We start from the raw sequence: 72,089 nt of genomic DNA, 5'->3' as shown, positions 1-72,089 counted from the left end.
TGTATATAAACTAACACATACACATATGTCTGTATAATTTATATCACATCCTATTACATACCACACCATATCATACTATACCATACATGCTATACTATATCATATCATATCTATCCATCTATCTATCATTTGTACATCTATGCATAGATCTAGATCTAGCCTATATATATTTGAATTCATTTATATAGGTTATTTTTGCTCTTGTGTCTGAAAATATGCATTTGTATTGAATGTTGAAATTTTCCACTTTATTATAAAATTAGCACTCATCAACAAAGGCCAATATTTCAATTTGCAAAGAAAAAGAAGAGGATAATGTAAGAAAGTTGAGAGACTATAGGAATAATTATCCTTTTGCAGTCTGTAGGTCTAAGTACCTCATCTTCCACTAGCGCCTTCTTACTCTTATTCTTTACTAAAAAATTCATTACTTCACTTATGTGGGATTTACTAGATTTAGTCCGTGGTATTTTAGTTCTGCTTCTTCATTTTTCATCTCTCTCCTACTGAACCCTTAAAAATTTTTTTTGTTATTATTTATCACAATTTAATGTAATCTTATATTATCCTTTATTATGTGATAATTTCCTCAATTATTCCTTTCTTGGTGTGAATACATGCACATATATGCATGTAACACATGTGTATGTGTGTGCCTGCATATTCATATATGTACATGTGACACAGTCACACATTTATATACATACAAATATATGTATTTGAGTATTTGGTATTTCTATTGTTTGGAGTCCTTAGGTGAATATTCTGTTTGGAATAGCTTTTGAATTACTGTTGGAATGGTTTTTAATTTCCTTATCTTCTAGCTACTCTCTTGTGGATAGTCTCTAGTTTATCATTGTTAATTCTAAAATGCAAGGCTAGGTTTGCACATTTTATATCAGATGAGGACTGAACAAGGCAGATTATAGCAGGACTTCCCCCCTCAGTGCTTTGGATTCCTTTCTTTTATCCATAGATTACAAATTGTTTATTATTAGAGGTTCAATAAATCTTCTTGAATTGTTTTATTTTCTACTGCAGTTGTTTATATTTTATTACATTTCATGGCATTGGACAAAGACTGTTCAAGATTAGTATTATCTACATCCCAGCTGTTTTTCATTACTTACATATCTGAATTCTTTCTTTATTCCCTGGTCAAGCCATCGAAAAATATGCTGAGTGATTTTGCTTGGATCTATCATTTTCACCTTATCTGAACCCTTTTGTTTCCCCCTCTCCAACTGGCTCCCTTTAATGTTTTGACATAAAGCATATCCATCCAGCCTGAGAGTTTTTAAATTAAAACTCCAAATGTATAAGAGAACACTGGTGACACTTTGGCATCAGAATAATGAGTCTATAAAGTGGTAACAGAAAAATCAAGAGGGTTATCAACTTTTTGTCAGGCAAGAAAAACATAATAAAGTCCTTACAATTTTAATAGGCTCCTTGGGAAGAATGCTTTAAGTAAGACTTCATTGTAAAGATGATAATAGGGGAATTATGGCCCTATGATCAAAACTAGGTTGACAACTATTGAGTTGATGTTTAAATGAGAAGTCAGGTGTGTAGAAGGTTACCAGGCTACCTTTTAGCAAACAGTTTTCTTAAGAAAAATCGTATAAAGAATAGGAACTGCCTTTCAAGTTTTGTTTTTGTTTGTGTAAAAAAAAAAAATCCATGTACCGTCAAGCTTTCATGTATTTATTAGCAGCTCAGCATTTCCTTTTTAAGAATAGCTACTGGCTAACAGCAATACCTCAAAAGATCCATAATTTCCTAGCTATAGGTCTTCCTTACTTTGACCCAAAGGAAACTCTTCCCTATATTAGTTAATAAGAGATTTTATGAGTTGTGACGTCAAAGAAAACATGACCTTGGTGTGATCCTCTTAAGCTCTGTGTTTAGTGTCCTCTGCCCATATGCATGATGCCCATCTTTGGTCCTTTACTCAAAACCTATACAACTTTGAATGTCTTACAATTACTTATATTTTAATGATGAAGAATTTTAAAATGTAGTGACTTTTTTATGCCATGATGAGGCATTGAGGGTAAGAATTCAGTAGAAGTCTTTGACTAGGTTACTGGATATTATGAGTTTATGATATTTCTCATAATGAAAGCCTAACATGAGTTGTGTGTCAGTCCTGCAGTGGATTGGAAGAATTAATTATCTAACCTGATACTTTGACTTCATCATAATAGTTACAAGAAGAGTTCACATTTTATAGCTTTTATAGTTCTTTTTCCCCATACAATGCCATGAGTTATTTCAAAACTAATACATATCCTTATTCTTACAAAGACACCAAAGGCCAGAGAAGTTGTGATCTGGGCACAGTCATTTGACTAGTATACTTTGGAGGTGGGATTTGAACTGAAGTTGGTTCAACCTTACAGATAGAACTAAAGAACATTCTAATACCCATTCTTTGTCATGTGAATCGTACACTGTTAGGAGGGTACTCATTTTGCATCTGTTAACTCTTAATTAAATTGCAGATTGACAATGAGACAAGAGCTGTCACATTTATGGCAGACTCCCCACACATCTGCAGAAGAGTCCTTTGCCTAGAAATAGCTGAGAAGTTTCAAGACTTTATAAAATTCTATGCAGGTCCCACACCCTCTTCAGCTGTGGTGTGAGAAAAATATCCTTTGCCTTTCAGGAATGAAAGTATTCTGGCATGTATATTCTTAATAGTGCATAAGAAAAACTATGGAAATAGATCTAAAATAGACCTTAGTTATATTATTTTGCCCATTTTAGCCTGTCCTTTTTATGTATCAAGAAACTGAGACTCAGAACAAATCATTGACTTTCCCAAGGGAGTAAGCAGAAGAGAATTGAGATTCAGGTCCTCTGACTTCAGACAACATCAAAGTCTAGGATGGAGATGTGTTCCCTTATCTCTTGTGCAAACGATTAAAGAACTCTCAGAGATTGCCAGAGAAATCCACATTCCCATGGAGAGTCACAGGGAGGGAGGAAGGAAAGGTAGGAAGAGACTCACACACACATACACACAGAGACAGAGAGAGACAGAGACAGAGAGAGAGAGAATGAGGACAGATAGAGAGAGAAAATGAGGACAGAGAGATAATGAGGACAGAGACAGAGACCGACAGAGACACAGAGAGAAGACAGAGACAGAGCTCAAGTCATATTGGATTGTAATATATGGGAGGAGGGGTAATGTCCAAAGAGATGGGAAAGATAAGTTGGATACAGATTGGGCAGGGATTTAATAGCTAGATAGAGCAGTTTATACTTTACCAAAAAAGCTATAGGAAACCTCTAGCATTGATTAAGCAGGGAGGAATAGAATCGTTTCTGTACTCAAGGAAAATGACTTTGGCAGCAACGTGTAGGTTGGACCAAAGTGGGGAGGTTCAACTAGGTTAGGAAGCTGCTGTAATAATCTAGAGGAGAAGTGATGAATGCCCTAATCAACGTTATTATTATTAGTATTTAAGTAGCCTTTTAAGATTCTACAATCCACTTTACATATATTATCCCACTTCCTGCTCACAACATCATTGTGTTAGGTACTATTACTATTGTTGCCAGAATTTCACAAATAAGGAAGCTGAAACTGAGAAAGCTTAGCAGGGTGCCTAGGGTTGTCACACTGTTGAGCAGGATTCCCACTGCGATTATGAACTCCGTGCACAGCATATTACCTATCCATTCTTACTCTCTTGGTTGCCGGATCAGCTAAGTGACAGCTTAGTGAGGCAGCTGGGTCATTTAGTTAGAACTCTGGGCCCAGAGTTGGGAAGACCTTAGTTCAAATTCAGCAACAATCACTTACTCTTTGTGCTACCTTGGGCAAGTCACTTAATCTCTTTCTGCCTCAGTTTCCTCAGCTTAAAAATGGCATAATGATAACATCTATCTCCTAAGGTTGTTGTGAGGAACAAAAGAGATACCATGTGTAGATATTTTAAAAGTACTTAACACAGAGCTTGGGAAATCCTAGGTATTTATTAAGTCTGTTTCTTTCCTCTTAACTAAGGTGGTTACTGTGTGAGTGGAAAGAGACATGTAGGAGATGTTTTCAAGATAGAAATAGCATGGTTGGGTAACCAATGGAAATGGCTGGTATGGGTGACTGGAGATTCTGGGGCTATACTGAGGCTCCAAATAAATGGTACTGAAAGAATGTTTGTTCCTTCAACAAGGAGGGAGAATTTTGCAAGAGTGGAGGGTTTTGGAATAATGCTGGTGAGTTCAGTTTTGAACATGTTGAGTTTGATATGTCTCTGGTAGAATCAGTTTGAAATATTAAATAGATAATTGATGATACAGAAGGGAAACTGGGAATGGGTATATAGATCTGAGAGTCATCTGTGTAGAGATTAAAGTTAAACCTATTGCAACTGAAAGGTTAACAAGAGAGAAGAAAAGGGGGAAAGAAGTGGAATTTACACTCTAAAAAATAACTATAGTGTTTCAGTGTCTACAAAACACTTTACATGTAGTTTAATAATAATTTTAGGCAGGAGTTACTGTTATTAATCCCCATTTATAAATGTGGAAACAAGTTCAGAAAATTGCCACATGAGCCGTCACATATCTAACAAATGTCTGAGGCAGGATTCCTGATTCATAATTCTAAGTTTAACATCTGCCCAGTATACTACTTAAAAAAGAGATTAAGGAGTCTCAGTTGGAAACTACTAAGTAAATTTGGAGGGAAGTAGGAATGTGTAAATTTATCTAATTTTTTTTTCCCAAAATTAGAAATAATAATTACAATAACATAAAGAATGACATTATGAGGACTAGAGTTTAAGCAACAAAGAGGACATGAAGCTTCAATTATTCTAATGAATAGTTTTTGATGATAACAGTTCCAGTAGAAAAGTACCAAAAGTAAATTTGGGGTTCCACCCTGCCAATAATTTGTAATTATCATTTGGTCATTTGGCAGAGGAAGAAGATGCATCAAAGACCTGGATATATTGAAGCTTAGATTTCAAAGGGTTAAATCAGTAGACTTGATCAAGGGTTAGTCTTTTATAGATATTTGGACAAGACATCTAAGATCTCTTAAAACACTGAAACAGAATCTTGATATCTGTTAGAGTTGAGTCTGACAGGGATGACACATTATTAGTTTGGGTTCTAAGTTGGGATGCAATGAGACATTCATTTATTATTGGATAGTTAATAGAAAGAGTTTTACTGAGACAAAATAAATCAAGGATATGTAAGAAGAGGATGCGAGCATTTTTCTTCTATAGGAGCAACTGTTCATATTTCCATATGGAAAGGTATCTGGTCAGAAAACAATTTAACTCAAGTGGTCTCCAAATGTTTACCAAGTTAGAAGGTGCGAAAAGTTATAGGGTTGATAAAATGTGTGTGGGGAGGTGGTATGTGTGGGCTATATGTGTGTGTGTGTGTGTGTGTTTGTAGGGAGGATGTATGTGTGCATATGTTGTGTGTGAATGTGTGTGTGTGTGTGTGTGTGTGTGTGTGTGTGCATGGGGGGAGAACTTATATGGTAATTCAGGCAGTCAATCATCTAGTATTGATTAAACCCCAACTATATTCTAGGCACTGTGTTAAGTACTAGGATTTCAAATACAGACAAATGTCTAAGTCCTTTTATTGAAGGAGCTCACACGGAGAGATAATATTCAAACAGGCATGTAGGAGTAAGTTAGACACATGATAAATTGGAAAGTGAGGAAACAGGGATTGAGGGATATAAGGAAAAGCTTCCCATGGAAGGCAAGATTTTTAATTGTGAATTGAAGTAATTCGAAGAATCTATGAGGTCAAATTGATAAAATCAGAGACTATCAGGAAGTTGGCTTAAGTGATATAGAGACCAATGTACCTTCCTTTAGTAGAAATTACTCTATCTTGTGAGCTGGGTGAGAGAAGGTAGGGTACTTGACTCTAGTTCATATTTTGGGAAGTAGGAGGAGGTGTGTGAGGAGACTGTGGGAGATATTGGTCCTAAAACAGGATTCATTCTATTCCAAACTAATATGAGATTTATTTCCTAATTTGATTCAGTGAAATCTCTGTGTTATCTCTTTTTTTTCAGTTCTGTCATTTGGGGTTAGGATCATAAATTTAGAGCTGGAAGAAGCATTACAGACAATGTCTTCCAAGGTCATTATTTCACAGATGACAAGACCCAAAAAGATGAAGTGATGTGCCTAGGTAATTACTAACAAAAGGAAACAAAATAAACAAACAAAAAATTGAGACGGGATTTAAACCTGTGTTAATATCTGAGGTCAGATTCATTATTCTTTCCCTATCAAAGCAATGCCTTCCCCCATCTTTTCCTTCTATAAGAATAAAACTGTGAATGGTTCCCTACCAATGCAGTTTTCTTCATTCAAATCAGCTGAGATTCTGCTTTTGTTAACAGAAATGTCAACAAACATAGTTAATTTCTTTTTCGTTGTAATTAAATCTTTTGTGTGTATGTTCTTTTTTTTATTTTGCACACTTGATTGAAAAATGGGTGGGGAGACTTGGTCTCTATATAATCATTCCTGAATCCCTTCATTCACAAAAAAATAAGGGACACTGTATACAGAACACTGTTCAAAGTACTACAGGAAGATATAAACTTTCAATTAGATATAGGTAGCTAGGTGACTCAGTCTATAGCATACTAGACCTAAAATCAGGAAGACATTTTCCTGAGTTCATATATGAGCTCAGACACTAGCTTATATTACTGTGGGCTAGTCATTTAACCAGTTTGTCTCAGTTTCTTCATCTGAAAAATTAGGTGGAAAAGGAAATGACAAACCACTCTAGCATTTTTGCCAACAAAATCCCAAATGGGGTCACAAAGAATCAATCATGACTGAATAACAATAAAGCATCTACCATCCAGAGTTGTGAGGATCAGGTGAGATAAAATTTATAAATGTTTACTCAGAGCCTAGAATATCATAGCTGCTTGATTAATGCTTTTTTTTCCTTTCCTTCCTTTTCCTTCCTTTTTCCTTCTCATCCATCATCTCTTTCATTTAAATGTTTGTACTACTAAACTAAAGCACAGTTTAGCATTTGATTGCAATTTTATGTGTCCTTTTCTTAATTAAAAAATGTTGATAAGTACTAATTAAATTTGTTTTCCCATTTGTGGGACTCCACTAAAATTTTCTTTGGGGTCAGTAGTCCAAATTATAACAAATTGCTTGTCTACTCTCTATTTGGGAATTATTTGAACGCGGTTTGGTTCACAGGAAAGAACTGCATAATATTTTAAGGTTGTTTTTTTTTTTTGCTAAGGTTGTTTTTTTTTTGCTTTGCCACTGTTTTTTCTTCAATCTTTTTTTTAAGGTTTTGCAAGGCAAATGGAGTTAAGTGGCTTGCCCAAGGCCACACAGCTAAGTAATTATTAAGTGTATGAGGCCAGATTTAAACTCAGGTACACCTGACTCCAAGGCTGGTGTTCTATCCACTGCACCACCTAGCTGCCCCTTTTCAATCTCTTTAATGCAAAGTGACTAGAATCTTGAAATTTAATAATTGTTTTCCACACTTAATAATAAGGAAAGAATCAAAACAACACAATTTACGTTCAGTACAACTGTTATCAATCACAGATAGGAGGAAGAAGCAGAATGCCCACACAATTACATTTGAAAATCATTTCTTAAATAAGGATTCAATGAATGTAGGTGCTCAACATGACAAGAATGGCTTATTAAAATCATTTGATTAAAAAATGAATTTGATAATGACACTAGGGAGAGGTTCTTTTTCAGTCATAGAATCATACTAGTCAAGAATAACTAGTAACTAAACTGTAATCCCCTTTATAATATTCCCCAGAAGAGTTTATCCAGACTCAACTTGTGAGTCACCAGAGAATTCACTACCTCCCAAGTCACGGTGACAGTGTAATAGTTAAGTCTTTCCTTCTTTGTGTTGAGTCAAAACTTTTTTCCATTTTTTTTTTTTTTGGCAAGGCAATAGGGTTAAGTAGCTTGCCCAGGGTCACACAGCTAGGTAATTACTAAATGCCTGAGCTCCGATTTGAACTCAGGTCCTTCTGACTACAGGTCCTTCTGACTCCAGGTAGTGTAATTTAGGTAGAATTATCATTTTTATTATATTAGCTTGTCCTATCTACGAACAGTTGATATTTGTTCAGTTATTTAGATCTAATTTTATTTTTGTGAAAAGTGTTTTATAGTTGTTTTCATAGAATTTCTGAGTCTGCCTTGGCAGGTAGATTCCCAAGTATTTTATGTTGTCTTAAGTTATTTTAATTGGGATTTCTCTTTCTAACTCTGCTGTATCTTGTTAATGATATATAGAAATGCTGAGGATTTATGGGGGTTTATTTTATATCTTGCAACTTTGCTGAAGTTGCTAATTGTTTCCAGTAGTTTTTTAGATGATGTTTTAGGGTGTTCTAGGTATATCATTATATCATCTGCAAAGTGTGAGAGTTGTGTTTGTTCCTTCCCAATACTAATTCCTTCAATTTCTTTTTCTTTCCTTATTGCTGAAGAATTTCTTTTCTTTTTCTTTTTTTTTGGCAAGGCAATGAGGTTAAGCGACTTGCTCAAGGTCACACATCTAGGCAATTTTTAAGTGTCTGATTTGAACTCAAATCCTCCTGATTTCACTGTGCCACCTAGCTGCCATTACTTGTGGATTTTAATTCAGTCTTAATCCCAAACCAAATATTAAATCATATCTCCTACTGATAGAAGAATCCTTCAAATATTTGACTACTAGCTCAGATTGCTGTACCTGGGGAGACTGAAGCTGGTAGATCTCTGAATTTTTAAAATTCTGCCCTGGAAAAGAGTTAACGCATTCAGCTGTGGTACTCCCCACCCCCACTCCAGCAAGTAGAGCGGATGCTTCAGATTTATGAAATGGAATGAACTAAGCATGTATACATGCACCAGACTTGCCCAAAAGATGCCTGAAAGCTATGAGCAAAAGGTCCTTGAATTTCATTATTTTGTCATTCAGTGTCAGAAGTCACATAAGTTTGAGTTGGGACAGACTGAAATTATGGAAGAAGTCCCCATTTAACTCAATGTTTCAAGTAATAGAACTGTTGATAGGAAGAGGGTGATAATTGTGATTGTAAAGACAGTGATTGGTCATCAAATATGGATGAGGACAATGTTTTGACAGTGATGAGGAGGAATTGTATGATTTTATGATGAATAAAACTTGAGTTCAATAACTTTCTGAAATAACATTTTACTCAAATTTTAGGTGCCAAAATTAAGGTGTGTATTATACATAGGAGCATCTTATATGTGGAAAAATATATTAGTATTAGAAATATAGCTTTAGCATTAAGAGAAGAAAAATAAATTGAAAGAATCTGAATTGGCAATGAGGAACAAAAATTTCCCTCTTGCAAATGATATGATGGCATACTTAGAGAATTCTAGAAAATCAACTTTAAAAAGCACTTGATACCATTAACAAATTCAGCAACTTAGTAGGATATAAAATAAACCCATATAAATCATCAGCATTTCTACATGTGAACAACAAAGCCAAAGAGCAAAAGATAGAGAAATTCCATTTAAAGTAAGTGCAGACAACACAAAAAAACTTAGTCATCTACCTCCCATGACAAATCCAGAAACTCTATGAACACAATTACAAAATGCTTTCACACAAATAAAATTAGAGCTAAATAATTGGGAAAATGTGAATTGGTGATGTTCAAGTCAAGCTAATATAATAAAAGTGACAATTTCACAAATTAAATTGCATATTCAGTGCCATACCAATCAAACTACCAAAGAACTATTTTACCAAGACAGAAAAAATACTAACAAAATTCATCTGGAGCAACAAAGGATCAAGAGTATCAAGGGAATTCATGGGAAAAAAAATACAAAGGAAGGTGGCATAGTTCTACCAGATCTAAAACTATACTATAAAATGGCAGTCATCAAAACCACCTCTTACTGGTTAAAAAATAGTGCAATGGAGTAGTTGATTAGAATTGATAAAGAAGAAACAGTAGTAAATGATTATAGTGATCCATTGTTTGACAAACCCAAAGATATTAGCTTCTGGGAAAAGAATTCATTATTCATCATAAACTGCTGGAAAACCTGGAAAATAGAATAGCAAAAATTAGTCATAGATCCACATCTCAGACCCTATACCAAAATAAGGTCAAAATGGGTACAGGATTTTGACGTAAAGGGCAATACCATAGACCAATTAGATCAAGAAATATGCTATCTGTTAAATCTATGGAAAAGGGAGAAATTTATGACCAAACAAGAAACAGAGTACATTATAATTTGCAAAATGGTTAATTTTTGACTATATTAAATTTTAAAAAAAGGTTTTGCACTAATAAAACCAATGGCGCCAAGATTAGAAATAAAACAGGGAGCTGGGAAACCATTTTCAAAACTAGGTCTCATTTCTAAAATATAATGAGAATTGAATCAAATTTTTAAGGTTTCAAGTTATTCCCCAGTCAATAAATAGTCAAAAGATATGAACAGGCAGTTTTCAAATGAAGAAATCAAAGCAATATATAATCATGTGGAAAAATGCTCTAAATCATTATTGATTAGAAAAATTCAAATTAAATCAACTATGAGGTAACACCTCACACCTATAAGATTGACTAAGATGATAAAAAGGGACAATGATCAACATTGGAGAGATTGTGGGAATATTTGAATGGAACTATGTTCAAAGAACAATAAAACTAAATATACCTTTTGACCCAGCAATACCAGTTCTAGACCTATAAACCAAAGGAAAATAAAAAAATGGAAGAGTCCCACATGTTCAAAAATATTTATAGCAGTTCTTTCTGTATTGGCAAAGAATTGAGGAATGACTGAACAAGTTATTGTAAATGAATGTTATGGAGTACTGTTGTTCCATAAGAAATCTTGAATGGTTGGACTCTTGAGAAGCATGAAAAGAACTACAGAAAGTGATGCTGAATGAAGGGAGTAGAGCCAAGTGAATATTATATGCATTAGCAACTAACATTGTGAGTTAACTATAATGCATGCAGTTCCTCTCAGCAGTTCAGAGATCTAGATCAACCCTTGTAGACCTTTCATGGACAACACCATCCACATTTAGAGGAAAACAAAAAAAAAATCTGCAGAATCTGAACAAATAATAAATTCACTTTTTAAAAAATTCTCTTATGTTTTTCCCTTTTATTGTAATGTTTTCTTTCTTTTCTCTTAGTCTTAATTTCTGATACAGAAAATGACTAATATGTAAACATGTTAGATGCATACATACAAGTTTTACCAGACTGTTTGCCATTGAGGGGAGTGGGAAGGATGGGTGGTAGAAAAATGTGTAATACATATATATATATATATATATATATATATATATATATATATATATATGTATGTATATATATATATGTATGTATATTTGTGTGTGTGCGTGTATAATAAATATATATCCATATTCATCAAGTGAATGAATGCTGAAAAAGTTTCATAACACATTAGAAAACCAAAATAAAATATAAAAAAATTGGGGGTGATATCTATGTTGCAAACCTGGGTAACTAGGAGGATTATTGTGTCTATTAATTGATCAGATAGGTAGGAAGAGAATCAATAGAATGATTTCATGAAAAACTAGAGAGAAGACAATATCAAGGGGCAAAGAGTAATCAACAGTGTTAAAGGTTGCAAAGAGGTCAACAAGAATAGAGATTTTTGTTAAGATTGTTATATTTTGCAATTATGAGATTACCAGTAAATTTAGAGAAGTTTCAGTTGAATAGTGTTATTAGAAATCAGAATGCTTAAAGTTGAGAGTAAGAGGAAAGAAAATAGAAGCATAAATTTTGAGGTCCTTTTCAAAGAATTTAAAGACAGAAATGCAAAGATGTATAGGGCAATATCCTACTGATCCAATAGATTTGTTGAGATGTATGTGTATCTATCTATCCATTTATCTAATTGATCAAAAGAAGTTTGATTATTGACTTCACTAGTAACTAGAGGGATCAGGAAAGGAATGTTGTTTGTGAATTGAATCATAAAAGAAATTAGGGATTCTAAGCTGAAAAAGCAATTCAATTCAAAGGCATGGAGATAGGAAATGTATCACTATAAAGTAGGAAAAAACAAATAGGCTGAAAAGGGTTGAAACTAAGCCAATGTGATGGAAGTAATGTTTAAGAAGACTGAGTGTGAAGAGCTTTAAATGTTAGACAAAGTTTTTATTGCATCCTATTGTAAAAGGCAATTGGCATTATGTAATAGAAATTTAAATGAAATTTAGCATAGTTGAATGACTTCCTCCAGTTTTCTTCAGCAATGGAATATATATATATATATGACAAATAGGAAATAATTAAAAGAGGGAAGGCACTAGAATTAAGAGGGCATGGAAAAGGCTTCCTGTAAAAGACATACATTTATCTGAGACTTAAAGAAAGCCAAAAAAAATGAAAGTGGATATGAGGAGGAGGAAGAAATATGGGAAAAGCCAGAGAAAATGTTAAGAGGTTGTGAATATTAAAGTTACATGCCAATGTCAGTTATTATAAACCACTATTTGAACTGGGTCATCTGGATTCCAATGCTGATATCCTTCCCTGTATTCCATACTAGTTTCAGATTTAAGAATATCTTATAATCCTGATTTTGCTTTTCTTTATCTAGAAGAAGCTCTAATTAATCCTTAGAATGTTGACACATTTATTCTTTAGTCCTTCACAAATTAAATACTAGATTGGTGGTGAGCATAGATAAAATTATGGGACAGACAATAAATATAATATATTATTTGAATAATCCAAAGTTGGAGTAACTAAAAAATGCTTCACAAAAAATTGAGCTTATGAAGGATCTATAGGATTTAAAAGGTGCAGTGTTAAGGGGGGAAGTGAAGGTGATTTTAATTCTTGAATGAAGATTAAAAACATATAAGGGTTCTTTTACATCTACAGGTCCTGTAACCAGAAAGGGAAGGATGGTCCTCTATCCCGCTATCCCAACTGGGGCTCCTGCCATGCCTACCTGAGTGAAGCCATACCAGAAGCCAGGAACTTCTTACAGGGGCCGGGGCCTCTAAAATTGGGGAACAAGCATAGTTGAGAAGTAGCAAGTGGACACCAAGGGAGATAGAAGGAGAAGTAAGACAGGAATTCTTGACATTCAAGGATGTGTCTATGTCCTTTACTCTAAAAGAGTGACAAAAGTTAGTCAGAAGGACTTGTATAGGGATGTGATGTTGGAGAACTATGGGAATCTGGTTTGCTTGGGCCTAGCTATTTCCAAACATATGTGATCTGCCAATTGGAGCAAGGGGAAGCCACGTGGATGCCAGAGACTGACGATCCCCCAGAGCCACTGTGCAGTTTGATTGTTCATGGCTTCCCTCCTACTTCCAGCCTTATGGTAGCTATCAGTCCACCTTCCTCATAAATGACATCTTTGTGCTTACCAAAACACAAAGGGCCCAGCTGCCCTTTGGGTCTTGAATATACTCCTCCCCTTCTCACTTTGATGATGGTGATGATGATGATGATGATGATGATGATGATGATGATAATGATGTTACTCCAGCACCATTTCCAGAAAATCTTTCTGGATTTAGCTGCTAGTGCTCCCCAGTCCCGTGGACCTAGTTTCATTTTTAGGCATTATTCCTGTTGTACATTCAGATTGCTAAGTGATAGTTGAAGCCAAGGAGCCCACTCCAAAACTGGGTATCATTTTGAAAGAATAAGGAGGAAAGACTAAGGAATCTGTGAGGAAAGATTGTCAAGCAATCCCATTCCCAAGCTGAGAGAAGCTTAAGATGCCACTTTGGAGAAAGCAAAATGATGAGCTCAAATCTTCTAGATTTTATTCTGAAATAAAACATCATAAATGTAATGAGTGTGGGAAAGCCTTCTGTTGGTATATTGGACTTAATGTACATCAGAAAATTCATAGTGGAGAGAAAGCATACATATGTAATGATCATGGAAAGATATTCCTTCTGAGCATGCACCTTATTCAACATCAGAGGATGCACAGTGGAGTAAAACTAGAGATATGGAATGAATGTGGGAAAGTCTTCAACTTAATGTTCACCTTACTCTATAACAGAGAGTTCATGGTAGAGAGAAATCTTACGAATATAATGAATGTGAAGTCTTTTTCTCGGAGTTCACAACTTAAACAACATTGAAGCATTCACACTAGAAAGTTTATAAATGAAATGAAAATAGAAAGGCTTTTAGTTGGAGCATAGCACCTATTATGGAGAGAAATGTAAATATAACAAATGTGAAGAAGGCCTTTTGTTTAAATGAGCATACTAGAATTCATACTAGAACCATTTAAATGTAAAGAATGTAGGAAAACCTTTTGTCATAACACACAGTATGCTCAGCATCAAAAAGAATTCATATTAGAGGAAAGACTTACGAAAGTAGTGAATGTGGGAAGCTCTTTTTAGAGAAGAAACAACTAACCTTATATGAGAAAATTCATACTGGAGGAACGTGTTATAAATGTAATATATGTGAAAAGGCCTTCCTAGAGAGGAAACAGCTTACCCAAGATCAGAGAGTTTATACTGTAATGAATGTGGAAAGGCTTTTTTAGAGAACAAACAACTTCATTGACATCAGAAAATTCATACTAGAGAGAAACCTTTCATTTGTAATCCATGTGAGAAGGCCTTCAGCTCTAAGTCATATCACACTGGAGAGAAATCTTATGTAATAAATGTGTGAAGGTCTTCTTTCTGAAGATGTACCTTGCTCAGCATCAGAGAATTCACATTGCAGTGAGGTCTGATCAATGCAATGAATGTGAAAAGATCTTCCTAGCCAAGAAACCATTTAGTTGCCATCGGAAGATTCATATAGGAAGAATTATGACCTTATTGTAGTAATTGTGGGAAGACCTTCCCAGAGTGGAAATAATTTATGCAACATTAGAGAGTTCATAAGTGTAGAGAAACTTTATAAATGTTACGAATATGGGAACTTCTCAGAAAGGAAACAACTTAGTCAAGAATTTATAAGTGGAGGGAAACTTTATGAATACAGGAAGACCTTTCATAAGAGCTCACAATTTAGAAAATATAAAAATAATTCATGCTTATGATAGACCTCATGAATGTGGAAAGGTCTTCCTAGAGAAAACAATATCAGAAAATTTATTATAGAAAGAAACCCTGTGAATATAATGAATGTGGGAAGACTATATGAGAGTGAACAGTTTCATCAGTATCAGATAATACCCAAGAAAAATTATGGATATAATGAATGTAGAATGACTTTTTGATAGTTCATGTCTTGCTCAACATTAGAAAAATTGTACTTAAATGTAACATTTTGGTTGGCAGAGCTTTGTGAAGATAAAAAACTGTGAAGATTCCAATCAGTGCACACACTGAAATTTGGGCAGTTCAGTTAAAGGGAAATTCTAAGATCTGATTGGCACAATGGCAAGAAACACTAACTGTTCTTGTATGACCTAGGAAATTAAACTTTACTTTAAAATGTAAAAACTTTCTTGGCTCTGGTGTTGAAGTTTTCTATAAAAGAAACAAATATCTCTCAAATTTCCCTAGAAGCTTCCTTAAGGCTACTGATCTGGTTTTAGTTACCCTAAGCTTATCCTCCAAAGGATAACAACAATAGCAATAGCAGTGATAATTTATATGCCTTATTTCCTCCAAAATAAGATCTAGAATGATTTTTTAGGTGATGCTCATAATATGTCATACTCCAAAAATAAACCCCAGTTAAGTTGTCAGCCAGATAGATATTTTAGTATGTCTGTCACAGCACATGACAGATGCATTTAATTATACATAATAATAACATATAATTAAATATAAGTAATATTATTAACATTAATACTTAAAATAAATTGTAATATAAATTATAATTAAGTATTTGTAAATATACAAACACATGTGATTTTGGACAAGAGATAAAAGTCTATGTAAATAGATGAAATTGAAACTTATTGTTCAATGATCAAATGGAGAAAGACACCAAGCAGGAATAAAGAGTACACTTGATAACATCTGTATGGAAAAAAAAAAAGTTCCACCTCTAATCATTACTAATGTTAAGAAAGATAAGATTGAATATGTTTCAGGCATTTATGTTCTTTTTAAAAAAAAATTAATTTAAAGGCAATGGGGTTAAGAGTGACTTGCCCGGAGGTGGAGCCAAGATGGCCACAGGAGAAGAGCCTCTCTTAGGTGCTCTTGCCATAGTATTGCAAAAATCATAAAATTATGACTCTAACTAAATTTCCAAGAGACAGAACCCAAAGAAAGATCCAGTGAGTCAATTCTCCAGCCCAAGGTAACGTGAAATGTTCCGTTCCATGGGGTTAGAGGGGCTGCCCTCCAGAATGAAGGAACTTTAGCCTCCTGGAGGCAGCCCCAGGGCACCTGGGAGATGTGGTTCATGTCAGTGGGGGAAGTTTCCTGACCTACACCCTGGGGGAGCACCAGGAAGAACTTGGAAGATCAGTGAGCAATCTCTGCCAGAGCAATCTGTGAAGCCCAGCCCTCAGGGCACTCAACAAACAGCATGGCCTCTGCAGCACAGATCCAGGAAACAGAAGCAGGCTGAGCCAGTAAGCAGGAGCCCCCAGGCAACTGAGCCTTGAGTGTTCAGCCTACCAAAGGGAGGGGAGTGGACAGAGACTTCAGAAGTCTTTCCTCTGTCCCTGGAATAGGACTCTGGGTCTCTGACCACATTCAGATCCTGATTGCAGTCTAGGACCCCCATAGAACAGCACCCCCCCACCTCAGCCCCATGGCAAAAGGGTACACTTGTAGTCATTCACAGACCAGGAGGGAAGACAGAGCCTCACACACTGAGATCATTGTGGAGGGTGTCCTAATAATACTCAAAAGCTCAATAAGCACCCCAAGACCAGGAGCAGGCTGGGGAAATGAATAAACAGAGAAAAAAGAGGAACAACATTGAGAAATACATTGTCTATGATCCTAAGAAAGATCAAAATACTCAATCTGAAGGTAAGGAAGTACAAGCTCCTGCAGCTAAAGATTCCAAGAAAAACAGAAATTAGACTCAGGCTATGACAGAGCTCAAAAAAGAGTTTGAAAATCAAGTAAGGAAGATAGAAGAAAAACTGGGAAAAGAAATGAGAGAGATGCAGGGAAAACATGAAAAAAGAAGTCAGCAGCTTAGCGAAGGAGATCCAAAAAAATGCTGAAGAAAATAACCTGTTAAAAACCAGCATAGGTCAAATGGAAAAAACAGCTCAAAAAGTTATTGAGGAGGAGAATTCTTTAAAAAGCAAAATTAGCCAGATGGAAAAAAAAAATAAGACAGCTCTCTGAGGAAAAAAAATCCTTCACATCTAGAATGGAGCTAAAGGAACCTGCTGACTTTACGAAAAGTCAAGACACAATACTTCAAAACCAAATGGATGAAAAATTAGAAGAAAATGTGAAACATCTCACTGAAAAAACAACTGATCTAGAAAACAGATTGAGCAAAGATAATTTAAAAATTATTGGGATACCTGAAAGTCATGACCAGGAAAAGAGCTTTGACATCATTTTAAAAGCATTCCTTCAGGAAAATTGCCCAGATATCCTAGAAGCAGAGGGCAAAATAGAAATTGAGAGAATCCATCCATCTCCCCCAGAAAGAGATCCAAAAACAAAACAACCCCAAGGAATATTATAGCCAAGTTCCAGAACTCCCAAGTCAAAGAGAAAATATTACAAGCAGCCAGAAGGACACAATTCAAATATCATGGAGCTGCAGTCAGGATCACACAAGATTTAGCAGCAACTGTATTGAGAGCTCATAGGGCTTGGAATATAATATTCCAGAAGGCAAGAGTTCAGAATGCAACCAAGAATCAACTACCCAGCAAAACTGAACATCCTCTTCTAGGGGAAAAGATGGACTTTCAATGAACCAGGGGAATTTCAAATGTTCCTTTTAAAATGTCCAGAGCTGAACAGAAAGTTAGATCTTCAAATACAGGACTCAGGTGAAGCATAGAAAGTGGAGGAAAAGGGTAAAATATGAGAGATGTAATGATGATGAACTGCATGTATTCCTGCATAGAAAAATGATACTGATAATACTTATAAGAAACTTCTCAGTTAATAGAGCAGGTAGAAGGAGCTTTTATAGATGAAGCACAGGAGAAAGCTGAATTTGAAGATATAACATAATGTAAAAATGGAGTCAATAAATAAAAGGGAAATGTAATAGGAGTAAGAGAAAGGAGAGATGGAATAAGTTAAGATGTTTCATATAATAAGATTTTTCTTTATTACAATGAGCTATTGCAATGATATGGAAGGGGGGAAGGCAAGGGGGAATGAGTGAACTTTCCCTGTAATCAGAGGTGGTTTGGAGAGGAAACAGCATATATACTCAATGGGGTATAGACATCCAGAGTAAAAAGGAGAGAAAGGGGATATGGGGGGGGTGGATGTGAGTGATGGAGGAGAGGGTGGACTGCAGGAGAATGGTGGTCAGATATAACACATTTTCTTTTTTTTACTTCTTGCAAGCATTTGGGGTTGGGTGGCCTGTCCAGGACCACAGAGCTGGGTGGTTGCTGGGCCTAAAGGGTGGGATGTGGGCTCAGGGCCTCTTAGCTCCAGTACTGGTGATCAGTTTGCTGTGCCACCCAGCTGCCCTGCAGCACATTTAAGAAAAGGGACAGAGTGAAAGGAGAGAGAAAATATATCGTAGTGAGGAGGTATGAATGGAGGGAGTTGTGAGCAGCAATGGCAATGTTGGGAAAATATGCAAGTAGCTTTTGTGATGGACTTAACATAAAGAATGTGATCTGGTGACAGAACTTGTGGTGTTGGAACACAGACTGAAGCACATTTTTAAATTTTTTTAAATTTTTATCTTTTTCTTTCCTTAACTTTATTGCTTATGAGGATCTATATTTGGGGCAGGGAGGGTTAGAGAATATTATGTCTACTCTTAAACAAGACTATTTTAGTAATATATAAAAAATAATTTGTACAAAAATTAAAAAAAAAACCATAAACATATTTTTTAAAAAGGATTGACTTGCCCGAGGCCACACAGCTAGGCAATTATTATGTGACTGAGGTCAAATTTGAACTCAGGTCCTCCTGACTCCGTGGCTGATGCTTCAACCACTGTACCACCTAACTGCCTCTATTTATGTTCTTGAAACCTAAAAACAGTCTGGTACCCATGAATAGTTATAAGAAGGTGGGTTGATTGAAGGCTGCCACTTGTTTTGTGAGGTGGCCAAAGAGGTCTGCTATTCTTGTATTCAGCCAGCATATGTTAAAAAATATGAAGAACTTCCTTACAGAGAGAAGAATATATCAAATGATGATTCCTGCAAGATTGAGAGCCTCTCTCCAGACTCTTGATATTGCCATAAATAAGTCATACAAAGACCATTTTCCCATAGAAATCGATGACTACATTGTAAATATAATGGAGATACATTAGCATGGAAACTTTGAAGCTGAACCTACAAGAGGAAGTGACTTGAGTGAAGAATTTATAGGATGAAAATCACTGACAGCTAGGCTGTCAATGCACTCTGAGAAGGCTACATCAAGCCAGAATTCAGGATTTGGAGAGTTATGATGATATTCCAGAAGATGATGACATGACTGTATTTGAATAATGTAGTAATTTATACATGAATAAGTGGAAAAATATATGAATGAACTGACATTCTGACTTTTGATCAAATCATAAAATCAAACCAAAATACTATAGACTCATATTTCAATAGAAAGTTGCCTTTTCTTTATAACCAAGTCTATGAAATAAATAGAGCAAGTTTTTTTAGACAACTTCAAAGTGAGGAAACTGGGCTTCAAGTGGTAAAAATACTTTATCGTGACCACACTAGCTGGTCATATTGACTTTTGTTCAGGCTATGGATAAAATATTTGAACTTTTTAAGCTTCATTTTCAAATGCTTAAAGTTAGGAATCATAGGAAGGGTTGGGAAAAATAATTGAAGTAAACTAAGCATTTTTGAATTCTAAAAACAAATGACTTCACCAGCTGGGACTTTGTCATCTCTTCAGGATTTGTTTAGATCATTATACTTTCATCACTTTTAATGAGCTGTCAATTACCTGGGCAAATTAGATCTAGCAGACTTTATAAGATTTCTGTATTAGTAGAATTATAACAGAATTATGATGTTATGGAATCAAGACTTCATAGAATGATAGTGCTAGAATAAAACTTTTAATGCTATAAGAGCAAAGAATTTGAAGGAACCTCAGAACATAGCTTACTAGAATCGCAAAGGATCTTATATGTAATCTAGTCCTAAGTCATTTTCTCCATGAGACAACTATCTGGTGTGCTGGGAACTTGTAGAAATGTATTAGTTAAAAGGATTTCTTGATCTTTTTGTGTGTTTTCTGGACTCATGTATTTGGTGAAGACTTATGGAATCCTCAGAATCAATGCTTTTAAATATAGAAAAATAAAATACACAGGGGAATCAATTACATTGAAATAAAGTTAGCAAAACAAACATATAAATGATAACTACACATTTTAAGGAACAGGTTTTGCTTCACCTGTTGGATAAACTTCACAGATCTGAGTCCCCAGTAGTTTTCCCTACTAGAAGACAAGACCCAGGGAAGACACAGAAGGGACCACATATTTTAATCAAAACAAAACATTGCTAATCTATACTTGATATGCATGTTCTGCATATCTGATCAAATTCTGATTAAAGTCTGAGATGTGTGTATATATATGTTTATGTGTTTGTGGAGGAGTTAAAGAATTATTAAAATAAGTAATTTACCTAGGAAAGTTACATTCTATGCCCATAGCTATCATATAAATATAGTGACTAAATTATTTTTGAAAGTTTACATAAAGCAAGGCAATTAAACTTACTGAGACATAAGAATAAACATTAACATGTAAAACATTTTGTGCATATATATATATATATAAATATATGTATATAAGTGTATAGTATATCCATATGTATATCCATAGGTACAATTTTTGTATGTATATGGAGAAAAAAGCAAGTGTCCATAATAAGTCTTCAGTATGAATGTATATGAATATATGTGCATATCATATATATATACCTATCTATATAATATCCATATATGTAATTATTAGAAACTCTTAATTCCTGACGGAAAAGGTATTTTATGATAAAACAAAGATCTTATACAATAATTAAATGATGAAATATAACTTAATGTGTATCAAAGAACATGAAACTAAAACATAGAAATTCAATATATAAAAGGCTTTATTTTGGTCCAACTTGCTTCTGAAATATGAATCCTCTTTCATAGCTTCCTAGAAAGTGATTATCCAGCAATTTTAAGTGACATGTAGCAATGGGAAATTTCAATTCTATTCCATAAAAAGGTCTTAAATTCTGACTGTACATATATAGTATATGTACATATGTGTGAGTTGTGTGTATGTTTGTGTGTGTCTGTCCTTTATATTCTTACTGTGGTGGTGGTGGTGGTTGTAATAGAAAGTTATAAACTGAAAGGTAGATAAATAATACATGCAGGATAAATACAAAGTAGTCAGAACTTTGAATAACTAATGAGATAAAGAATTTGGTCTAATCTTTAAGGGAGTTCTATAGTCCAAGAGATAAAGGTAAGGAAAAAGTGCATTCTAGGCAGGGAAACACGTTATCTGTGTAAAGTCAAAGAACAAAATATTAAAACAAGAAGTTAGACTGTATTTTGGTTGAAATGAGTCAAATTTATAAAAATAAAGTCATAAAAAGTTATCAAAATATATGAAATATTTTCAGATGAAGAAATCAAAGCTATCTTTAGCTATATTTAGAAAAAACTGCTCCAACTCACTACTAATTAGATAAATGCAAATTAAATCAATTCTGCTATACTATTTCATACCTACTAGATTTAATGAACTTTTGGTAGAACTGTGAAGTCATTCAAGCATTCTGTAGAGAAATTTGGAACTATGTCTACATGACTATAAACTAATACTAGAACTATATCCCCAAAATGATAAATAAAACAAACAGGAAAATGATCTATATGTAAATAAAATAAAGCAACTCTTCTTTTTTTTCAGATACCATCAGTTCTTTCTTTACCCTGAGTCCATCAGAGAAATTGCTTCAGTCCTTTTTCCCACAGTTGCTATTGCTAGCTGTATTTCCCTCCATTCTATTCCTCCACCCCAATTTTCTCCATATTCTCTCTCCTTTCACCCAGTTCCTCCTCAAAAGTGTGTTGTATTGACAACTCTTTATCATGAATTTCCCTCTCTCTTCTATCACCTACACCCCTCCTCCCTTCCTCATCTCCTTTCTCCCATCCCTTTCCTCTCCTTTTTTCCTTCTAGGGTGAGGTAGATTACTATACCCAATTAAGTGTGTATATTGTTTCCTCTCTGAGCCACTTCAGATGAGAGCAAAGGCTCACTCCGTCCCTCTCATTCATTTCACTGCAAAAGGTTTTTCCTTGCCTCTTTTACATGATATAACTTATCCCATTCCATCTCCTTTCCTTTTCTCCTAGTACTGTCCTTTTTTTGCCCATTGACTCCATCTCTATAATTGTTATATCTTCATATTCAGCTCTCTCCTATGCCTTGTCTATATAAGCTCCTTCTAACTACTCTAATAAAGGAGAAGGCTCATAGTATTATCTTCTCATGCATGAATACACACAGTTCTACATCATTAAGTCCCTCATAATTTTCCCTCCCCATCAACCCTCTCTGTGCTTCACCTGTACTTGGGATCAAACTTTCTGTTCAACTATTGTTGTTTCAACAGGAAAGTTTGAAATTCCCCTATTTCACTAAATGCACATATTTTCCCCTGAAAAAGTATGCTCAGTTTTACTGGGTAGTTGATTCTTACTTATAATGCAAGCTCTTTTGCCTTCCAGAATATTCTTTTGCAAGCTCTATGATCTTATTGTAGAAGCTACTAAATCTTGTGGTTTTGAGTTGTTTCTTTCTGGTTGCTTTTAATATTTACTCTTTGACTTGGGAGTTCTGAAATTTCACTATAATAATTCTGGGAACTTTTTTGGGGGGTGCTCTATTTTGGGAAATGATCTGTGTATTCTTTTAATTTAAATTTTAACTCTCTGTTTCTAGAATATCAAGGCAATTTTCCTGGAAAATTTCTTGAAAAATGAAGTCTAGGGTCTTTTGTTGGTCATGACTGAGGTGGTTCAATAATTTTAAAATTACTTCTCCTGGATCTGTTTTCCAGGTCAGCTGTTTTTTTTTTTCCTAAAGAGATATTTCACATTTTCTTCTTTTTTTGTTCTTTTAGTTTTGTTTTATTGTTTTTTGATTTCTTACAAAGTCATCAGCTTCCCTTAATTCCATTCTGCATTTTGAGGAATTATTTTCTTCAAAGAACTTTTGTACCTCTTTTCCCATCTGACCAATTCTACTTTTTAAGGCATTCTCTCTTCATGGACTTTTTGGACTGCTTTTTGCATTTCAATTGAACTGATTTTTAAGGTTTTATCTTATTCAGTATTTTTTGGTATCTCCTTGACCAAGCAGTTGACTTGATTTTCATGATTTTCCTGCAATACTCTCATTACTTTTTACTTTACTTGATTTTCAAAATCTGTTTGATTTCTTCTATAGCCTGAGACCAATTAATATTATGCCATCTTGACCTCCTCCTTAGTAGCTTTTTTCCTAGTGGCAAAGAAATGTAAAGTGAATGTTAATCAATTGTGAAATGGCTGAACAAATTATGAAATGTGATTGTGATAGAATATTACTGTGCTGTAAGAAACTGATTAGCACAATGCTGTGGGAAAAAAACAAAATAAATCTGAAAAGATTTACATGAGCTGATTCATACTACATGTACTATATGCAAAATTTGAGCAATATTGTAAGATGATAAGCTGTGAGTGATAACTATTTCCATCAATATAATGACCTAATACAATTCTGAAGGACATATGATTAACAAAAATATTATCCACCCCCCATAGAAAGAACTGATATTGTCCAAATACAGACTGAAACATACTTTTTTAAACTTTATTTTTCTCAAAGGCTGTTTTATTTTTTGGTCTATGTTTCCTTTTACAAATTTACTAATATGGAAACATTTTGCATATATACATATTACATAGATACATATATATGCATATACCTACACACACACACATACACACACACACACACACACACACACACACACACACACACACACACATATATATATATATGTATAAACTGGTTTTGTAAAGATTATTTTTATTTATATAAGGCAATGGAGTTAATGTGACTTGTCTAAGGTCACACAGCTGAGGAATTATTAAGTATTTGAGCACAGATTTGAACTCAGGTTCTCCTGACTCCAGGGCTGGTGTTCTAGCCACTGTACCACATAGCTGTCTCAGCTTGTTTTCTTGATGGATGGGGAGGCATTAGCAGGGAAGGAAGGCAAAGAATTTGGAACTCAAGGTTTTAAAAACAAATATTAAATAAATGTTCAACATCTACCTAGAGAAAAATTTTAAAAATTTAAAAAGAAAAATGAGTGTGGAGAAGAAAAATAAAATGAAATCAGTCTGAAAAAACTGATGAAGGACCATTTATAATGAATTTTCAAGAACAGAGTCTTTTTATTTCAATTTGTGTTTGATTTAATTTATTTTTATTTTTGAGACAAAGAGCCACTGCATTTGACAAAGCTAGATTTATGCTTTGGAATATCAGTTTTATAATTATGTGCAAGACTGATTGGAGAATCAAGGAGTCAAGGAGACTAATAATCAGGTTATTTCAGTAGCCTCCAAAAGAGATTGTCTTCAATTACCTCAATTTTTCTGAAAAAGGAAAGTGATGAAAGTTTGAAATAGAGTTGTGACTGTGAATGGAGAAAAGAAAATAAGAAAATGAAGAACTTGTTTCTGTATTATATTCTCTTGCCCTTAACTAAAGTTAACTTCTTTACAAAAGTTCTTTTTAAGGCTACTAATTCTGATTAGGTACATAAGTATTGCTAAACTCAACATGAGAACCCATTATACTGTAATTATTTTGTAAACAGTTTTATTATTATTTCCTATTATATACGGTTTTCAATATTTATTTTATAAGATTTTGAATTCCAGGGGGACAGAGCCAAGATGGTGGCATGAAGGCAGCATTTCCCTGGAAGTCCTTCCTCACAACCTCCAAAAACACAATTGATAGCTCTAGCCAAAATTAGAGGGGCAGAACCCACAGAAAGATTGAGTGATACATTTTCCCATTCCAAGATAACTTAGAAGCTCTGTGGGAAAGGTGTGTTTCACCAGGACTGGGGGTTGGAAAAATGCTGTGGCTCAGCCCAGTGCAGCCCAGCCCAGCACAGCCCAGAGGTCACCAGCAACAGCTTTAAGGGGCAGGGAGAGAACTCTGCTCTACCAGAATGAGTGTGGAGTAAAAAGCACAGGCTGCAGAATCTGCAGTGAGAATCTGGAGAAAGCAGTCTGCACACCCAGAGACAGTGTGGGAAGTCTGCAGAGATTTCTCTGCTCTTTGTCAAGGTAGGACATTGCTGTTTGCCTACACTCAGACCCAGAATGCAGTTTGGGCTTCCATACTAAGATAGCTGGATTCCTCCTTACAGCCCCAGGGCAGAGGCAAGTATGGAAGCACTAGAGTACATAAGACCTTGGAGGAATAAAGGGCCCAGTGAGATGTCCCCCTCCAAAAAAAAAAAAAAAAAACACACACAAAGCCTCAGAAGTGCTGTCTTGGACTGAAGAAATGAGTAAACAACAGAAAAAGAAGAAACTGACTATAGAGAATTACTTTAGTCCCATGGAATATCAAAACGCACACTCACATGATGACAAAATCGAAGTTTCCATATCCAAAACCTCCCAGAGAAATAGAAGATGGGCTCAGATAGGGCAGCTAGGTGGTACAGTGAATAGAGCACTGGACTTGGTGTCAGGAGTACCTGGGTTCAAATCCAACCTCACACACTTAATAATTACCTAGCTGTGTGGCCTTGGGCAAGCCACTTAACCCCATTGCCTTGAAAAAGAAAAAAAATCTAAAAAAAATGGGCTCAGACTATGGATGAATTCAAAAAAGATTTTGAAAAGCAATTAAGGGAGATGAAGGGAAAATTGGGAGGAAAAATTAGAACAATGCAGAAAAATCACGAAAATCAAATCAAAAGCTTTGTGAAAGATACAAAAAAATACTGAAGAAAATAATATGTTAAAAACCAGTTTAGGCCTAATGAAAATAAAGCAAAACAAAAGGCAAATGAGAAGAATGCTTAAAAAAAGCAGAATTGGCCAGCTGGAAAAGGAGATAAAAAGCTCTCTGAAGAAAATAACTCCTTTAAATGCAGAATTGAACTAAAGGAAGCTACTGACTTAGCAAGAAATCAAGAAGAAATAAAACTCTTCTAAAAAAGCCAAAACTTAGAAGAAAATGTGAAATACCTCATTGGAAAAACAACCGACCCTGAAAACAGATCCAGAAGGAATAATTTAAAAATTATTGGTCTATCTGAAAGCCACTACCAGGAGAAGAGCCTAGACTTCATTTTTCAAGAAATAATGCAGCAAAATTTCCCTGAGATTCTAGAAGCAGAGGGTAAAATGGAAATCACAAGAATTCACTGGTCACCTCCTCAAAGAGATCCCAAAAGAAAAACTTCCAGGAATATTATAGCCAAATTCCAAAACTCCCAAATCAAACAGAAAATTCTAAAAACTGCCAGAAACAAACAAGTCACCTACCAAGTCTCCATAGACAGGATTACACAAGATCTGGCAGCATCTACTCTAAGGGCTCGTAGGGATTGGAATATTATGTTCCAGAAGTTAAAAGATCTTGGTTGACAACTGAGAATCAACTATCCAGAAAAACTGAACATCCTCTTTCAGGGGTAAAGATGGACTTTCAATGAAACAGGGGACTTTCAAACTTTCCTATTGAAACAACCAAAGCTAAACAGAAAGTTTGATCTCTAAGTACAGGATTCTGGTGGACCATAGAGGGGGTGGAAGAGAAGGGCTAACTATGAGGAACTTAATGATATTGAACTGTTTGTATTCCTGCATTGGAAGAAAATACTGATAATTCATATGAACTTTATCATTTATAAGAGCTGTTAGAAGGAGCATATATAGACAGGACATAGAAAGGAGAGGAACATAATGGTATAATATAGTAAAAAATGGAGTCAATGAGTGATAAATGAAAGTACTGGGAGGAAAGAAAAGGAGAAGAAGAAGAAGAAGAAGAAGAAGAAGAAGAAGAAGAAGAAGAAGAAGAAGCAGCTAAGATATTTCACATAAGAGTCAAGAGAAAGCTTTGTAAATGAAGTGGAAAGGGGGAAGGCAAGGGGAAATGAGTGAGCTTTCATTCTCATCAGAAATGGCTCAGAGAGGAAATAACATACACACTTAATAGGGTGAGGAAATATATCTTACCCTAGAGAAAAATAAGAAGAAAGGAATGGGATAAGGGGGAATGGTGGGGGGAGGGAAGGGAGGAATAGGTGATAGAAGAGAGGGAAGATAGAGGGCGAGGGTACTCAGATTCAACACATTTTTGGACAGGGTCAGGATGATGAAGAGACAGAGAGAATAGAATAAATGAGAGTGGAGAGAAATAGAGTGGAGGAAAATACATCTAGTATTAGCAACTATGGGAAAAATATTGAAACAACTTCTCTGGTGGACTTATGATAAAGAAAGCAACTCACCCCAGAGACAGAACCATTGAAATCTGAACACAGACTGAAGTACAATTTTTTTTCCTCTTTCTCTCTATTCTTTAGGGTTCTCATCTTCTTGGGGGGGGGGTTATGTTTACTCTTATAACACATTCTATTTACATCAATGTATGGCATGGAAACAATGTAAAGACTATCAGACAGCCTTCTTTGCGGGGGGGAGGGAAGGGAGGTGGGAAAATTGTTAGAGTTCAGATCCTTGCAAAAAATGATGGGTACATATTACTATTGTATGTAATTGGAAAACAAAAAAATTGTTAAAAATGAAAATAAAAGAGAATAAAAAAAGATTTTGAGTTCCAAAGTTTTCTCCCTCCCTCACTCTCTTCCAATCTTCAAAGCCAAAAAGGTAAGCAATCTAATATCAATTCTATATGTGCAATACTAATTTTCCATATTAGTAATGTTGCCAAAGAAGAGTCAGAATAAAGGGTAAAAACCAAAAGAAAAAAATTAAAAAGTGAAAATAGTATCATTTACTCTGTTTTAAGATTCTTTCTATGGATGTAGATAGAATTTTTCATCACAATTCTTTCAGAATTGTCTTATATCATTCACTGTACTGCTGAGAAGAGTTGTCTCTCATAGTTGAGCATAATATTGAGGATAAGGCTATTGCTATGTAAAATGTTCTCTCTTCTATCAATATCAATTCATTTAAGGATTTCCATGTTTTTTTTTTCTGAAATCTGCCTGCTCATCATTTCTGATAGCACAATAGTATTCCATTACATTTATATACAACTTGTTCAGTGATTCCCCCATTAATTAGCATTCCCTCAATTTCTAATTCTTTGCTACAACAAAAAAGAACTGCTATAAATATTTTTCAACATGTATGTCCTTTTCTCTCTTTTATAACCTCTTTGGGATATAAACTCAGAAGTGGTATTGCTGAATGAAGGGTATGCAATGGTTTTACAGTCTTTTGGATGTAGTTTCAAATTATTCTCCAGAATGGTTGGATCAATTCACAATGCCACTAACAATGCATGATCAATAAGAAGTGGTACCTCAGAGTTTTTTAATTTGTATTTCACTAATCAATATTGATTCAGAGAATTTTTTATTTGATTAAAGATAGCTTTAATTTATTCATCTGAAAACTGCTTGTTCATATCCTTTGACCATTTATCAACTGGAGAAAGACTTGTAAAGTTGATTCTGTGTTGATTCTGTTCTATTTATGAGAGCAGAAATCTTATCAGAAACTCTTTCCATAAAAATTGCTTCCCAGATTTCTGCTTTCATTCAATTCTTGATTATATTGGGTTTCATCTGTGCAAAACTTTATTTTTAATTTAATTTTATCAAAATTATCTATTCTGTATTTCATGATAAGCTCTATCTCATCTGAATAAATAAATTATTGCTTGTTCTCCTAATCTACTTATGGTAACACACTTCATGTCTAAATCATGTCTAAAGCACATTTTGACATCTTGGAATTTATGAGATCTTGGTCTGCCATACTATTTTCCAGTTGTCCCAGAGTTTTAATAAAATAGTGAGTTCTTATTCCCAGAAGCTGTAACTTTCAGGTTTATAAAACAGGAAATCACTGTAGTCATTTAGTACTTTGTCTTATGTACCTAACCTAGTCAACTGATCCATCACTCCTTTTCTTAGCCAGTACCAAATAGCTTTAATGACAGTTGCATTAAAATATAGTTTTATATCTGGTAGGGGTAGGCCAGCTTATTTCCATTATTTTCCCTTTAATTTCCTTGATATATTTGCCTTTTTGTTCTTCCAGATGAATTTTCTGTAAAGCTCTATAAAGTAAGTTTTGGTATTGTTCTGAATCAGCAAGGTAGAATTGTCATTATATAGATCTGACTTTATTTGTGTTAAAAGTGTTTTGTAATTGTGTTCATATAGTTGCTGGAGTTATCTTAGCAAGTAGACTCCTAAATTTTTTTATATTTTCTACAATTTTTAAATGGAATTTCTCTCTCTTTTTTTTTTAGTTTTTGCAAGGCAATGAGGTTAAATGACTTGCCCAAGGTCACACAGCTAGGTAATTATTAAGTGTCAGGTCAGATTTGAACTCAGAGACTCCTGACTCCAGAGCTGGTGCTCTATCCATTGTACCACCCAGCTGTTTCTGTGCCACCTAGCTGCCCCATCTCTTTCTCTTTCTACTGTGTTATTGTTCATATACAGAAATGTTGATGATTTCTGTGGATTTAACCTATATCCTGCCCATAATACATTTTCAGGGAGCAGGGGGTTTGCAAGGCAATGCAGTTTAGTGACTTGCCCAAGGTCACACAGCTAAGCACTTTTTAAGTGTCTGAGGCCAGATTTGACTCAGGTCCTTCTGACTCCAGGGCTAGTTCTCTATCTATCTATTGTGCTACCTAGATGCCCCTGCAATTCTTTTATAATGATAGACCATCAGCTAACAAATCTTGTATGGACAATATTCTGAACCAAAAGTGAATAAGCATAAGAAATCAAATGGGTTGCTTTTATGAAAATTTGCTATACTTTTTATGGCATCCAAGATTATTTTCCCACATAGAACAAAATATTTTTAAACCTAATATTCATCTGATGGTGCTATATGGTTAAAAAATTAAGGATTGGTATAAATCCAAAATGCAAAATTGTGGTAACCAAAGAAAAATGAGGATAGACATATGGTCATACATATTCTGTTGCATTCTTCCTAAAAATGTATGAGGGAAAAGAAGTTGGCTTGGGAATATTATAAGACTGAAGAACAAGAGATGGTTAGACCAAATAGAGCTTTGGTACCTATAAAACCTAAACATCAAGGATGTTCCACCAATGAGGTAGATACTCAAAGAAATATTCTTAGGCATAGCTTATGAAAGAGTTGAACAAGTTGAACAATATAGATTGTTAAGATTGGCACTCTTTAGGACTTCCAGCCAAGATGACAGAGATAAACCAGCGACCTTCTTAAGCTCTCCTAGATTTCCCTCAGAAATGACATTAATCAAGCTCCAGAACAAATTTTGGAGCAATAGAACCTAAAAAAGAACAGCGTAGAGCATCTTGCACTAAGGTCTATCATTGGGGGGAAGCAACCAACCAGTGGTGAGGTGAGATGGGACCAACTTGCAATACTCAGTTATGGGGGAGATCTCCAGTGAAGCTTCTCCAGTTAGGACTCAGTGAATAGACCACTTGGGGGGTGGGGTCTGACTGACATGACTGAACTGGACAGTAAGACTTGGATGATGAACCCCAAGAATTCCCAGACAGAAGTGCCTGGTTTCTAGTGCTAACAGCCCAGAGATAGCTCCAGGTGTACCCATCTTTCCCAACAGCCCAGGGAGTGAACAAGCTGACATGCCCAGTACAGACAGTCCAAAGAGAGAACTTCTTGCTTTCCTTTCCAATTGGAGTCATAGTTAGAATTACACAGGATGTAGCTGCAACAACTTTAATGGATAGAAGAGCCTGAAACATGATATTCCCAATGGCAAGGAAGCTTGGATTCCAACCAAGAATCAGCTACCCCACAGAAATGAGCAAACTCTTAGAGGAAAGGATATTTAGTGATCTAAGTGACATTCAAACTTCTTTTAATGAAAAAAAATATGTATGTTTAGTAAATATGATTTTTTTTGCTTTCTTATTAATTCTAAGTGCATTACTAGTTTCATGGAAGTACTCAAAATAACTTCACTAAATGTATCATACAAAAACTGAAAAAGAACTGAAAGATGATCTAGTCTAATCCTCATTTTATAGATGAGAAAATTGATGTCCATGATGAAAAAAAAAACTCAGTAACTCTAAATCCTTTTTTAAAGAGATGCCTATCGAAATTCATGGCAAGTTATCCAGTCCTCTCTTTTATATTTATCGCATTCAGCTAGTCAATAAACATTTATTAATCATCTTCTAAGTCACAGTTGTTTTGCTTAGAGTTAGAGTGATAAGGAAAGGTAAAGGACTCCCTGCTCTTAAGGAATTTACAGTCTGATGAGGGAAGATAGCACATAAAAAGAAACTAAAAGAGGAGGGGGTAAAAAGGTTTGTGTGTGTGTGTGTGTGTGTGTGTATCATTAAGGGAAGTATATGGAAGGAAATCTCTACTGTCTTCCCTGCATGTGTTCAGTTGTTTCAGTTGTGTCTGGCTCCTCACACTCCTCACAGGTTTTCTTGGCAGAAACACTAGAGTAGTTTCTCATTTTCTTCTTTAGCTTATTTAAATGGAGGGAAAAAATGTCGTATATATCTAGTGTCTGAGGTTAGATTTGAACTCCTCTTTCTGACTCCAGGTCCAGTATTCTACTTATTGTACCACCTATCTGACCCTAAATATAGTATTATTATCAAAAATCATAGTATTATTACCCTAAAATATTACAAGAATATAAGGTTATATTTATTGATTTTCAGACTTCCCTGATGAAAGGACCAGAGCTGAACAGAAAACTTGATCTTCAAACAAGGAACTCAAGAGACATGAAAAGATAAACAGGTGAAAAGAAAAAGACTGCTATCCCTACAATGGGAAGAAGATTCTCATAACTCTTGAGAATGGTAACTTTATTAGAGGAGTATACTTAGACTGATGGTATGAACATAAGTTGATTTTGATGGGCTAATTAAAAAATAAGTCATTAAAAGGGGGGAATTGTAATGAGATAGGAGAAAGGGGGAGTCAGAATGGGGTAAATTACGTTGTATGAAGAGTTGCAAAGTACTACAGTAAAGGGATAGAAGGAGTTGAGAACTGCTTGAATCTATCACTGTATTTGACTCAAAGAGAAAATAACACATACATTCATTTGAGTTTAGAAATTTATCTTATCCTTCAGGTATTGGGAGTGGGGAAGGAAAGGAGAGACTGATAGAAGGGTGGGAAGGAAAAGGGGAAGAGGGAAAGGGAGAAGAAAAAGGAGGTTGACTGATAGAAGTGGGGACAAATTGAGGAAGACAGTAATCAGAAGGAAAACACTGGTGAGAAGGGGTATGAGGAAAGGAGGGGGGGAAAGTATAAAAGGAGAAGAGATAGCAGGGAGGGTAATAAAGTGTTAGCAATCACAATTATGAAAGTGAATGAGAGGAATTCTTCCATAAAATGAAAGTGAATAGAAGAATGGATTAAAAATCAGAATCCTACAAACTGTGTTTAATCCTACAAATTGTGCTTAAATCCTACAAAAATGTGTTTCAAAGAAACACATTTGAAGCTCAGAGATACATACAGAGTAAAGGTAAAAAGTTGGAGCAGAATATATTATGCATCAGCTGAAGTGACAAAAGCAGGGGTAGCAATCATTATCTCAGCAAAGGTAAATTTAAAAATTATCTTATTACATGCTCCTAAAAGTTACCATAGGCAATGAAGTAATTTCAGTATTAAACATATATGCACCAAGTGGTATAGCATCCAAATTCTAAGTAGAGAAGCTAAACAAATTACAGGAAGACATAGACAGCAAAACTATACAAGTAGGGGACCTCAGTCTTCCTCTGTCAGAATTAGATAAATCTAACTATAAAATAAAGAAGAAGAAAGTTAAGGAAGTGAATAGAATGCTAGAGAAGTTAGATTTGATAGACCTCTGGAAAAATTTGAATGGGGATAGAAAGGAATACATCTTTTTTTTCTGCAGTACATGGCATCCCCACAAAAATTGACCATGTATTAGAGTTTAAAAACCTCATAATGAAAAGCAGAGGCAGAAATATTGAATACGTCCTTTTCAGATCCTAATGAAATAAAAATCATGTGCAACAAAGGGTCACAGAGAAATAGCCCTAGAATTAATTGGAAACTAAATAACCTAATCTTTAAAAATGAGTGAATCAAATAGCAAATCATAGAAATAATCATGCATTACATTCAATGACAATAAGGAGACAATATGCCAAAACTTGTGGGATACATTCAAAGCAGTTATTAGGGGACATTTTATAATCTCTAACTGTTTATATGAATAAATTCTAGACAGTGCATATCAAAGAATGAGGCATGACACTAAAAAGACTATAGAAAGAACAAATTAAAATTCTCAAAATTAAACTACTAACTTAGAAATTATGACTAACAAAGGACAAACTCCATTTAACATTCCTGTAGGCAGCATAAAATACTTAGTGGTCTACCTGCCAAGGCAAACCCAAAAACTATATGAAAATAACTATGAAACACTTTACACACAAATAAAATCATATCTAAACAATTGGGAAAATATCAGTTGCTCATAGGTAGGTGAGCTAATATAATAAAAATAAAAATTCTGCCTAAATTAAATCACTTATTCAGTGCCATACCAATCAAATTACCAAAAAAATAGTTTATTCAGTTAAAAAAATAGTAGCTAAATTCATATGGAGGAACAAAAGGTCAAAAATAATAAGGGAATTAATGATAAAGAATGTTAAAGAAAATGGTCTAGACATTCCAGATCTCAAATAAATCATCAGTCATTAAAACCATTTCATACTGGCAAAGAAATAGCATCGTGGATCAATGGAATAGACGAAGTGTATAAGGAATAGTAGTGAATGACTATACTAATCTTTTGGTTTATATACCCACATATTCCAGTTTCTGGGATAAGAACTCACTCTTTGGTTAAAAAAAACTGCTGGGAAAACTGCAAAAGGATCTGTCAAAAACTTGGCATAGATTTCAACATCTCACTATACTAAAATTTACTGTATCTTATACTGTATTAAGATAATGTCAAAATGGGTCCAGAATTTAGACATAAAGGGTAATAGCATAGTGAATTAGGAGAACAAGGAATAGTTCATCAATGGAAAAGGAAGCAGTTTATGAACAATGAAGAGATACATATCTAACATTATAAAATGCAGAATAGATAATTTTGGTTACATTAAAGTGAAAAGGTTTTGCGAAAATAAAAACAATGCAACCAAGATTAAAAGGAAGCCAGTAAGTTGGGAAACAATTTTTACATTTTTGATAAAAGACTCATTTCTAAAATATATGGAGAACTGAGTCAAGTTTATTAGAATACAGATCATTCCTCAATTGATAACTGGTCAAAGAATATGAAAAGGCAATTATCAGATGAAGAAATTAAAACTATCTTTAGTCATATGAAAAAATTTTCTAAATCATTATTAATTAGAGAAATATTAATTAAAACAACTCTGAGATGCCATCTTATACCTATCAGATTGGCCAATATGACTAAAAGGAAAATGAGCAATGTTGGAGGGGGTGTGGGAAAAGTGGGAAACTAATGCACTGTTGGTGGAGTTGTGAATTGATCCAACTTTTCTGGAAAGCAATTTGTAATTACACTCAAAAGGCAACAAAATTGTACATTCCCTGTGATTCAGCAGCACCACTACTATGTTGGTATCCCAAAGAGATTACAAACAAGAGTAAAAAACCCACATATACAAAAATATTTATAGCAGTTCTTTTCATAGTGGCAAAGAATTGGAAATTGAGAGGTTGCTCACTAATTGAGGAATGACTGAATAAATTGTTATATGAATGGGACAGAACATTATTTTTCTATGAGAAATCATAAGGGACAGGGTTCCAGGATAGCCTAGAAAGAATTTGAATGAACTGAAACTGAGTGAAGAAAACAGAATGAGTGGAACATTATATGCATTAATAACAAAATGGAGTGATGATCAACTATGATGGACTTGTTCATTTCAGCAGTACAATAATCAAGAACAATTCTAAAAGACTTGCAATGGAAAATACATCCATATTCAGAGATGGAACTATGGAGTTTCAATGCAGACCAAAGCTTTCTATTTTCAATTTTTTAAACTTATCTTATGTATTATGGTTTTTCTTATTTTGATTTGATTTCTCTTTTACAACATGATTAATATGGATTTATGTTTAGCCTAGTTATAAATGTATATCCTATAGATAACTTTCCATCAGGGGGAAGGGTGAGGGAAGGGAGAAAAATCTGAAACTCAAAAGCTTTCAAAAAATGATTGTTGAAAGCTAATTAAAATAAATCAAAATAATTCAAATAAAATAAATATTCTGCCAAATTAAAAATAAAATTGGTACTCTTTGAGGAGATGGGAATCACAATTGTAAAGTGGAAATATTAAAGAATACTTTTCAATAATTATTCAGTAATTTCAGCAATCATTTGATCAATACTTGAGATTCTTGAATATTTACAAAAATAATAATTAGTTTTTGCATTTCATGAGGGAAATCATTCCACTTTTATGGAGCTCTAAATGGTATGAAATGTTTTTGAGAGTTTACCAAAATCTGTGTTTCTTTGACCTCCACGAAATCATTTTAATTCTACTTTTTGGCTCCAAGTTGAACATCTGATCCCCTTCCTAGTTGAAACATTTATAAGGAAGTCTTCTACTTCCATCTCAGTCAATCATTCAATTTCCAGAATAAACTAAATATTAAAGAACTTTCTATAGTTATCACAATGTGAAATATTTTGAAAGAACCTTAGGGATTTCAGTCAACAAATGAAAGATGTCATCACATCACAAAAAATATCTTGTGATTAGATAAGATTATTTCAAACTTGAATAAGCTACTTATAAATATATCAAATCAATCAAGCAGTGATCTAAATAAGTAGTGAACCAGAAATGTGGAATCAAATTCCATAACATAATCATCCTTGGTGTTTTGGGAAGCAGAAGGAGTTTCTTTCTCTCTCTATTCCTATTATACATCTTGGAGAAATTTAACCAGATAAAGATAAACATTAATCCAAGAAAAAAAAGAGATTGAGAACAAAAGAAAATTCCTGGAAGATTAAGCCTGTTATTTCCTGCTCCCTTTAGAAGATAATAAAGCTTATAGAGGTTTATGATTAGACAAAGGGTCATATACCTAAGGGTCTTTGGTCAGATTTGAACTCAAGTTTTCCTGACATCCATTCTATCATTGGAGGAGAAAATGAGTCTGGTGACTTAGCACAATATTGCCTCACTCAAATCCAATTCATGTGCTTCTCATAGCATAACCTCCCTGACATTATGGTCTTCTTTGAGAATAAAGGACAAAAAGAAATAAGACAGAGGGGAAAATTCTATGAGGGCATTAAAGAAGACTTGTAGTTTCTCTTTATCCCATTCTATCACCTTGACCAAAATTACAAGTTGAGGAAAGAGGCCCACAAAAAAGCAGTACTTATGAAATCACCACCACTTTTGGACATATTGAATCTCTTTTTCTTTTTCCTCAATTTCCCAATTATACCTCATCCAGAAAAAGTTAATAATATTGACTCTATCATTAAGTTTCTGTTATAACTTGAAGTAACTATTTTAATATTCCTGGGTTTCAGTTTGGTTTTCTTATTTGTTAAATGAGAAAATTTACTAAGGATGTAGTACATGATTTCTAAGATCCATTCCAATATTAATAACCTATGTTTTATTGCCTAACATTCCGTGTACTGAAGATGCATTGGTTCCAAAGCTAAATATATTTTCCACAGTTCTTGGAAAGATCTTTAATTCCTTCCTTTTTTTTTTTTTTTAGGGTTTTTTTGCAAGACAATGGGGTTAAGTGGCTTACCCAAGGCCACACAGCTAGGTAATTATTAAGTGTCTGAGGCCAGATTTGAACTCAGGTACTCCTGACTCCAGAGTCACTGCTCTATCCACTGAACCACCTAGTCTCCCCTAATTCCTCCCTTTTCAAAAACTCCATTATTTTGTAATTCTAGTAGAAAATACAGAAGATATACTTATGATAACTTATTTCTAAAATGTGGACATGTAGTATCAACCCATTTTAGTAAACCTAGCAAATAGAAACAGGCTTAATTTAAGGAACCGAAGTAGATACCAAAGATTTATTCTGATTACCTGAGTTAGAGGCACAAATAATTGAAATAAATTTATCTGGGAGATGAGCAACTAGTACTAGATAGTCCAGACCCAAGCCCGTCATCAAGAACAATTGAGTTCAAATCCAGTCCTTGACACTTGACTCTCTTTGCCTCAGTTTTCTCAAGCCACTTGGACAAGAAAAGTACCATCACACAAAGTCAGACATGAGTAAAACAGCAGAATAACAACAATAACAACAACTTGGAAGATAGGTCACATCTATCCAATGTTATTTTTTTCTGGATAATGGCTATGAAGAAAGATAATTTTTCTTCCCTGATTCTTGAGGTCCTTGGATAAAGATCTAATAGCCATTATTCTCCATGTTTACAGAGATGAAAGCTCATATTTGATGAGTGCATTAGAGTAATGTGATACTTTATGAACCTTATGATATGGGAGCCATCTGATTTTTAGAGCTGAAAGAAAACTCTGTAACCATAGAGTCCATCACCTCACTTTCAGAAAATCAAATGGCAGTCTGTAAATTTTAATGACTAGCCCAAGGTGGCTGTAGAGAATGACCTAAATCCTGCTTCTCTTTTCATCTATTTGATCTCTAATTCTAACCTTGTGAGGGAGGTAAGTCATTGTTCTCTCCCTGCCCCATTTTATTTTATTTTTTAAGTTCACACATTTTTAGTGAGTAGTATTTTAAAATGCTCTTTTTTATCATTATTTCATGTGCATGCCTTGATTACCAACAATTCAGAAGTCAAATTACAAATTCAAGGATGTAATGAATTACTTGGACATTTATACATTTATTAAAATGATCAATAGAGTATTTTATTGTTGCTTTCAGAATGAACTAGTTGTAACCCATTAACTGATATACAAGGGGAAAAAAGTGAAAAAATTAAACATTTTGTGACAGGTAATAGAACAGAACAAAATGAGCAAACCAATATGCCATTAACAGTTACCGTGCATTTAGTTTCACATATACATGCTAACCATCTCTATGTACACTGACAAGTTTATGTTAAAACTTTCTAAGAATACTCTCCCCTTTAGATATTTTTCAGTTTCTTTTGATTACAAAATTTTAAAGGTATTAAGCATTTTTTCAGAGAATATAAAGTAGTCAGTATACATACATTTCTAGTATAAATCAGACCACTATGTGCATTACAGTTGCATTTAGGCCTATATAGCCATTTTATTTTTCTTTAAAAAAACATGCATAGGCAGATTTTTATAGAATATGAATGCTTTGCACTGCACTTAATATGGAATCTTGTTCACTATATCTAAAAACCCATCACTAATAAATATTTAAATTCAGCAAACCACAACCAAGATTTGATTTACCAAAACACCCAAACCTAACAATAAGCAACAAAAATAGATGTAATTATTTTAGTTATTTTTTAAACTTAAAGGGAAAAAAGATATTCATTGCCAAATGAATAAAATAACTAACATTGAAAGAAGGGCATTCAAGCACACTAAAACCTGAGGTAAGCATAATTTGTAAAAAGTTAAACTGTTCTTTTTTTAGGCATTTTTAACAAATTTGCAACATTTTTTTTTCTTTTTCTGACTGCCTAATTCAGTTTATAGCCATTGTCTGACAAGAGTAGCAAAACATCATCAATAAATAGTTCTATTTTGTTAAAAAATGTTTGTCATCCATTTTTAGTGCTGCAACTGTAAACGTACAATAGAGTAAAAAATAAGACAAAGTTCTCATATCCAGCAACACAATAAGAGGTCTTTCAGTACCTATCTAGAACTTCCCAATGCAATAGGGGAAAACATGTTAGTTTCCTTCACTTTGCAATATACACCAGCCTTAGCATTCTTTTGCTTGTTTTCTATAAGCATTTTTTAAGACTTATCCTAAAGAGTACTGCCTCTACCCCACAATCCAACAAAATGTAGTTTACTGTCTCTTTTTTTTAGCTGTTACTGTAAAACTGAATTCAACACCCACCCCTGAGAGCAAGAACGCTAGTCAGAGGCAAGATTACTCAACTGCTGTTGTGCAGTCATCCTCAGCTCAAAAAAAAAATAATAATAAAAAACAGAAAGAGAACAAAAAAACAAGAAGAAAGGAAAGAAAAGTGAACAGGAGGAAGTGGTCACTCAGTATTGCTGCCATTGCTGTCCTTGCTGTCAGTGACGTTCGTCTCTGCAGAGACAGGCTGGTCCTTGGAGTTAAGGCCGCTATCTCTGCGAGGAGGCATCCTCTCCTTGATTTGGTCCAGGCTCTTGGCCTCTTCGAAGCAAGTGATCTTGTGTTGCGGGGAAAACCCTTTGATGGCACTCTGCAGGGTCTGTCTTCCTCCGGAGAGCACCCCTCTGGGAAGCATCCCCGTGGACGTCAAGCCCTTCAAAGTCAGCACACTCTCCTTCTCTTCTCTCAGAACCGAGAAGACCCTCGCCATCTTGCCTATGGCACGGATCTTGTCCCTGATCACCTCCTTGTGGGCCGTAGCCGCGGCTCCATCAAACTCACCCTCCTCAGACCTTAGCTCATCTTCAGAGCAGATGCTCAGCACGTTTACCAGCATCTCTGTCACTTTTTCTCCCACAAAGGGCAAGGACCAGGTAAAAGCGTCCATGAAATTGGGAAGCCAATAAGGATGGGGCGAGCAGTTGAACTGCTTGATGTTGACCATGTTGTTCTCGTACTTGAGCACGGCCGCTTTGTTGTTGTACACATCGAGGTAGTTTGGGGCCGAGAAGATGGTGATCAGGGAAGGGAAGTCTGATGTTAGGCTTTTCCTGTACATGCGGTAGCCGGCTTCTTGGGCTTCGTGGGCTCGCAGGATGGACAGCAAGTTATTGTGCTGTAGGAATTCACACACGGCGGAGTAACTGAAGAAATAGGAGCAGCCCCTGTCCGTGTTGTAGGTGAAGTGCTCCTCGGTCTTCTCATTTCCGAAGTCTTCCAGGGGGTCTGACCACAGGATATCACACATGGGGCCGTAGGCCGGGGGTTCCTTGAACCGATCTAATTTCCTGATGTCATCTAAGGTGTCGATCTCTGGAGATAAACCACCATGTACACACAAAAACTGCTGGTTCACCAGCGCAGCCAAGGGAAGGCAGTCAAAGGCGTCCATGCAAGCATCATAGACCCTTTCGGAATACTTTATTTTACACTCTTGTTTAAATGTGAAATACTCTGTTAAATGTCTACACTCATGATTTCCACGAAGTAAAAACAGTGTTTCAGGGTAAAGAATTTTCAAGGCCCATAAATACAGCACACATTCAATGCTGAAGTAGCCCCTGACCACGTAGTCCCCCAAGAAGAGGTAGCGTGTGTTGGTCGGAGAGCCTCCCACTTCAAAGAGCTTTATCAAATCAAAGAACTGTCCATCGATGTCCCCACAGACTGTGACTGGAGCAGCGATGTCCAGTAAAGTTTTTTCCTGTCTTAGAATGGAAGCACCCTCTGTGATTATTCTCAGAGTAACATTTTCTTCCAGTCGTCCCTCCTTCATGAGATGTTCCTTTAAGATATCCAACCGAGGTTTCTCATCCTCATCAAACACTTCCCCAACTGTGAGCCGGTGACTTGGAGGTAAGGGGACGCCTTCGATCACCCTGTCGGTCGTTGATAACCTGGGATGAATTATCCGGTTTTCCGACATTGCCAACAGCTGGCTGGAGAACTAGCCAAGCGCCGCTAGTCCGATTGCACGCGCACACACACAAGCGTAGGCACACACACACACACACACACACACACACACACACACACACACACAGACACATACACATACATACACACACACACACACAAACATACATACTACACCGCTTCTACCCCTGCCCCCATTTTAGAGAAGAAGAAATTGAGTAAGTACAGCAAACAGGGAATATGAGACAAAGAGAGACCTTTAGACCCCAAACTAAACTTTTTCAACTGTGTCACTTTACAATAATTACAGGATTAAGGAAGGACTTTTTACAAGCAAAAAAAAACGAATTAAAGGGGCAGCCAACAATTAACGAAATAGAAAAAAGATAAGAACTGGGTAATAAATAGATCATAATCAGTGTGAGCATAGAAAGTTGAAATCCATCTAATGTCTAGAGTGAATGAAATGCATATTCTATTGATCTTATTCTAAGGATAATAGAAATCAGAGATATTATGCTATTTCTGGGTGAATCTACACTTATACTTCACGTAGAGAATTCTTTGTAAATTCTGACAATACCTCCCTGAGAATATAATTGCCCAAGAGCCATTAAGGGCTCAAGCCCCATGAGTAATTCCTTTCTAATGTATCATAAAGAAAGGTTAAGAAATTTCCTTTGCTGAAAGGAGATGGCAATAAATTGGAGGATGTCATCATGAAAAAACCAGGGGGACAGGAACAGAGACCAATGAGACCTAGGGAATGAAATATGAGGTGGGCTTTTCTTAGAGGTATTTTAATTGAGAGTACTAAATGTGAAGAAACTTCAAAGGAATGCTATTAATGCATTAACTGAAAAATTCTTCCACTTCAAAAGCTACATTATTCTGTAATTCTAATGAAAAAACTCATGACAACTGTTTTCTAAAATGGAGGCATATAGAATGAATTATAATACATTTTAGTTTTCTTATACTAAACCCACCAGATGGAAACATAGGCTCAATTTAAAGAACAGAAGTAGACACCAAAGATTCATTCTGATTACCTGAATTAGAGGCAGGAACAATTGAAATAAATTAACTTGGAAGATGAACAACTAGAAAATATAGTGGATAGATGGGAAGGAAAGGCACATGGATAGGGTCAAGAGCTATTCAAGAATCCTGTCTTCCTTTTTTTTTATTAATTCAATTGACTTGAAACAAAATGAGAATCCTTGACTTATATTCCTCTATATTGCTCCTAGAGAGTTTAATGTGAAACTGAATCAATGACAAGACACAGAACTAGAACCAACTGCCCCAGGCATCCAGTTGAGAGCTGATTCCAAGTTGCCACACTAGAATGAAAACTGGGCTATCTTCTAATATGAAACTGTAAGTGCACTGATTATATATAGAGTATCCAAATCAAGAGTGGTGATTTTCCCAATATTCTCTACCAGGTCACAAAATATTTGAAATACTGTGTTCAATTCAGATTTTCAGGAACAAATAATAATGAGTAGCCAGAGGAGAGAGAAAAGATTGGTAAAGAACAAGGCAATTGTGTCTTGAGGACCAGTTCAAGGAACTGAGTATGTTTAGTTTAGAAAAGAGAAGATTTATTATTTGTTAAGGAGAAGTGGTATGATAAATCATTGAGTATTTCTCTTTTTTTAAAAAAATTTACTTATTTAAGACAATGGAGTTAAGTGATTTGCCCTAAGTCACACAGCTAGGCAGTTATTAAGTGTTTGAATCTGGATTTGAAATTAGGTCCTCCACACTCCAGGGCCAGTAGGCTATCCTGTGCCACCCAGCTGCCCCATCTTTGAGTATTTCTGTGACTATATATAATTGACCTAAGAAGATTAAATAATCACCCACTGTAGGAAATTGGATATAGATTTAGGATTGACAAAAGGTATACTTTCTAATTAAAACAGTCCCAATATAGAGGTAATTGTATTGCGCATTTGTAGAAACATCTATAGATATTGGATATTAATAGAAATCTTCAGAAAAAAAAGAGCTGACGGTCACCCAATAAGCATGTTGTGATGTTGTGTGTGTGGTGTGTGTGGGGGGGGGTGGCGTTTATTCTCTAGGAATTAGTTGGACTACATGAGTGGTGTCACACTGAGATTAAAAACTGGATGTTAAATCTTAGAAAAGTATCTCAAGCAAATATTAAATAAGAAAAGTAGATGTTTATATTCTCTATGTTCCATTATATTTTCATTTTTTAAAATTTTCTTTAATTATATTTTAAGGTAGTTGAGTGTTTATTATTTCTGGTCTAGTCAACTGTGGAGATATTTTCTGAATCTGAGACTGATTTTTCATGCCTAAAACAGATACAGTTTGAAAGAAAAAAACAAAAACTAAGGGCAGCTAGGTGGTACAGTAGATAGAGCACCGCCCTTGGAGTCAGGAGTACCTGAGTTCAAATCTGGCCTCAGATACTTAATAATTACGTAGCCATGTGGCCTTGGCAAAGCCACTTAACCCCATTGCCTTGCAAAACCTAAAAAATTTTCATTAAAAACAAGACTGTATTAGTAAATATTTAATAATTAGACTTTCTGAATTAAAACTTTGTAGAAATAGATGCACATTTTTATGCTTTATCTCCATTACAATACTTTCTCAAGTTATATACAATCAAAAAAACCCCAATGAATCAAGTTTTGAATTGTAGGAATTACTGATTTCTGAGATCCACACTGAAAATTAAACAAATAACTCTTGAAAGGCTAGTTCCAGAAAATCCCTGATTTTAAAGAGGTGAGAAAGCAAGTGATAGGTGGGCTCTGAGGCTATTATTTAGTTTTATTTGGGTTATTATTTAGTTGGGGGATCAAAGAAGGCATCTAATTGGGATCAAAAGGATGAATAAATTTCAAGAAGTTATTGTAAAGATCAAATATATTTCTTATGGGGAAAATCACCTCAAAACTGTAAATCACTAAATATAAGCTATTATTTTTCTTACTATTTTATTGACTTTTAATTTATTGCCCTGACACATTCAAAATTGGCAAAATGGATACTGATCAATGGAGAATTAATGTAAATCTTTCTCTTATTCTATTATGATTAACTTAAGTCCTTGAGGTAGCTAGGTGGTACAGTGGATGGAGCATCAGTCAGTCCTGGAGATAGGAGGACCAGATAGCAGGACCAGAATTCAAATCAGCCTCTGACACTGCTTGGCTATGTGATCTTGGGAAATTCACTTAATACCATTGCTTTTAATTTTTTATAATTTATTTTTTTAATTGTTTTTTTTAATATTGCAATCCCACCCCCATTTTGCTTCCCTCCCCCCACAGAAGGCAGTCTGATAGTCTTTACATTGTTTCCATGGTATACATTGATCAAAATTGAATGTGTTGAGAGAGAAATCATATTCTTAAGGAAAAAAATAAAAATATAAGTGATAGCAAAATTACATAATAAGATACCTTTTTATAAAAACTTAAAGGCAATAGACTTTGGTCTTTGTTTAAACTCCACAATTATTTCTTTGGATACAGATGGTATTTTGCATGGCAGATAACCCTAAAATTATCCCTGATTGTTGCACTGATGTAATGAGCAAGTTCATTAAGGTTCCTGTTAGGGTGTACAATATTATTCGGGTCCTGTTCATCTTCCTCAGCATCAGTTCATGCAAATACTTCCAGGCTTCTCTGAATTCCCATCCCTCCTGGTTTCTAATAGAACATTAATGTTCCATAACACAAATATAACAAAATTTGTTCAGCCATTGCCCAACTGATGGACATTCACTCAATTTCCAATTCTTTGGCACCACAAATAGGCGGCAAAACACACCACATATTCAAAAATATTCATAGCAGCAAAAAAATCACTTGTACAAAAATATTCATAGCAGCACACAAACAGGGTTGATGTGAATATTTTTGTACAAGTGATGTTTGTATCCTTTTGCATGAACTCTTCATGGTACAGACCAGTAATGGTATTGTTGGATCAAAGGGTATGCACATTTTTATTACCCTTTGGGCGTAATTCCAAATTGCTCTCCAGAAAGGTTGGATGACTTCCCAGCTCTAGCAACAATGCATTAGTGTCCCAGATTTCCCACATCCCTTCCAACATTGATTGTCTTTTCTGGTCATATTGGCCAGTCTGAGAGTTGTGAGGTGGTAGCTCAAAGATGCTTTAATTTGCATTTCTCTAATTAGTAATGTTTTAGAGCAATTTTTCATATGACTATGCATCACTTTGATTCCCTCATCTGTAAATCATCTCCACATATCTTTTGACCATTTGTCAACTGGAGAATGGCTTGTATTTTTTTATAAATTTTACTCAGTTCTTTATATATTTTAGAAATGAGTCCTTTGTAAGAAATGCTACTTGTAAAAATTGTTTCCAATTTACTACATTTCTTTTGATCTTGATAACAGTGGTTTTGTCTGTGCAAAAGCTTTTTAATTTAATGTAATCAAAATTATCTAGTTTGTTTTTAATGATGTTCTCCATCTCTTCCTTGATCATAAATTGTTTCCCTTTTCATAGATCTGACAGGTAAACTATTCCTTGATGTCCTAGTTTGCTTATAATATTGTCTTTTATGACTATATCCTGTACTCATTTTCATCTTTTCTTGTCATAGGCTGTGAAATATTGGTCTGATCCAAGTTTCTGCCATACTAATTTCAAATTTACCAAACAGTTTTTATCTAAGAGAGAGTTTTTATCCCAGAAGCTGGATTCTTTGGGTTTATCAAACATCAGATTATTATAATCATTTCCTGCTATCTCTTTTGCACCTAGTCTATTCCACTGATCCACCACTCTGTTTTTTAGCCAATTCCAGGCCGTTTTGATGACTGATGCTTTAAAATATAATTTTAGATCTGGCAGGGCTAAGCCCCCTCCTTTTGAACTTTTTGTCATTAAATCCCTTGAAATTCTTGACTTTTTATTTCTCTATATCAATTTACTTAGTATTTTTTCTAACTCATTAAAGTAATTTTTTGGAATTTTGATTGGCAGGGCACTAAATAAGTAGTTTAACTTAGGTTGAATTTTCATTTTTATTATATTTGCTTGGCCTATCCATGAGCAGTTATTTAAATATGATTTTATTTGTGTGAGAAGTGTTTTGTAGTTGTTTTCATAGAGTTTCTCTGAGTCTGCCTTAGCAGGTAGACTCCCAGGTATTTTATATTGTCTGAAGTTACTTTGAATGGGATTTCTCTTTGTGTGGGAGAAAGTTCAATAAAGTACACCTGTATACTCTGAAGGGGCCTTATATAGGTATCCTTTGACAAATTAGGCAGCTTTCCATCATTTGTCTAACCAGTGTGTATAGCCCAGGAGTCACAAACTTAGATAAAATGGCATCACACAGGTTTTGGACATCCCTATAACTCCTTTGGTGCAGATATTGGAGGACTTGTCTCATGCTTGCCTTGGTTAGTACCTCTCTGCCATCGGGTAGAAACAAATGCCCATAGACCATTTAACAGCTCCAAGGGCTAGAGCTTTTTCTACTACTTCCTCTTTGGAAAAAAAAATGGGAGAGGGTAAGCTCAGGGAAAGTGCTTGGATACCTGGGTTTTAAGGTAGAGACTAACAGACTGACTTCTGTGTGTGTGTGTGGGGTGGGGAGCAAGATTAGGGGGAAAAATTGTAAAACTCAAAATCTATTTAAAAAACACATACCTGGGTTTTCATTCCTCCCCACAGTTTTTTGTGCCTCTGTATCAGCCAGTTGGTTGCCTTGAGCTTCAAAGGAGTTGCCACTGTGGTGCCCCCTGACATGTATCACAGCTACATTCTGGAGTTTTAATATACCTTCTAATACCTCCCAGATTAGTGTGCAATACACTAGTTCTTTCCCTTTTGCTATTCACCAATACTCTTTCTTCCCATATTTTTCCAAACACATGAACCTCTCCCAGGCATAATTAGCGTCAGTATAAATGTTCCCATCTTTTTCTTCTAGTAATCCTAGAGCTTGATTAAGTAAGTGCATATAACTCGCAAGTCTGTGCTGACCAAATGGTTGGTAGTTTAGCAGACCTTGCAATAGAGGTCATGTCCTCATCAATGATTGCAAATGCATTTTCTTTCTTCCCATCAATTACTCTAGAAGACCCATCAATAACCCAATTTAGCCCTCCTGGCAATGGAGACTCTTATAAGTCCATCCTGACCTTGGTTTGATATTCTTCGAATTCCAGGCAACAATATTCCTTTACTTGAATTAGAACTTAAGGTTGAAGTCAAAAAGGATGCTGGGTTCAGATTATGATCTTGAGATATTATCAAATCATCCTTCTCTAATAATATAGCCTCGTATTTCAGAATCCTGGAATCAGTTAACCACCTGCTTGCGTTCTGATGTAGTGCGGTCCTAACCTGGTGGGGGACACTAACAATAAGACTCCCTCCAAATGCAAGCCTCCTACTTTCTTCCACTAGGATTGCAATGATTTCAATGGCCTGCATGCCGCCCCCTAGCTACAGGATCTAATATCTTAGATAGGAAAGCAACAGACCTCCTTTGACCTCCAAGGCAATTCCACCCTCAGCCACATTCACAAAGAGGTGAAAAGATTTTTCTAATGTAGGGAGAGCTAAAAAGGGAGATGAGATAAGCCTCTGTTTTAACATTTCAAAATGTTGTTTACTCTCAGGGTCCCAATCAACAAAGTCAGGACTTTGTTCCAATAGGTGTTGATATAAAGGCTTAGTTATAGAAGCATAGGAGGGGATCCAAATTCTACAGTATCCAACTAAACCCCCAAATTTCCTCAGCTCCTTTTTGGTCTTTGGTAATGGTGTGTGTATGATACCCTCGACCCTAGCTGGGTCCAATTTCTTACTTCCTTCTCTTTTGAGAACCGGAACCTTGATTCCCCTAGGAAATTCAATAATTTAATGGTGCTTTTACTTGTGTTTTCCCTCTTATCCCCAGCAACCAATAAATCATCCGCATACTGTAGTACCTTAGTCCTGGTAATTGGAACAAAATTTTCTAAAAAATTTTCCAGGAACTGGCCAAACAAGTTAGGGGACTATGTGTAGCCCTGCAGGAGCACACACCACCAGAGCTGCTTTTTTCTACCAGTGTCTGGATCTTCTCATTCAAAGGCAAAAATCCTCCTGTTGTTCTCCCCTAAGGGACAGCTTCAGAATGCATCCTTTAAATCCAATATATTAACCCTTTACTGGAGCTAGGAATCTTTCCCAGGATGGCATATGGATATATCTGGCACCACGGGATGTGAGGGTAAAACAATCTTATTAATTTTTCTTAAATCTTGGACTATCTGAATTGGCCATATTTCTTCCTGATTGATAAAATTGGGGTATTATAAGGCAAAATAGAAGGTTCAATCAATTTATTCTTCTGAAGCCTTTGTATAATTGGCTTAAATCCCAGCCTCCCTTCCCAAGAAATGGGATATTGTTTGACCTTTACCACCTCCTCTGGATCTTGGAGGGTAATTTTTATGCAAGGGATATCAATTCTGCCTGGATTGTCAGGTCCTGTCCAAACTTCAGCAAAGATTTTTATTTGTTCCCCATCTTAGAGCTTTGCCATCTTGCTGAGGCATGTATTCATTCCTCTTGGTATCAGGGCTATTCCCATTTAAGTGATCAAATCCCTCCCCAGTAAATTCATGCCAGCTTCAAGAATGAGAAGTAATTTACAACAAGCCTCCTGGGCTCCCATCTTAATTTTGAATTCTTTGATTATGGGGACCAAAAAGTTTTCCCCTTTTAGCCCTGAAATAATCAATGTCTATTTGGATAATTTTTCTCCAGAGGGGAACTGTATTACTGAGGTCTGGTCAGCCCCTGTATCTATGAGAAAGCATTGTTCTTCCCCTCTTGGGCCCCACCCTCAAGTTCCAGGTGGGTGTCAGAGAACCCCAACTTCCCTAATCCTCATCTATCTCTTTAAGGGAATATACTATGTGTCCTTCTGCTTGGCATTCCCAACACCTGATTAGAGTCCTGTTTCCTGAATTTCTGTTTGTATAAGATTTCCTTCCAGTGGGGCCTTTGCCAGCAGAGCCTCTGCCACTGGTCAGCACCCCTCTTCCTTCTGATGTTTTCCCTTTCTTTCTGCATTATTTACATTTTTCACAGTTTGTACAAAAATCATAACTTTATGCTTCTGTTTCTCCTCATCCCTCCGCAAATATAAAGGCGAGTTGCTTCTTCGAGGAGAAATGGCAAGAGACTTATTGTTCCATGCTTCTATTTTCTGTAGTTTCCTACTAATGTCTGGCCAGGCATTTGTAAAAAAATGCAATCTCAGAATCATTTCAGTCTCTGGATCATCGAGTCAAAACCAGAATACTTCCTCATGCTTTCTTTTAGTTTGTTTAAATATTCTGGAGGAGACTCATCCTTTCCCTGTGTTACTGGAAAAAGCCTTTTTTTAAATTTTGTGCCTTGGGCCCTGCATTCCTAATTCCTGTGACAATTAATTCCTTTAGATCTTTTAAATGTCCTCTATGAGCTGGGTTATGATGGTCCCAGGGGGGATCAACTAAAGAGAACTTTTGGTCTGCAGGAAGTATCCTCACTGCTGGGGGCTGACTGTGATCTCCTTCTTTTACAGCTGCTCCCCTTATCATTTCTCTTTCTTCTTGTGTAAACAATGTATTCAAGATAGACATTAGCTCACCCCAGGAATATAAACCTGGACCCAAAAACTGATCAAATTGCTCTGCTAACCTGATAGGGTCTTGCATTAAGGGTTTAATTTTCTTTTAAAGCTTCTAACTTCAGAGGTGTGGAATGGGGCATTTGCATAACCTATGATTCCCTGCCCTGTTGGAAACTTCTTAAGGGGGTACAGTTTGGTTTCTGGTACTTTGGGTTCTGGCAAACCTAAAGGAAGATTTTCAAGGTCCTGTTATAATTGGCTGAGCTCCCTCTGAAGGATGCTATGAGTGAGGCCCAGTCATTCTAGGGGTCAGTGAGGCAGAAATAGAATTGGGTGAGGTGTTAAAGTAAGGGGGAGGAAGCAAAAAGAGAAGATCCCATTGTTCTTCTTTTCCTTAGTCTTATTCTTCTGATTCAAGAATATCACCCCGCCCCCCAAGCCATAAACTGGCAGATAGTACTTCTTCAGAGTTAACAAGTTCTTTTCCATTGACAAATAAGTTCAATTTTTGACACATCTACTCTTTAAAAATGCCATAAAGAGGTCAAATAACTCCTTCTCCTATATATACTTATTTCCCCATACAACAATAATTAATCATTCTTCTTATTTTTCCCTTTTTTCTTTTCATAACTTATTCCAATCATTTAATCTTTTCCCTAACTGGTACTTCAATTTTTTATTTACCTTATCTACTGTGGGGGAAGGTTTGAACTGAATCATACCCATTTTAAATATTGAAAGAGACCTCTCAGGATCAAGTACCTTTAGATCCAAGTCTCTTATGCCCAAACCAGAAGGGGTCATCTCCAACCTTCAGTCACCCAAAGAAACTGTCCAGGAATCTAGTGCCTTCAGATTCCAAGGTCTAGGCTTACCTTTTTTTTTTTTAATTTGGGCTTTCATGCACAGAAATTCAGAAATTGCTGACTGCTCTTCATGCTCACTGACCGGTCATGTTCTTGCCAGGGATTTGCTCTTCTCTTCCTTAGTCTCTCAGCTTCTGGTCACTTGCACAGAGTAGAAAGCAAGGTTCCCAGAAAATGGTAAACTTCCAAATTTGGGCAGGGCAACTTTTTGCCAAATGCTGAAGTACCCAATGGGCATACAATCCCAAAGGAGCCCCCGAACTGTGTGGGACGAATACCACTTAAATAAATTTTGGAGATCTATCAAGGTATGAAGAGAAAGTTTTATTCGATTCTAGAGGTATGGGCCCCAATCAATTACAGTGGCTGAGGTCAAAGGAAAAAGACCCAAGGGTCACATTTATCCTGACACAATCCCCCCCACCCCCACTGACCCATTACAGTCGAAATGTATAAGCTAATTTAAATAACCCAAACTGAGGCATATATCTCCTTCCAGAAGACTCAGTAGATAAGGAGCAAAAGTCCATTTGCCCTTCACATTCCTGTCTTAATAATATTCACAGGTATCTCACAAATTGTTTCTCAGGGGAAGAGAAGCAGAAGAGACACAGTTCTAATCTATAATATTGTATCTGCAAAGAATGAAAGTTTTGTTTCTTCCTTCCCAATTCTAATTTCTTCAAATTCTTTTTCTTCTTTTGTTGTTGAAAGTAACATTTCTAACACAATATTGAATAGTAGTGGTGATAACAGACATCCTTGTTTCACCCCTGACCTTATTGGGAATGCCTCTGACTTATAATCATTGTATGTTTGTTGATGATTTCAGATATATATATATATACATATATATATATATATATTGCTTATTATTCTGAGGAACAATCCATTTATTTCTACATTCTTTAGTGTTTTTAGTAGGAATGAGTGCTGTATTTTGTCAGACATTTTCAGTATCTATTGATATAATCATATGTTTTCTGATAAGTTTGTTATTGATATAGGTAATTGAACTAACAATTTTCCTAATATTGAACCAACCCCACATTCTGGGAATAATTTATGCTTGATCATAGTGTATTATCCTAGAAATGACTTGCTGTAATCGATTTTCTAAGATTTTATTCAAGATTTTTACATCTATATTCACTAGGGAGATATCTATATTTATCGTTATCTGTTTTGACTCTTCCTGGATTAAGTATCAGAACTTTATTGGTGTCATAGAAAGAGTCAAGTAGAGTTCTGTTTTCACCTATTTTGCCAAAGAATTTATATAGAATTGGAACCAATTGTTCCTTAAATGTTTGATAGAATTCACTTGTGAATTCATCTGGCCCCTGGAAATTTTATTTTAGAGAGTTCAAAATGACTTGTTGAATTTCTTTTTCTGAGATAGGGTTATTTAGGTATTTTAATTTCCTCTTCATTTTACTTGGGATACTTATATTTTTGTAAATATTCATTCAATTCACTTAGATTTATCAAATTATTTAGCATGCAGTTGGGCAAAATAATTCTGAATTGTTACTTTAATTTCCTCCTCATTGGTGATGAGTACACATTTGTCATTTATGTTACTGGTAATTTGGTTTTCTACTTTCTTTTTTTAAATCAAATTAGCCAGAAGTTTATCAATTTTATTGGTGTTTTCATGAAACAAACCCTTGGTTTTATTTATTAGTTCAATAGTTCCCTTGCTTTTGATTTTTTATTAATTTCTCCTTTAATATTTAGAATTTCTAATTTGGCATTTAATTGGTGGCATTTAATTTGTTCTTTCTCTAATTTTTTTTAGTTGCATGCTTAGTTCATTGATTTCCTTTATCTCCTATTTATTCATGTAAGCATTTAAAGATAGAATATATCCTCTATTAACTGCCTTGGTTGTATCCCATAATTTTGGTATCTTATTTGGTTATTGTCAATATTTAGGATGAAATCACTGATTCTTTCTATAATTTGTTGTTTGATCCACTCATTCTTAATTAGGTCTCTCTCTCTCTCTCTCCCTCTCTCTTTCTCTCTCTCTCTGACCCATTATTGCATGTGATTTGTATTGCATTTTGATCTGAGAAGAATGTATTCACTATTTCTGCCTTTTTGCAATTGATTTTTGGCTTTTATGCCCTAGTACATGATCAATTTTGTGTTAGTGGTAAGTACTGCAGAAAAAAAAATGTTTATTCCTTTCTGTCCCCTTTCAGCTTTCTCCAAAGGTCTAGCATGTCTAGGTTTTCTAACATTCTATTTACCTCCTTAACTTCCTTTTTGTTTATGTTATTGTTAGATTTATCTAAATTTGGGAGCAGGAGGTTGAGGTTTCCCATAAGTAGAGTTTTGCTATCTATGTCTTACTGCAACTCATTCAAATTATCCTCTAAGAATTTTGATGCACCACTTGGTGCATACATATTTATATTGAAATTGCTTCAATTTCTATGATACCTTTTAGGAGGATATAGTTTCCTTCCTTATCTCTTTTAATGAGATATATTTTTGCAGCTGCTTTGAGATAAGGATTGCTACCACTTCTTTTTTTCACTTCAGCTGAAACAAAATATATTTTTCTCCAACCTTCTACCGTTACTCTGTATGTATCTCTCTGCTTCAAATGAGTTTCTAGTAAGCAGCAAATTGTATGATTTTGGTTTTTCATCCACTCTACTTACATTTGTTGGGAGGGATCATCCCATTCAGTTCAAAGCTATAATTACTAAGTATTTATTTCCCTCCATGCTAACTTCCCTCTGTTTATATTTTCCCCTTTATTCACTTTATCCATATTCCCCAATATTTTGTTTCTGAATATTACCACCATCATTGTGTTTTCCCCCCCTTTTCCAAACCCCTCTCATTGCTTTCCCCTTTTACTTTGCACCTTCTTCCTTCTGTAAGTTCCTTTTATCCTCCCCCCTCCCTGTTTCCCCTTTTAATACTTGAAAGGTAAGATAAGTTTCTCAACTTAACTGAGTGTGTATGTTAGGCCTAAGCTGATGAGAGTAAGATTCAGGCAATTCTCACCTCCTCCCTTCTTCCCCTCTGTTGCAACAGGTCCTTTGTATAGGTCCTTATGTAATATGATTTACCTCATTAAATCTCCTCCATTATCCTATATTTTTACTGCCCCCCCCTTTTTAAGGAGATATTTTTAAATTATTCTATCAGAGTCTTGTATAAGCCATGAGTGTCCCTTACTTCTGGCTAAGTATATTTTCTCTAATAGAATTACAATTCTTGAGAATTATAAGAACCTTTCTCCTAGGTGGGAACATAGTCAGTTTCATCATTTCGGATAGCATTTTTTTTTCCTTTACCCCATTTTTTTAAAACCTTTTCATGTTTGATGTTCACATTTTCTATTTAACTCTGTTCTTTTTATCAGGAAAAGTTGAAAGTCTTCTAATTTGTTAAATGTCCATCTTTGCCTCTGGAAGAGAAAGCTCAGTTTTTCTGGATAGTGAATGTTTCATAGCATTAAAAGCTCCCTTGCTCTTTGGAATATTGCAGGCCCTTTGATCCCTTAATGTTGATAGATTGCATAATCCTTACTGTTTCTCCTTGGTATCTAAATTGTTTCTTTTTGGCTGCTTGAAGGATTTTCTCTTTTATCTGATAGTTCTGGAATTTGGTCATATTGTTCCTTGATGTTTTCATTTTGGGATCCCTTTCAGGAGGGGATCGATTATTCTTTCAATTACTCTTTTGCCCTCTGGTTCCATGATATCAGGACAGTTTTCCATCACTAAATCTTTAGTGATTCATTTATGATACTGGTAATTTGGTTTTCTACTTTCTTTTTTAAATCAAATTAAACAAAGGTTTATCAATTTTATTTTTTTTTATAAAAGGCTTTTTTTTCCTCCTCAATGTTTTCAGGACACCAATTGATTCTTAAGTTGTCTCTTCTGGAACAATTCTTGAGATTAGTGGTTTTGTTAATGAAGTATTTTACATTTTCATCTTTTTTTCGATTTTTTTTGTTTTGTTTAACATATTCTTGTTGTCTCATGAAATCATTAGTTTCCACAGATTGCATCTTCTTTCTTAGAGAAGAATTTTCTTCATTTACCTTTTTCAGCACCTTTTCAGATTGGTCAATTCTATTTTTGAAGGATTTTTCCATTTGCCCAGTTGTAGTTTTGAGAGAATTATTTTCTTTATGTATTTGTCCAATTGTATTTTCCAAGGATTTGTTTTCTTGTTGGGAGATATTAATTTTCTCTTTCAAGGTGTTAATCTTTTCTTGAGTTTCTTTTCCCAGTTTCTCCAACTGATTTTTAAACTCCTTCCTGATTTCTTCTAGGAAGTCTTTCTGGGCTGGAGACCAATTCATATTCTCCTCAGAAATTCTAGATCTCTCTGGGTTAGGATCTTCTAATTCCAAGTAGTTTTCAATAAACCCTTCTACTGGTTTTTCTTCATTTTCCTAAGATCTTGTGTTGGGGGAGGTGCTGGTTTACAGATCTTTTGTGCTGAATATCCTAGTGGCTTTGCTCACTGGGTCAGTAACTCCAAGTGGGCCAGTAGAGGGTGTTTGAGGTTTGCTCTGGAGTGTCTGTGACCTTGACCTGGGTGGGGAGGGCCACAGCTGGGTACTGTTATCCTTGAACAATTTGGATTGCACCCTGGGGTGAGGCAGTTAATCTCCCTATTCATCTGAGAGAACTCTGCTGCCCATACCTGAAGCCAGGGGATGTGCTTAGGGGGCGACTGTTACTGTGTTTGTTCTGGGAAGAGGACTCCACTGAAAGTACGGGGTTCACAGCCCCAAACCTAGTGGATCCAGCTGCACTCTGTAACTCACTGTGCTGGAACTTGCCCTCCAGTCCCATTGGGTCTCCCCAGACCCCTGCTTCGACAGCCAAAGCTTCCACTGCTAAAGTTGGTTCTCTGGCTTCACCCCATCACCCGTGGACTGGCTTTCTGATTTTTGCTCCTGGCTCACCCACAGTCCTCTAAGACAGACGTTGTTGGTAGATTTTCTTTTCCTAGTTTCTTTTTCTGGGTTTGGTTGTTTGAATTTCTGTTAAGAGTTTGCTTTCATATTATTTCTGAGGGGAAACTAGGAGACCTTAACACAGTGACTGGCTTCTCTCTGCCATCTTGGTCAGAAGTCCAAGTTAACTCCATTGTTTTACAGAAACAAAACTAAATAGTTTAAGACCTCAGAATACCAGTGTAGTAAAGAGAAACACAGAACACTGGATACCAGCTAATTAGTTTACTATAATCATGCTCCTAATAATTTTTCATGTCACTTTTAGAACAATATTTCAAGTCTTAGTCATTTCATCTATAAAATGGGGATAGTAATAAATGCCATGACTATTTCAAAGAAATAAATTAAATCATACATGTTTAATTACCAACTGTCATTCACAGACAAGCATTAGATAAATCATATTCTGTTCTCTCAGTGTGAACATATACCACTGGGTAGGAATAAGTAGACCATGACACAGCTACTTTTTCTAGAAATTCAATGACCTTTTATCTCTTACTTCTCCAAATGGGGCACTGCCAACTCTTGTGAAGGGGGTAAGTGACTGTCTGTTTCTACCTAATTGTAACTTAGCTCTCTAAACTAAAACAAAATTCTGTCTCTATTCTTGGTATCACTGCATTTTACTTCATAGTATTTACAAAACCTTGGCATAGTGTCTTTGATTTTCTATGGAATTAGACTCATGAAGTGGGATACCTTGCCCATTTTTTTGTTCAGCATGGAATCAATCAGCAAAGAATACTCCATATAAACTAAATATATTGCATCATCAGTATTTAAAACCTATCAAATCTTTATAATCCTGCTATTATCCTGAATCTTAAAAGTCCCTCAAAGAGAAGAGAAGATGCTTTGGTTCACTTCTTATAAGTGTCTAAGATTGAGATTATTTTGTTCCCCACTGAGTGGTCAAAGGAAAACTTACCTAAAGCTTCACTAACCACATAATGATGTAAAAGTTCTGAAGGAACTTTGGACTTCTATTAATAGAATAGAGGTTGAACTCAGAATATAGGAGCATTTGGAATCTTCAGTTTAAATCAGGGTGGCACTGGCAGAGAAATCTGACCTCCTTAGGCAGCAGCAAATCCCTCATGGAAAGGGGTGAATGGGCTCAGTGGCTGCTTCCAGCAAGGATATATGTCTGTTTCCTCCATTGCTAGTTCAGATGTACATTGTTTTCTGGTCTTGATCTTGAATTCACCTTGTAGTCTTACTGTAACAATTGTATTTCTCCTCATTTTCTATTACACAGAAAAATCTTTTCCACATTTGAGCACCATTCACTCTTGTTGATCTAGCATTATCTTGCAAAGAAAAGGATAGATTAAGTTCTGTCTGGCTTACCTGATTTGCCTAACCCAAGAATGAACCTAGATTACTTCTATGTCAAACAGAATGGTTCTGAACAAATACTGATATTATCTCACACAACTAAGAAATGTCTCAATAGAGAGGGAGGAGACATTGAATTCGCATCAAAGAAATGTAATTCATCACCAACAGTAATAATATGTATTGGTTTTAGCTAATAATGATATAAATTGATTATATTTAAAATGAGTACAACTAAGGTTCGTTCTATTCTCTCTATGATCTCTCATTTAGTGATCTCATCAGTTTACTTTTGTTAAATTATCATCTCTAAGCAAATAAATCCTATATCTCTATCTAAAACTATAGGCTTAGCTACGTCAATATCTGAATCTATTCTGTTTATGCATCACTTTTATCTATTCATGTTCATATTTATATATAAATATAGACATATAAGTACATACACATGTCTATACATATGCATGAATAAATGTGCATATATGCTTTATATGTAGACATATCTACATGTAAAGACATATATAGAAATATCTGTATATACATATATAATGCATATATGTATGGGGGGATAATGATATAAATACATATAAAGATAAGTATAGATATATGTAGCTATAGATATAGGTGTAGGTATAGTATAGCTGTCTCCAGAGCCATAGTCCTACATCACTAATTCTCTTTTTCATGTTTTGAACTAGCGTTCCTGGATACATCTTAAATTTAATATATTCAAAACAGAACTCATCTTTACCTTTCTCTCCTAACTTATCTCCCAAATATGCATCCCAGTCTTCTCCCAAATTTCCCTCTTACTCTCAAGGAAGTTAAGTGAGAACTCTGATATCATCCACTCCTCATTTATTTCACATATGGAATCAGTTCCAAAATTTTGTCATTTTTATCTTTATAACTGTTCTTATATATCCTCATATTGTTATTCACCAAAGAAGTATCCTAGTTCACTTTAATCACTTCATACTTAAATGATTGCAATAGTCTTCTAATTGTTCTCCTTACCTCAATTCTTTATTCATATCAACATATTTTCCCCTCTAACAATACAAATAATTTTCTTAAAGTAGAAGTCTGGGCATCTAACTCTTCTCTTTTATAAAATCAAATGTTTCCTTATAGCCTTATGATAAAATGCATTATCCTCTGCTATTTAAAGCTCTTTATAACTTGGCCATTTCCTATTTATTCAATCATCTTGCATATTACTTCCCACCACACAGTTTATTATCCATTCATTATGGCCTTCTTGCTATTCCTCACACACATGGTTCCATCTCATTTCTCCTTTGTAGTTTCCCCCATACATAGAAAGGTTTCTTTTATTTCTACCTCTTAAAATAGCTAGTTTCTGACTATCTACCCAAATGTATACCTGCACATTTATCTATATCTATTTATCTAGCTATCCTTCTGTCTTATATTGCATGTTGTACACCCATGAGAATATGCTCCTTGAGGGCATGGACTATGTAGTGGCTTTTCTTTGTAACTTCCTCCTTAGCATGGTGTCTTTCTCATAGTGAAGACTTAATAAAAGCTTGTCAGATCACTGAATCAATGATTTTCTGGCTCCTCTATCTCCAAAGACCTTCCTCTAATGTTATTTGTACATATATCGTATACATATAAATGTGTAAGTACATAGGATCATTCCAAATATGATGGAAGCTTCTTGAAGGCAATGACTGTCTTGCTTCTTTGTATAACTAGTTGTTAACAAAGTGAATAACATTTAGTATGCAATTAATAAATGAATTTTCATTTATTGATTACAAAATGCATCCCTTTACAACAAATTTTGATGTAGCCAAGGCAGGTACTCCTGTTTGCATTTTAAATCAATCTTTATTAGATTTAAACTGGTTCATGATCCTGACCCTTCTCAGGGTCAGTGAGGCTGCTTGAGCATAGGCCTTCTGATCTTAAGTTTAGTTTTCATTTCACCACATCAAAGCATATTATTCCCTTATCATATACCCTGATAAAAGAGGATGATCAGAGCAAAAGAGCAATTATGACAGAAACACCAGTTAGACTGAAATCTTAATTTCAACTCAATGATTTTGCTGGTTAGATAATGGGCTATGGTTAACAGTATCTGAAATATTCAAATTATCACAATCCAGTCAACATATTCCAAAAATTTAAACTAATGCCAACAGCTCAGAGAGACTAAGAAGATTAGCTTTTCTTCTTAGTCTGACATTCAAAAAATCAAATTAGGAAAAAAATTAGACCTTCATAAATACCTGTGATGGTTGTTTTCCTAATGCCTTCATCTTTCTTACAAGGCTTTCGATCATGCATTTCAATTTCATTATTTTTTTCCCCTTTAATCCTACCTTAAGGATACTGGACAAAACTATAAAAGGAGTTAATATTTTTCACTCAATGTCAAATGGTAAATATCTTAGGTGCTTTATAATTAAAAAACTGGATTTTTGTGCTATCTCTACCACTCATTTAATGAATAACCTTAGGTAAGACACTTTGAAGCTTAGGGATGCACTTTCCTTCTCTGCCAAAAAATGAGGGTGAATTGACTGGATGATTGTATAGAATCATATGATTTTAAAGAAACTTGGAAGTAAAATGGTCCAAAATACCTAAATTTTTGGATGAGTTAAGTGAGATTTAGAAAGTTTAAGGGACTTGCTTAAGATTATAGGGAGAGAAAGTAATGTTGATTTTCAAATCCAGGTCATCTGACACCATAGTGCATGCTCTTTATTTCCCCTGAACATCACTGAACTGAGAGCAATGGAGGCTATCACATGATCCCAAGGAAAAGTTTAGTTTTTTATTTCCTCTAAGATTCCTTCAAATTCTAATGATATGCTTTCCAAAATTTCACTTTTAAAAATTCCTTCTAAATACAGCTTTCTTCTCAGAACCACTTCTAGATCTAACATTATATTTTTCTATATTGTAAAACTCTATATTCAATGTTGTAAAATTCTACATTATAAGATTCCAGATAGATCTAACTTTCTAAGTTCTAATATTCTATAATCTAAAAGTCATTCCAGCTTTAATATTTTATGACTATGATTTTACAAATAGTTTTTATCTTTTTTTAATGCCTTGGTTCAAGTATGACAGAAGGCTGGATTATAAAGGAGCTAACTTTAAAAATAACTGGTACTGGACCAAAATTAGAGAAACAGATCGACAGAATACATACCTGAAAATATTCACAAAATGTTATTGATGCGCTTGTTCTCTTCAGACCTCTTACATTGTTGCAAATAATTATCAGACCAATATTGTCAGTCAATCAACAAGTTTTTATTAAAGTCTGTGACTGACACCGTTTAAGTTCTGGGGTTACATGGAAAAATAAAAACATAGCTGCCACTTTCAGAGAGCTCACATTTTAAGAAGTGAGAATATTACACAAATAATTTATATATACACACACACACACACACAAACACACACACACACACACACACACACACACACACACACACACATATATACACTGATGTTGAGTGAAGTAAGCAGAACCAAGCAAACACTGAACAACTTAACTTTAGAATTGTGAGATGATCATTTAGGATAGATACAACTCATCTCAGAAAGTCGGTGATTGAGGAGAATTCCTGAGAGACATGTTAAGGAAAATGTCATCTACATCCAGAGGAAAAAACTATGGATTCTGAATGCAGAATATTGTTCACTTTTTCAAAACTTATTTTACGTTTTTCCTTTCTTTCACATGGCTCTCTTAGTTTTAATTACTCTTTCACAATATGTCTAATATGAAATTATGTTAAACATGGTTGTACCTGTACAAATTTTACCAGATTGTTCGCCATCATGAGGAGGTGGGAGGGAAGGGAAAGTGGCAATTAAAAGTTACTTTTGATTGGAGATACAAATGCAAAGTAAATAATTCTTAGATATTATCTTACATCTTTCAGGTTGGTTAATGTGACAGAAAAATAAAATGACAAATACTAGATGGGATGTAGATAAATTGGGACACTGATGAACTGTTAGTGGAGTTGTTAACTGGTCCCACTTTGGAACTGTGCCTAAAGAGTTATAAAACTGGGATCTAATACTACTGGGTCTGTATCACAAAAACATAATAAAAAGGGAAACTATTTGTACAAAAAATATTTTTTTGTGGTAGCCAAGAATTGGAAATTGGGAAATGAATGAATAAGTTGTGACATATGATTGTGATTCAATTCTACTGTGGTAAGAGAAATGACAAAAAAATTAATGTCAGAAAAACCTGGGAAGACTTATATGAACTGATGTAAATATTTTACATAGTAAATGCAATATTGTGAGCTTAATTGAGTTTGAAAGGTTTAGCTATTCTAATCAAGAAAATAAAACAAGACAATAAGAAACAATTCATGATGATGAATGATATCCACTTCTGGAGAAAGAAATAATGAATTCTGAGTCGATTTCCAGACATCATCCTACTGTTTAAAGATCTTAGAGGAAAGTTCATACTGATGATTAGTCCATCAAGAGACAGGTTTGAATTAGTCATATTGTCACAGTTTGACATTGCTGAATTATTGCGGTGCCAATCATGTCATTACCAGATATCAGACACTGGCATTGCTAGACAAAGGTCCCTTGATGATTTGGGAGGTAGAGAAAATAGTTCAAAGGCCAAAAGACTCTTGTACTCACCAGACAATCACCAATAGTCCTATTTCCTAACAGATCATACCATGGAGTAGAATGATACTGTTATAGGCAAATGAGAAAACTATCTTTGCACAACATTCTCTTCACCATAATAAAAAATTGTGCAAGTCATGTAATTAAAATATGTATACATACATATATATATATATATAAATGCATATGTATTTATGATGACATATTTGTCTTTGATTATGAAGAACAAACATCATCACTTTATTTTTTTGCAACATGACTAATATGAATATATGTCTATAAGATTTCACATACTTGGATAAGAATATTTGAAATGCTGAAAACTGATCTGGTTTTAAGAAGGGAGTCATGTTTTAATAGTTAGATTATAATTTAGTGAAAATAGGCAATAAAAACCAAAAAAAAAAAACTTCTTGATAGCTAAATTCTCTCTTCTGTCTCAGGACAGAGGAAACTACTTTGATGATATCTTTCCTCTGAGGTACAACATTATAGGTTTAGTTCATAGAAAGCAATTAATTTCACATGAAAGAAATGTACTATTTGATGAAATTTCTAGGCTTGAAAGAAAAAAAAAGATTATCATTTTGTCCTAGGTTATCCAAAATAATGGGAGACCCAAGGAATAACAGTCTCTCTCTCTCTCTCTCTCTCTCTCTCTCTCTCTCTCTCTATATATATATATATATATATATATATATATATATATATATGTATATATATATACATATATATATATTTATATTTATATATATATTTATATATATATATATATATTTATGCTGAACATTTGCTAACTAGAGGGAATATTAATGATAACATTATTAGACAAATTGTTTCACTCTTTCTACATGAACATATAGTCCTTAGTATATATTAGGTACTTAATGCTTGTTTTTTTGTTTTCTGAATAAGGACTAGAGGTAAAAATTACATAACTCATATGTCATGCTCCTAGTCCCAACCTCTGGAGGAGACTCAAAAGACTCTAATAGGCATGAAGTTTCCAATGAATCCTGAATGGAATGCCATCACAGGCTACTCTAGGATAATACTAATGGTACTTGATTGGTCAACTAACATATCACCTCAAGTAGAAACATATAAAAAAATCCTTGGATCATGGTGAGAGCACTAGATGGTCTATTGAAGGAACTAAGTTCAAATTCTACCTATTCTATGAACTACTTATTTGATCAAGCTCATTTCATCTCTATATTCTTGAGTAAAATAAAAGTGCTGGACTAATTTAAACTGTAAGGTTTCAGGATCAGTAAATAACCTCACATAGTAAAAATGAGGACCAGAATTACAGCCCTGACTTTGCTCCTTACTATGTGTCTCTTTTTAAGGAGGTAGAACTAGATGACCTCAACTTTACTTTCAAATAGGTTTTCCCATTGTTCAAAGGTCCTTCTGGTTCAAAGTATGAAAATTACTCATGGAAACATGAATATCGTATGTTGCCTTCTTTTCTAGTTGTCTTCCCACAAGCATTTGAATGCCAGCAGATCTGATGGAGAAAGAAAAAGAAGTGAGGATTCAAGATCACAAGAAAACTAGGAGCTCTTTGAGGTGATTCGAGGTGAGTGTCAGCACAGTCAGTCATATTCTCCCCAACAAAAGCCATACTCTATACCCCCAGAAGTGAAGCCATTGTGTTCATTTAGCATTTTTCCTTCTGCTTATATTCACTGGCTTCTTTGCATGAAACAAATCACTAGAGCTAATAGATAGATGAGTTCATTGTCTTTCTTCATGGTGCTAACATTCAGGGTAGAAGTCTTACAGTATTTGAAGTGCTATCATAGAGAAGAGGGATTAAAATTGTTTTGCTTAACTTCAGGTAATGAAAGGCAAAGTGAAATTCAATGCACTGGGAAGCAGTGAATTCTCTCTCACTAAAGATATTTACATGAAGTTTATATGAATACATATTGGCCACTTAGAACACAGGCACTTACTGAGGCAGTTCTTACCTTCGGCTTCTTAAATTAGCCTTTGCTCAACAAACATTTCTCCATGTTCAATCAATCAAGTAACATTTATTAAGCATGTGCTGTGTGTCAGACAATCCACTAGGTGCTGGGGATAAAAGGAAAAGAGAAGAGAAAAGAGAAAAGGAAAGGAGAAAAGAGAGGAGAGGAGGGGAGGGAAGAAGAGAGGAGAGACAAAAAAGTAGGGGAGGGGAGAGAAAAAGTGAAAAAATAAATAAAAATAATTGCATGTAGAATAAATATGATGTAAATATAAGGCAGTTAAATAATTGGTAATTTAGAGAGTTAGGGCATTAACTGTTAAGGGGAACAGGAATGATGTCTTTTAGATAAGGGTGCTCAATCTGTGATTGAAGGAAATCTATAAGATGGAGGTGAGGAATGTGGAATAGATTTTCTAAAGGTAAATGTTTGGGAGTTAAAATGCTGAGTGTGAGAATCAGAAAGAAGTAAATTAGAGTGTAGAGTGAATGGTGGTAGGTAATAAAGGAAAAAAGGTCCAAATGAAGTTTGAGATAATGAAGATGCTACATTTCTTTCCAATCTTTTATTCCATTTTCATTTATTTTCATTTTCATAAAGCAAACAATTAATCCTTAAATATTGGAACAGAGTACCTTCCCAATTGTAGACATTTCCCTGGATGTGTTTGCTGAATAGTTACTCATTACAACTCAGCAGTGTATTGGAATTATTTTTTTAGGAAATAATTTCTCTATGTTGTTTTTCTTCTCACATCTCAATAATACAAAGCCATGTGGCTCAGTTTATGTGCCCTGACTCATGTGAGGCTCCAGACCTTTTGCAGTAGGTTGAAGGCAGGCAGAGGCTCCAGTTTCAAAGGAAAGCATTGCCCAACAACAGTTCCAAGGGGAATTTCTCCTAGCATCCTCCTACATAGTACCTTGAACTGCCAGCACCATCTCTCTGCTGCTTTGAAAGCAATCTGCCTTGTGATATTAAAGATATTCTAATCAGCATACTAATTACGAAGTCAAGTAAATCATTTTTTAAAAAAGTCTTCACTTTAATAAAGGGTGGAAAAAAGAGACAAATTGATAATTAGTTCCTAAGTTAGGATTATTATTGCCAGATTTTGAGATCCCTGGGGTTAATAATATCCCCAGGGTCCCAGGAAGAAGATAATAATAATAATAATAATAATAATAATAACTCACATTTATATAGACATTGAAGATTCAGAAACACTGTCTTTATTTTGTGTGTACTATTTTGAAATTTCTCTCCCCATCCACTTTTTCTCCATCATACATAGTTTAGTTGTCTATTTGTGTTCTCTATTTTGTCTTCTTTATCCTAAATCTAATGTTAATTACTCCAAAGACAAGTTTGTTTTATGTAGAAATCACACTGTAAGCATCCCAGGAAAGGGAAATGAATGTTAGAATTTGAAGCAACTTGGGGACCTGGATTTATACTAGCTCTGCTGCTTATCATTTGTGTTATTTTCAAGTCCATTTAAACTCTCTGGGTCTCAGTTTCCATATCTATAAAATGAGGGAGTTGAACTTGATAGTACTATTATGTTCAAGGGGCCTAGTTTCATTCCACATAGACATCTGACGAACCTGCTTCTGGGAATTACATAGAGAAGACGTTTTCCTTGTTTCTGAAAATTAAATTTGATGGGGAATGTTGGAATACAGAAAATTACTTCTGGGTCCAGGAAGTACTTCTGAGACATTTGTAATGATATCAGCAGGCTAATCAATATTGGGTGGAGAATGCTGGAAAGTAACCCATGGAATGTGTGATATTAAAGGAATCACAAACCCTCAGGGCTACCCATAGAATACTGAGGGGAGAAGTAGTAAGCCCCCTCTGGGAATACAACCTTCTCTATGGATCAAAAATATTCCCAAGGTAACTTGCATTAAAAACAAAACTTCACAAGTGCAAGATGAAAGAGGCAATAACTCATCTAAAAAGAAAAAAAAGAATGACTTTATTGAGAGATAAGATGAATATGAAAATATAAATTAATACTGTGAACTGGCAGTCATGATAGCTAATGTAATTAGACTGAGTTGAGAGACATTTCTCAAAGTTATAATTCATAAATGCTGATCTATACTTCTATTGGCAGAGGCAGTTCTTCATTGAAATCTACCTATACCAGTGAAATTATAAGTTACAGGGGAGAGTGAGTGAGTAAGAGAGAGAGAGAGACAGAGAAACAGAGAGAAGGAGACACAGAGAGACAGAAATATAGAGACAGAGACAGAGATAGAAACACAGAAAAAGAGACAGGGTCACGGAAACAGAGAAAGACAGAGTGACAGAGAAACAGAGAGACCGACACAAACAAACACACATACAGATAAACACACACACACACACAGACACACACACACAAACATACACACACACACACACACACACACACACACACACAGAAGAGACAGATATAGAGAATGTGGTTGGCAGGGACAGGGAGAGACAGAGATGGACAAGCATACATAGATAGACACGGTGAACAACTTTAAATCTGGGCGTTATATTTTAGGAAGGAAAAAAAAATTAGTAAATTTGACTATGTCCTGAGAACGGAACCTAAGATCATGAACTATCCTAAATTTATGCCTCAGCAAGATAGGATTAAGGAACTGGATTTACTTAGAAGAGAAGATTGGAAGATTTTAAGAATCATCATGCAATCTTCCAAAAAACAATAGAAAGTATTTTTTTCCCCCTGAAGGCAGAACTAAAACCAGTGGAGAGCTACAAAGAAAATGTAGACTTTACATAAAGAGACATTTGCTAATCCTTTGAATTGTGAAACAATGAAATGAGTACTACTTTCAGAAATCGGATATTCTCCTTTGTTAGAAAGGCTTATGGATAATTTTTCCTAAATCAGAGAGGATTTCTGTTCAGGAAATCTTTAGTGTAGGACCGCCAAGGTCCTTTCTAACTTTGAGGTTCTGTTATGAGACCTTTGGAATGTTATGAGACCTTTTCATTTCATTTTATAACTTGTTTGGAGGTTTGCACCTTGATCAAAACCTGTTTTAATGCACTTTGTTTTGCTGAACCCAAAGTGCGAGACAGAGACTAGAATTTGATAAGTTTGGAGATGTTTATTTCATGGAGACTGTCTGGGGATGAAGAGTACCCAAATCAGACAGTACCTGAGTGTACAAGGTATAGGGTTTTTATAGTGTTTTGGGGGGTACTGAGAGCAAGCAGGATACAGAAGCAAAGACAGCAGTTAGATATATTGTCTTGTCATAAACATATGTAAACATAGGGTTCCATATAGATAGGGAACTAGACAGAGTGGGAAAGGGTCAGGGTCTTTGTGTAATGTTTGAACATATTTTCTGAGATGGAGAGAGTCACATATTCATGGGCTTCCCACAGGTTTGAGGGAGTGGAATTTACTATCTTATGGTTCCATCCACATCTGGGGAAAGGGAAGCAGTCCTGGAATTTAACAGATACAGCAAGATAGTTAGGCTAACAAGGGTACTTTGTAAATCTTTAGACAATCTTGTGGTATATCCGTGACCCCCCAGGGTCAAGCACTTGGGTCCTATCAGATTATTTTCAGATCCAAAGGCACCTAGCCAAATTTATATTTCTAAGGAGTTTCTCAGGGCACAGAAGGATGTCAGTGACCCCTTTCTATGCAGGAATTTCACAAACATTGATATTGTACTTCAGTTTCAGATAAGGAAGACAATATTGCTGACTAGTTAACTTAATTCAGCATTTTGCACATTGGTGGTAATGGATTTATACCACTGCATTCATACTCCCTTCCCAGGGCTTCCCATAAGACAAAGGGAACTTTCCACCAGGGGAATGGTGGAAAGATCAAGAATTTGTGGCTACAGCTGTGGCTACAACTGTGAATTCTGGGGAACTGTAGAATGTCTATTCACCTGAAATCAATAGCACAGATGTGTATTCTTAATGAAGATGATAAAGTTCACCCTTGATTAATAGTCTTGAACATTTTCTAGTGCATTTTTGAAGAGATTTCTATTTTGATCTCAAGCAGGTGTGAGTGGAATATTTTTAAACATACTGAACAATGTGTATTCATGAAGAGTTTAGCAGGGAGAAGACCTTTGACAACTAAACCTATGACACAAAAGTTAGTACTGACCAAATGGTAGATTAATTCAGACTTAAGAATTTAAAAGCTTTTCATGGTATCACTAATTCCAATTCTGATCATTATCATGAAACACTGAGGGGTATTTTAATTGCAGATCATAACAGAACATTTATTACCAAGTTCAGTAATGCTTTAATCTAATGTAAACTTATGAAATTTTAATTGCTATTAAATGAAGTATTCTGGATAACATTCTGAAAGATCTAATTTGTAATAATAATAAAAATGTTCAATATTTATATTGTCTGTAACTTGAAAGGGTTGCAGATGATATATAGAATCAAATAATATTTGGCTGGAAGAAACATTAAAACATAGCTTATTTGAGTGTGAAACAAAATGTCAAATTGAATAATTTAATCCATCTCCCATCTTTTATACTTAAGGAAACTGACCCTCAGAAAGGGTAAGCAATTTACCTCAGGTAAAGCACAGAACTAGAATATGGACAGATATCTTCTAATCTTCTTCCCCCCTACTCCAAATTGTCTATCTGTTACATTTTAGCTCACCAATTCTAAAATAGAATGTTAGTATAGAAGTGGCTTGACAGATGAATTGGTTCAATCTATTTTATAGCTGAGGACACGTGAATGCAGAAAGGGTTGTCATCATTAACCAACAGTTAAAACCTGTATTTGTGTAGGAAATATTTAGGATGAGTTATATATTCAATCCAAGAAAGACAAAAATGAGAAAAAAAAAAAGTGATCATTGTACCCAAAGAGCTTACTTGCACTCCACATTTTAAGATGAAATTTGTTTCTAGATTTTTTAGTTTTATACCCAATTTATTGATCTCCTATTTCTCTATTTTATTCATATAAGCATTTAAAGAGATAAAATTTCCCCTAAAAACTGCTTTGACTGTATCCCATAAATTGTGGTATATCTCACTTTTTTTTTTGTTATTTTTTTAGCTATTTTTTTTTGCAAGGCAATGGGGTTAAGGGGCTTGCCCAAGGCCACACAGCTAGGTAATTATTAAGTGTCTGAGGCCAGATTTGAACTCAGGTACTCCTGACTCCAGGGCTGATTCTCTATCCACTACACCACTTAGCCACCCCTGGTATATCTCATTGTTATTATTTATTTTTTGGTTGAAATGATTATTTCTGTGATTTGCTATTTGATCTACTCATTATTTAAAAAATAAGACATTTAGTTTCTAATTAATTTTGACCTTTTATTACATGTAATTTTTATTGCATCATGATCTGAAAAGTATGCATTTATTATTTCTGCCTTTCTGCAATTGATTGTAAGGCTTTTATGTGCTAGAACATGGCCAATTTTAATATAGGTGCCATGTACAGCACAAAAAAAAGTATATTCTTTTCTATCCCCATTAAGTTTTCTCCAGAGGTAGATCATATCTAAATTTTCTAAGATTTCATTCGCCTTCTTAACTTCCTTCTTGTTTATTTTGTGGTTAGATTTATCTAGTTCTGAGGGAGGGAAGATGAGATCCCCAATCATTAAAGTTTTGTTTTCTGTATCTCCTTGCAATTCACTCAGCTTCTCCTTTAAGAATTTGAATGTTATACCTCTAGAGGCATATATAGCAGCTCTTTTTGAAGTGGCAAAAAATTGGAAATTATGGGATGTTCATCATTTAGGAATAGCTGAATAAGTTACGGTATTTGAATGTTATGGATTGCTATTGTCCTTTAAGAAACCATGAATGATTAGACTCCAGAGAAGCATGGAATGAATTACATGAAGTGAGGGTGAGTGAAGGGAGCAGAGCCAAGAGAACACTGTACACATTAACAACAACGTTGTGAGTTGATCAACCTAGATGGATGCAGCTCTTGTCTGCAGTTCAGATAGCTAGGACAATCCTGAGAGACCTGCTATGGACAATTTTATCCACATCCTGAGGAAGAAAAATGAAATCAAACCAAACGAAACCAAAAAAAAAAAACCCCTTACAAAATCTGAATGAACACTACATTTCCTTTTTAAAAATTTCTCTTTTGTTTTTCTTTCCTATCTCATGGTTTTCTTTCTTTTCCCTTATTCCTCATACGGAAAATGACTAATCTATATACATATTAAACACAAATGTGTATATACAATATTCACCAGACTGTGTGTTGTTGAGGGGTGGGTGATGGGAAGAGAAAGTGGGAGGAAATTATATAACTTAAAATATGCAAATTCATGTGCATGTTGAAAAACTTTCATAAGATGTAACTGGAAAAATAAAATATCAATTGGAAAAAAGGAAGAAATTTGCAATATGCGTGTGCCTTAAATATAAAGTGTATCTTAACAGCTATCTTATTAGCTAATAGACTAATTAAAGTAGAAAGAATAAAGTTCAAATTGTGTTATTGGCACCTTCTAATTGTTTACCTTAAGGTATTTCATTTCATTAACTTTTCATTGTGCCAGCTAACTCTCTAAGATTAAAATTACAAACAGATTGCCAATATAGTTGGTGAAGCGATTTTCCATATTAGGAGCTTCTTGCACTCTATTTAATGCCAAAGAAAACAAAATATGCAGGGCATTATAATTTTCCCGATCAGGTTTAGACTTTGTTTCTAACGGGGAAAAAAAGAAGAATTTGACAGGCTAGAATTTTGAATTTTATAAAAGGCAGCATTTCATTCTCAAAGTATATGAATCAACATCAGCATTAGCATCATCATCACCAAAAATATATATTGAAAAATCATTGAAGTATTCATTTCAGAAGCTGGAATTGAATCTTGGGAAACTAAATCATGTCTTCAAATATTTTAAGAGTAGTTAAATTAAGGAGAAATTTTTGTTTGCTTCTTTGTTTTTTGCTTAGAAATAACTAGTATAATTGGGTAAATTTGAAGCATCTGTAATCAAGGCAGATAGGACTTTTGTTATAGTAAATTAGCAATGGGAATTTAAAGAAGGTATTATAAGTCTGAAAACCTAGTCTGAATCCCTTCCATATCATGAAGCTGTTACTGAAAGATCCCATGAATTACTTAAGGTCACAACTTATAGCAATGTATCGATATGTGAGGAAGGGACCAGGAGTCTTGATGCTTCCTGTGATATTTTAGTGAAATGCACTTTCCTGGTAAGAGTTCACTATTATTGATCGATATCATCTCAATCACCCTATCAAAAGCTTCTTGTCATTTGATCTCTGATTGAACATCTCCAGTGATGGATTGATTCATATCCACATTTTTGACAAATTCAATTACTAGAAAATTTCTCTTAACGTCCAGCAAATGCTTTCTTGTAAATTCTATACTTTATTCCTAATTCTACCACTAAAGCTAAATGGAATATGTATACAATAAAGTGCTACAAAAATGTTCATTTCAAACACTATGGAAGGAAAATGAATGATACATTTTGGGCAAGACATCTTTCATTATTTTTAAATAATCACAAACAGCTTATTTTTACATAGAACTTTAAAATTTTAAATGGCCTATATGTATATATTAATGCATTTGTATGTGTATATTTGTGTGCTTAGGTACATATATGCATTGTGTGTGTATATATATATATGCATATATATAATAGGTGTGCATATATGTATACATCCAGATACATATCTCATTTTATGGGCAAGAAAACCGATTTTCAGAGAAGTTACGTAATTTGCCAAGAATTAAACAAGTGATAAAATATCTAACTCATATTCAAACTCTGGTTTACTTAACTCCAAGTTTATTGTACTATCTAGGACACAATGTAACTCCTATCACTAGGAAAATGGGTCATCTGTCTACGAATAGAATTGGTTTCATTTGAGTAATATGATGATGATGATGATGATGTTGGTGTGTTTGAGGGGCATGTGATTAACATTTATATAGACCTGAAATATTTATACCATCCCCCCCTCAAAAATCCTTTCTCTTTCAACAACACTTAAAATACAGGTACTATTTTCATTTTTCAGAAAAGGGATAGATTAGATTACTTACATAGTCTGTTGTTTTTTTCTTTGTTTGGTTTGCTTTGTGTAAGTCATGTGAGGTGATTTGCCCAAGGTCACACAACTGGGTTATTATTAAGTATCTGAAATAGGCTTTGACCTCAGGTTCTCTTGACTCCAGGGCCAGCACTCTATCCACTGTGCCATCTAGCTGCCCCATACATGGTCTCTTTCACATCTTGAATTCTAGATTCTTTTTATGCCTATCAGTTAACCAATCAATCAATTAAAGATAATTCCATCTTATATATCAAGTTTTCTGACTTTTCAATAATATTTTGTATTAAT

General features: G+C 34.9%; 1 long non-coding RNA gene and 1 pseudogene across 1 annotated transcript; one reads left to right on the top strand and one right to left on the bottom strand.

The window, feature by feature from the left end:
- Positions 1-38,313: 38,313 nt before the first annotated feature.
- Positions 38,314-41,219, bottom strand: LOC141503428 (protein phosphatase 3 catalytic subunit alpha pseudogene; annotated as a pseudogene).
- A 90-nt stretch (positions 41,220-41,309) lies between these two features.
- LOC141503429 (uncharacterized) lies at positions 41,310-64,650 on the top strand. Its single transcript, XR_012472841.1, has 4 exons — positions 41,310-41,387; positions 42,423-42,552; positions 63,188-63,293; positions 64,459-64,650. It is a non-coding gene; the product is annotated as an uncharacterized LOC141503429 (long non-coding RNA).
- The last annotated feature ends 7,439 nt before the right edge of the window (positions 64,651-72,089 follow it).

The sequence above is a fragment of the Macrotis lagotis genome, chromosome X (genome assembly GCF_037893015.1).
Source record: "Macrotis lagotis isolate mMagLag1 chromosome X, bilby.v1.9.chrom.fasta, whole genome shotgun sequence".
NCBI classification, from domain to species: Eukaryota; Metazoa; Chordata; class Mammalia; order Peramelemorphia; family Peramelidae; genus Macrotis; species Macrotis lagotis.
This window is presented reverse-complemented; position numbering and strand designations above follow the sequence as displayed.